The 63,453-nt window shown below is 48.7% G+C and overlaps 1 protein-coding gene across 1 annotated transcript; it reads right to left on the reverse strand.

Annotated features, from left to right (window-relative positions):
* Positions 1–28,735: 28,735 nt before the first annotated feature.
* GABRE (gamma-aminobutyric acid (GABA) A receptor, epsilon) lies at positions 28,736–60,361 on the reverse strand. Its single transcript, XM_009889317.1, has 9 exons — positions 60,144–60,361; positions 58,527–58,675; positions 58,253–58,320; positions 37,629–37,849; positions 36,946–37,028; positions 35,390–35,527; positions 33,640–33,792; positions 30,406–30,608; positions 28,736–29,279 (listed from the first exon to the last, which is right to left on the reverse strand). The coding sequence occupies exons 1-9, from the start codon at positions 60,359–60,361 to the stop codon at positions 28,986–28,988; spliced, it is 1,527 nt and encodes a 508-aa protein (XP_009887619.1). The 3' UTR covers positions 28,736–28,985.
* Positions 60,362–63,453: the final 3,092 nt, after the last annotated feature.

A 63,453-nucleotide genomic window follows, 5' to 3' on the forward strand; every position in this document is an offset into this window, starting at 1 on the left:
ATCTTTGTATCTCATACTAACTTTAAGTGTAGTAAATAGTAGAGTATTGACCACCAATCCATCTGTACTTATTAAATATTTTACATAGCTAAATTTACTGATTAGAAGTCAATAAACTAACTACTAGCTCAGATCTGTCTGAGTGATCTCTGACCCTTCTCCTGCGATACTGTGGTTGGCATTCATTGAGTTGAAGGTGAACCGTGGGATTTTAAGTAATCTTTTCTTCTGTTCTGCTGTTTTTTCCCTTGGTGAGATCCTGCATCCTCTGTTGGTTCAGCTTACAGGGACTTCTCCACCTTGCTGTGAGTGGGATGGGGCAGATTTGTGTTCTGGGCTCAGCGTTAGCTCCCCAGTCCCATCCCAGCTGAGAGGGGACACTAAGAGATTTCCAACACTAAGCCAGTGCAGGAGCTGGCATAACACTGTTTCTACCTGGCATCTTCAAGGGCTGGAATAATAACAGGAGGGATGGGATGCAAGATGGAGAGGCACTTACAGTTGTAAGGTGATGGAGACAGAGATGCTGTGGTTGCTGTGGCTTGCAGCTGGGTTAGGATATGTGCTGGTGGTGCAGAGCACAACAAAGACTCCAAATCCAGTTTGGTGTCCCATCCCTACCCAAAGGTGGGTAGGAGGACAATGGTGCTTCACTACTGCTGCATCTATAATGTGGCTGTATCCTAACTTCTAGGAACCCTTTACAGAAGAACAAACCTGATCCCGTTAAAATGAATAGACTTTGAGTTCCTCAATCCTTTTAGTGGCTTTGAAAACTTCTGTCTTTATGGTAAGATCAAAGAAGTGCTGCTATGCTGGGACTTAAAAGGGGCATCTAAGGGATGGTGATAAAACGTCTAGAGAAGAATCCAGACTTTAAATAGACAACCAAGGGCTGGGAGCTGAGCCCTGTTACCTGTATGCGTAGATCAGTATTGCATTAGACAGAGGTCTTGCTGTTTGCAGAGAGCTGATCAAACTAGCTGAATACCTGGCCCACTGGATCATCTCTTTTGGAGTAGAGAAAAATACCTGAACAAATGGAGATGTGCAGGTGATCTGCAATTCAGGGACTTGCTTTCCGTCTTGTGGTTTTGGGCATTTTTTTCTTTTATTTTTTACTGCTGAGCTCTGAAGGGATTTGGATGGTTGACTCTCCCCAGCCTGCTGGCCTTGGCAAGAAGGCTTTAACTTCTCAGCACTGAATAAGATAACTATGTGAGCATGAGTGTTTCAGCCAGCTTGGACGTAGAGCTGATTTATTACTCAATAGAGCCATTGAGGAGCTGGAAATTGGATGTGATTTGCACTCAGGGCTAGCACTGGCTTGCTGGGATGAATTCTGTTCAAGGCGTCACCTATGACTGCAGCATTCCCTCCGCTTTGCTTCCAGAGCAATAATACCGAAGGGTTTTACTGAGACCTCCCCCTCCCCATGGCAGGCCCAGCTGAACGTGGGATCCTCACTGCTGCCCCCCTATTTTCTTCTCCATGCCCACACAGGATTAGCCAGACCAGATACAATCTCTTCATCCCTAGTGAACTGCTGAGAGATCCTGCGCCGGCTGCTTTTGGGGAAAAAAAAAAAAAAAGCTCTTTGCTAATTCACAAAACTGAGGGGGGGAAGGAGGGAAAGCAACTAGGGAGAATAATTGGCCGATTCCCGGCATCCTCGATGGCTGCTCTTAAGCAATTATGGGGACCCAGCAACACCCATATCACAGCACGTTCTTGGAGATTAACCGTCTGCTCAGCTGGCAATTAGAGCTGGTTAAATGGGAAGCTGCCACTTAGCTTTGACTTTGTAGTGGCTGTTTTCAGTTCTCCAAGTCAGGCTGCAGGCACTGAAAGGAGGGGTGTGAATATCTGTGGGGAGGATTAAGTGTGAGCTGCCTTTCCTATGCCGGGAGAGAAGCTTGTGGACAGGGTGGTTAGAAGGGAATTAAAGCTATGCTCTGTTTTCTTTGTTAGTCGTTCCCCCCCCCGGCTTTTTCTGTCAACCTGGAAAGCACAGACTGCTCCCCGGTCCCATGTTTCCTCCTGTTCTGACTTTCCCCTCCATCTTTGGTTGCGACCTTGGGAAATGACTTAGCTTGCTGATGCCATCTGTGGAAACACCAGTGCTGTGTGTTTATGTTCTGGCCTTATTTCCACAGGAAAAACGCTGAGCTGAGAGACACAGGTTCATCTCAATGTCCAGGCCATGGTCCTCCTGCGAGATCCTGCTCAGGTCAGTAGGGTGCACTTCATAGCTTCTTTGCTACCAAAGAGTCTTATGACATTTCTGCCTCTTGCGCTGTGGTGCATCAGAGGACCTGAATGGTAAAAAATCCTTTAGCCTCGATTGCTTCAGTGACCACCAGTATATTGCTTCTGTGCTTCATGTAGACCTGCTGGCCCAGTCTAGAGGGTGGCAAGCTGTCACCTCTGGCCTCCCCAGAGCTCTGTGGGGTTTAGTACTGCACTAAGGCAACACTAAGACTCTTGTCCAGGTCCTTTGGTGGAGTTGAGGATCTGGCATAATGACAATGTAAGGAAAGAACTGGAGTACGGAGGCCTAGACGAGTCCCTGCTGGTCTACTTCAGCCCTGTTTGTGTCCCGCAGGCATGCAGAGGCTTGGTATGGCCCGGGTTGGTGAGTCTGCACTGCAAGCATGGCGCATTGCAGATAGAATAGCTGCCCCTGTCCTGCAGAGCAGGTCCCCTGATTGTGGGGAAAGCCACGGAGCCACCTGCTCTTCCTTGGCTATAAACCACGCGGACGCGAAGGGCACTGGCAGGTGCCAGCCGTGGCTGGGTGCTGGCCACTGGTACGCTCGGCATCAAGGAGTTGCAGCAGGAGCCGGTGCTACGTGGTGCCTCTCTCCTGTGGGCTCAGCAGGAGCCTCGCACGTTGGAATTAGCTTCAGTTTTTTGCTTGCCGATTTATCTTTTGAGTTTTCTAGGCCAGCTGTCCTCCTTTATTATCCTCACACTACCTATTTATCTCTTCTGCCCCCTCTTCTTCCCGCTTTCCTCCCTCTGGTTGCCTGTCCGTTGCTGAGCTCTTGGCCGCCAGCAAAAACAAGCCACAGCGGCAGAGCATGACAGACCCCGCTGAAGACACATCAGGCCCGACAGCCGAGGCCGAGTCAGCAAAGCCGGTCCCTGCTCGCTGTCCCCCGGCATCCAGCCCACGCGTGGGAGGAAACTCCCGAGGTGCCCTGCCACCGCGAGCACCTCAAACGCATTCGCCATCCTGCCTGCGCCATTTCTGCTCTGCGAGGACAACCGAGGTACCCGAAAGCTACAGGTAGGAAGGCAGTTGCCATCTCCTCTACCTTCGTGGCATGCTTAGGCCAGCTCCTTCCCTACCCTGTCCTCTCACCCGGGCTCCCCCAACAGCCCCGGGCTGACAGATGGAAGGGCAGATGCAGGGTGGCGTTGGCCCCAGCAGATGATATCAGGCTGCAGAGCATCCTTCCTGGAAGTCTTTGAGTATGGTCTCTGGGCCTCTAGACGTGGCCTTGGTGGTGAGAGTACAACCTGTTTGCACACAAACATTCTGCAGTTTTAGCTTCTGTTCTGAGCATCGTGTTTTCAGAGAGACCAGCTGGAGGGGTGAGAGGGAGGAGTGTGGGGCCATTTCAGATGAAATAGTCTTGGTTGTCTGACCCAGAGTAGCTGTGGATATGGGGCAGAGCCCAGGGGCACATCATCTGGCCAAAAAAAAAAAAAAAAATCACCTGTAGGTGCAGGTGTGCAGGTGCTATAAACACAGCCTTTGCAGCACTCTGCTTTAACTTGCCTCTTGCTTCCACTTCTACTGAACTGCAGCCACCATGCACACCCATAAACTAGGCTGCAGGGATCCTTTGGTCAAAGGAGGACCATGGAAGTAGATGTAGTAAAGCCTGCCCCAAAATATCCTGCATTTAATTTTGCTCCCTCTTATCCCACTTGCCAGCTCTGTCCCACAGCAGAGCTCTCATCTGAAATCAGAGATGGTGATCAGAAGTAGTCTGGTGCTTCAGAGATGTGCTTTCAGAGTCTGGAGAGGAAACAAACCCTTCATTGCCCACAGCTGTAGGACGCAGATGTGCTGAGGCCTGGCCCTTACCAGAGACATGTTGTACCTGTGTTAGAGCTCTGCTTTTGGGAGGCTTTGGGCTTGCATGTGTATTGACTGCCAAGAGAAACCTGAGCATGTGCAGGGTCCCAGGGGATGGCCAGAGGGCTGACCCAGGTGAGACCTTGTAGTACAGCTGTCTTACTAGCTCTGACCCTCTGGGACAAGGCTGCGCAAACCCGTAACTATGCCTCCAGATGTCCAGAACATAATCAACCCCTCTGGCAAGGAGAGCAGCAATGAAATTGAGATTTAACTGATTTTTCCTGGTCACAATCCTTTCTTCTTCATTTTCCTGGCAGTGTCAAACTTTGTAAAGAACCTCCTGACAAGGTTTTGGGGTAAAGGCAAGAAAAAGCAGGTAGTCAAATTCCTTTTAACTTCTGGAAGCAACAGGATGGCAGTAAAGCCTTTGATGTTTTGTTCCACATGGCTCTGACTCAGCACAGCCAGAATACAAGCCACATCTGGGGTGTTCAGTGTACCCCTCGATGAAAAGCACAAAGAGCTGTGTGCAGCATCCCACCCGCCTGGAGTTTTAGAGAAGCAGATGAGGCTTAATCAGTATGAATCCCATTGGAAAAAAAAAAAAACAACAACAAAAGCTGGGTGGCAAAGACCCTGCCTGACAGTTTGAAAATGTGAGTGCCTGCCTTGGGCGGGCAGGGAGGATCGGGAGAACTCTTGAAGCATTTGGAGATATGAATTGTCCATCAGGAAAAGGATAGACCAAGCCAAAACAATCTGGAGGGGAAGCAGACCTTGTTCTACGGTAGTTAAATTTGCAAGGCTGCTAGAATTAGAGAACATGGTAACTGTCTTCATACTTCCCTGAACTAGTATTAACTTTGGGGTCTGGAGGTTCCCCTGGGGAAGGTTAGGGCTTGGGAAGGAGGATTTCCTGGCCCACGTAGTCTGAGATCCACACCCCAAATCCAGGAGCCCTTGCTACTGCAACACTGACCTCTCATCAGGGGTTTAGACATCTTACCACTAGGCTGGGGACTGCTTTGGGCTCCAGTCCCCCAGACCTTGCCTTGGCCTTGGCCACAAAGCCTCCCACAGACAAAAACAAAGTGTGGAGATCCAGTCAGGGTGGGTGTAGGTGGGTTGCCAGCTGCTGTGTGGATGTTCCCACCACGCTGCACTATTCTCTTCTTCATGGAATGGACAGAAAATCCACACACCTGAAGTGCAGATGAGACTATAGGTATAGCAGGGAACTTCTTTGCCGTGACAGTGGTCACACATAGTTTTGTGGAAGTCATTATCAGCAAGTCCTTAGGTAAAACTGCAACTGCAGCATACTGTTCCACTGGGCAAACTCGCTGGTGCTCTCGTGGGATCTGCTCTGACCTGGGATGCTACACAGGAAAGGCAAAAGCTCAGGGGAAGAAAGTCAATAAAAGGTGTCTAATGCAATCCAGAAGGCAGGAGCTGGATCTTTCTGTTGATGGAGGTAATGCCTCCATCTCCATCCTCTGTGCCTGCTTCCATCACCAGAAAGTAGGCTGAGTGTCTCAATGCAGACATCATTTTGCAGGCCACTTCCACGTGATGAGCTGTTATTAAATTATTAGGGGTATTTAAATGTTATTTTTAAGATAGCCAAACTTTTGCAGAGAGAGGGGGCAGATTTTGATTTTAGCAAGGGACTGCAGAGGCTGTGAGCAACTGCACTGCTTGGTGCTATTGTGCTGGGCTCGGGGTTAAAATGGGCGGGTAACCTCTAGCAGGATTAGAGAGAACATGGAAAGGAGAACCCTGAGTTTGGATTAAAGATGTTTAAAAGTCTCTTGTATCAGCCAGCTCTTTTCTCTGGGAGAGATTAGGAGTGCAGTTTCTCTCGGCCACTCTGTTAATCTGGTCTCCATGGAAACAGGATGATGTTAGTGGTGACGCGTTCTCCTAAATGGCTGCTCAGCAGCCGCGTTAGAGGGGGAGCCTGGCTTTAGTTTGTCACCCAAATCTGGTTAGCTTGTCCCCTGTCAGCCCCTGATGGCTGCTGCTGGGCGAATTTTTGCTGCTCCTTTTGTGCTGGTGGAACCTGCACCAGTGCCCCCATGCTGCAGGTATTTTGCTGGAGATTTCACAGACTCAAGTCTTCACACCTCACTCAGCCAGCCCAGAAAAAGTCACGCAATCATGATTTTACTGGTGCTCCTGCACGGGACAGGCTTTGGCTGTCTTGCAAATGTGGCAGAGCTGTATGTCTCCCACCCTCCTGTGTTGCCTGGTGTGACCGAGGTACCTCCTTATCATGGGACCATATTCAGGAGATCTCCTGGGTCTGCTGCAGTGACCACTCTGGGAGGATATTGCAATGCAGCCTGTGGACAAGGCATTGAGCAAGAAGTCAGGAAACTTGCCTTGTCTTGAAGCAAATCCAGCCTCGCAATGTCCAGCCAACAGTAACCACCGAGGCAGCCCTTGTGTGGCTTTGCTCTGTGCCTGTCTGTGCTGGGGACAGAAGAAACGCCTGTCCCAGGGATTCATCCCAAATACTGGTCAGTATGGCATCTAAATGCAAACTGGAGGTGCTAATGTGGCCATCCAGGCTGAGGATGAAACAGTGGGTGGCTTGTAAATGTTCCTTGCATCTTTCTAAATCCCTTTTCATCCTGAGTCACACGCGGAAGGAGCGTGGGTGAGTGCGAGTAGGCAGAGAGAGAGGGATGGTGGGGCTGTATGAATTTGGATATGCACATCAGCTATCAAACATAGTGCAAAATTGCTATGAAAGCAAGGAAAAAAGATAAATTTCATGTCACAGTCTTCAGATGATGAGCTACTGCTGTTACTGTTTTCTGTGTTCGCAGAGTTAAAGTGGCACTTGTTTGTTGAGATTAGCAAGAGATCTTCTACACCTCATGTCTCCTCTTCCTAACCTTTCCCTTTTTTTTCTCTCCACTGCTCCACAGTTGCTTTTCCCAGTGGATCTCAGCCAGGTGTGTGGGACTGCTGCTGCCTCTGGTCCTTTCAGATCAGCCATGGGTTTGTTTAAAGTTGAAACAAAGCAAACAAAATGTAGTGGACCTTTCTGCCTATCTATCTGACTCCAGCTCCTGCTTCAATAACATTTTATGCCATCAGCTAATTCCACCGAAGTCTAGAACTGTATACTTATAAATGTCATGAAACTGAAGAGTCAGGGGAGAGACTTTATCTGTAGTCTTGTTGGCCCCACTGTGAGCTAAATCCTAAATCAGACCTCAGAGATTTTCATCCCAGAGACAACTCCACAAGGATCCAAGCTTCCCTCACAGAGCAGCTCACCGGCTTCCCAGGTCCATCTGGAATTGCACTGGAATAAGTCCATAGGGGTTCCCCATAAAACCCATGTCTTTTTCAGCCCATGTGAAAGTTTTCATAGAAAACATGCCTAGTCCAAACAGCCACTTCAGATTTAATATGTGAGTGATGACTTGAATAAAAAGCCAGCTACAGCAGCACAGTGTCAGCCAACACCAGGAAGCCTGTTAAAGCGAGGACCAGCCCTGGTCTGGCTGTGAGTGAGAGACGGGGCTCTTTGCACACCCTGCCCGGGTGGCCCTTTCCCAGCTAGCGAGCCCTGTGGAGGGGTCCTGCAGTATCGTGTATTGTTTAAAGAGTCATTCTGCTCTGCAAAGCAGGCAGCAGCTCCCATGTGGGCTATACCTCAGCAATTGTAATTCGTCCCTGTTTATAAATAAGATGTTTTTCCTTGACTGCCAGGTCCCAGTGACATCTACGAGGCAAGCTGTGATCTCTATGGCCTGTGAATCATCGCTGATAATGGCGATCCTCCCAGCTGACTCCTACTTTTGCCAGCTGTACAGCACCAGAGCTTGTGGATGCACCCAGAGAGAGCTCCCTGGCACTACGGGGGGGGAAATGGCCTCTTCCTTCTGGAGCACAGCCCAGACGGAGATCACCTGGGAGGGATGCTCTTATGGACAGAAAGGTAGTACAGCTCACCTTCACTGTCCCTGAAAAGTAATCCTGACTCTCCGACCCAACTTGGGGAAGGTTCGGCATCTCCCTTGCCCTCCCTTCACGTTCATGCCTTCTCCTGGCACCAAGGCCAGAGGAAGTCTGAATTTTCTCCACTCTTGGCCTCAGAACTGTTCGCTGCCTGGCCCATGTGCAATAGTCTCCAGCAAAAAGGGGAAAATTTGGGTTGTTCTTTGGGTCTCAATATCTCCTCCTGCTTCTCTGTTATGGTTTGTGAAAACCCACATCAGTTTATTGTGGTTTAGACAGTTATTCGGTCACCCGATGACCCCTCTCCACCTGGGAACGGGAATTGGGAAAAAACAAGGAAACCTGGGGGTTGAAATATAAACAGATTTAATAGAATAAGGCTAGATAATTAACATTAATAGCACTAAAGAACAAACATTGATCCCGGTACCTGTATAAAATATACAAGGATTATACTTAGCCAATTATATCACTTGGAAGCTGTGCACTCCCAGCCGGGGACAGTAAATGTCAGACACTGCGAGAGCAACGGCTTTGGGAGGGAAGGAAGGCCTCAGGGGCCTGGCACTGGGGCAAGAAGTTCTCTGGATTATAGCCATTAAGGGAGAGAGAGCACTTTGCAGCAAACTTTTTAATTTATATTGAATGTGATGTTCATGGTATGAAATAATCCTGTTGGCCAGCTTAGGTCAAGTGCCCACATCTTGCTCCTCCTTGTCCCTGCACCTCACGAGCTTGAAAAACAGAGACCTTGAAACCCCCACACCATAGCTGTCCATAAAGTAAATATTTTCACAAATTCACACACTAGAGTCTTCTAAAAGTGCAGTTTTCCCAAGTATTAGAAGAGAAATTAGTCCTGTATCACTCAAACCTGGACATTCTCCCTCTGGAGTATCAGCATCTTGGCCTCCTTCCCTGGGATGTTTCCCTGCTCGGTTCAGAACTTGGGTAAGTCCTCTGCTCGCTCTGTGTGTCAGTGTCCTCTTTTCTGTGGTCATAAGAGCATTGCCCTTTGTGAGAGTGAAGATAGCATCAAAAACGGCTACATCTTGTTGGGTGAGAGACTGGAACCTGTGCATTTACTGGGAACAAAGCTCAGACGATGCTGGAGGCACTGGCTGGTCGGTGAAGCGTCTTGGATCCTCTGCCTGCCTCTGCTACATCCGTCTGGCGCAGCGGACAATGTGTTATTTAGTCGCTCTGCATCTCACTTACAGCCAGGATAACAACACCTTGTGGGGGTGAGAGTAGATGTTCATTGGCATTTGTCATCGGCTCGGCTGCGAGCACCCTGGGGAGGCCTATAAATAAGTGAGGGGCTGTGATTCAGCAACCACTGGAGGAGCAGCAGCTGCCACTGTGTCCGTTTCATGATCACTTCAAAAGCCTAAACTCTCTTTTTGATTTGGGTTTTTGCATTAAATTTACAAGAGCCCTTCCCACACGGGGAAGGCGATCTGCTGTGTCTCTGGGGAAGATGGTGTGGAAGTAACCACTGTGGTAATGACGCAGCCCATGAGACTGATTGCAAGCTCCACCACAGCACCCTCATTCCTTATTGATGTGCACCTGCTTTCATGTTTCTTTCTTCTTCTGTTTGCTAGGGTAGGTTTTCCTGACGGCTGTTATTGCTGGGCAGAGAGAGGCACTAAAAGAAATTGTTTAGGTCACATTTGTGGAGAAGCAACCAGGTATCTGGATGCGTTATCAAGGGAGCAGCGGCTTTGCATCTGCAAAGTCAGGGATGGGACTAATATGAGACTGAGTGATCTGAGCAAAAAGCGCAACTGTGTACACCTCGAGGCTCTGAGCAGCAAGATTGCAGCTTGGATTTAGGTTCAGGTCGCCGAGTTCAGCTTGGCTCACCTAATTTACCCAGTGGTTTGGGACATTATTGACAGTCATGCTTTTGTAAGGCTGTGGGGGCCTGTGCCTGCTGGGACACGCTGAAGTAAAGGTCCTTTTCTGTGTGCATGTTGGGGGAAAAAAGTGATTGTGTGTGTATGAGCTTCTGTCACCTACAGCAGCGGAGCAGCTCGGCTCTCTGTGGCATTTTTATGGGCTGTCCTCTGCTAAAATTATCTTAGTGAAGGCTTTGGCTTTGTCTCCATTTTGGAGGGAGGATGTAGGTCTGCCTCTTGTGTCAGGGTGTAAATGCCCCCACATTTTGATGGGATAAAGCTTGCTGAGCAGAGTTGTCCATTTCCTCGCTCATGAAAGTGGGAAGATGTTTTGTGGGCAGCAGGAAGGGGAATCAGTTGTCCCAGAGGGAGGTGAACAGTAACGATGAGAGCACGTGTGAGACCTGTGATGCCTTAGGAGATCCTAGTGACTCCAGGTGGACTCAACAGCAGCAGCACTGAGCTCCACCACTGGCTCAAAACCTCCTGGATGTCAGTCCCATGACATGTTTGCAGCTTGGTGAATGAATACACGATCTATCCCCTAGATGAGAACATGGGGAAACAGCCACAGAGGCATCACACAGGTTTCTTGCTGAAGCACAGCCAGTGGGGAGGGAAGATCTCTCAGCCAGGTCATCCTGCAGCTCTCACCCTTTCTAATGAAGCCTTGTTCCTGGTCAACAAATTACAAAAAAGGTAAAAAGCAGAGAGGAGGAGGAAATGACAGAATGATATATTTTTGTGCACACTCTCCCTCTCTCTCTTCATTCCTTTGAGCCATTTTTAACCCAAGCTAATTCAGCTGGAAATATTAATAACCCTATAAGGACACCACCTCCTTGTAATGAAGTGTAAAGGTCACTTCTGCTCAAATCACACAACTCTTTCATTTTGTTCTCTGTGAGGAACAGCTCCACGCTTTAATTATTCAGTTTGCTTTTATATTGCAGTCGCTGCTCTCTTGTCTCTAATCTCTGACACTTCCCCATTACGCAAGCCCCCAGGAGGCTGGGTGATGTGGCCTGCTGGGTCGTAGCCGAGGACTGCAGATGCGGGACTTGCCTGGGGGAGGAAGAAGAGGCCAGATGTGGAGAAGGAGAGATGATTCTTGGTTTTCAGAGTTATTTCTTTGATGGTGTGGGTCTGCTAGTGTTTCTTCAGGATGTGGGCATTGTAAAGTATGTTAATATTTGGTTGAGCTAAATTCTTATGCGTGAGGTGCCGCTTGACGTGATGGGAAGGGCAGGGGCTGGAGGGGAGGTGGGGCATTCCAGTACTCTGGGGTCGGGATGCTAAGTGACCTCTGGCTGGTGGCTGCTCACTGAGGAATGCTGTTGCTTACAAGGCCCTGAGATGAAGCAAAACCTCTGGCATCATTGCAATGTCCTCAGTTCTCAGGCGTCTTTTGGCTCATGATGCCCACGGCCAGGGAGAACAGAGGGAGAAATCACAGCAGCATGCTGCAAACGTGAACACTTCTGGGACAGGCCATGGGAGTCACTAGCACAAAAATAGGTAATGGATTTGGGGAAAGCCATTCTCTGGGGATGAAGCTGGGGTCATGTGCAAGTTCTTCTTGGACAGGGGCTGGGGAACAGGGCCAACAGGACCAACAGGACCTCACCATAGCTCCTCATTGCCCCCAGAGAAGCTTTCATTTAGCAGGCCCTCAGGGTCCTTCCCCACTTCATGCTGGCACCCTGTGAGTCTCCCCAGGAGATCTCTCCACAGCATCCAAACCACGTGCTTTCTGTTACCCTCCCATGTGGGAGCAGCTCCCACCTCCCTCCACCCCAGGCCCTTGTTCGTGTATCTGGAGGTTGTTGGGCCCTGGCTGGGGTGGTCCTTTCTCCCTGCTGGGGCCTCCAGCCTTTGCTTTCCCAAGGGTGCTGTAGGGGAGTCTAAGACTGCAGGCAGTGAGGCAAGAGAATGGGAATCTGTGAGGTCCTGTAAGGTCTTCAGGGGCTGGAAGGGGCTATTTCAGTGGCTGAGATGATTATTGCACTAATTATTATTGTAGCATCCTAAATAATTAATAACCATAATTCACTGTATAGACTCAAGAGAGGCAGAAACAACTTTTGTGGTGGCTGTAACCCCTCCCTCCCCCGAGCACTGCTCCCCCCAGGACTTCTCTGCGGTGTTTTATCTCCCTGAATGTTTAAATGGCTTGATCAATGTGGGGTTTTCTCCATTTCCCCATGGGACTCCTCATTCTCTGCTCTAATTATAACACCGCAGCAGCTATTAAGGCCCACAAACAAACACAGGTCCTTGGTAGCTGGGATGAGTTAAGGTTTATATAATCATGTGAAGATTTGAAAGCTGAAAAGCCTTTCACTGTGCACTGCATTAATTATTTAAAAGGAGCCTGACTGATGGTTTTTGCATGTGTGTGTGGTTGTTTTCTTTTCTCCCCACTCCCCATGGAGTCCAGCTGTTGTTGGCTATACTTGGTGTGCTCAGCACCAGCCAAGCCGTTGCTAAAGCCAAAATCACTTCTGAAGACTCATGTTCACATTAATCCGGTGAGCTGGCCAGCGTGCCAAGTCATGCGCTGTGCTGGTAGCAAAGCAGCATACCAAGACCTCTGATGAGAACGTGTAAAAGTTTTGCTTGTTAATCGTAAGACATGTTTCATGGTATAAGAAGTCTCACACTGGAAGGATAGAACTGGCATGGTCATTTCCAAATTATAGCTGGCAGCCAAGGCACAGACACATGAAGCAACACTGGCACAGACACAGGGGAAGTCTAATGAAGAGCATAGCACTGACCAGCTCTTTGGCTGAGGATAGAGAGGTCCTCTTCCAAGCTGCACTAGTGCCAGAGGTTTGCCCTCTCATTGCCCCTTTTGGACATGCTGCGGGAGCAGTAGCATCATAGTTAAGTCAAGCTACCAACTTTGAAGCTATTTTCTCTGATGTTGCCTGCACACTGGGCTTCAACAGTGGTCATCCTTGACGCAACCAGCTGCAGAAGATAACTGTTGTCCATAGCATAAGATGTGTACCAGCATCATCCCTCAATCTCTTCCTTTCTATGATTGCTCCAGCAGACCATTAACAGCAGTACAATATGCAGTAGCACAGACCAGATTGGGGCGCAGTTTGCTCTGTGCGGAGCTACAAATGTAGCTTGGTTCCAGCTGACAGGCTTATATGACCTCGTCTCTATAAAACCTGATCTTAAACACGCACCACTAATTCATTCAAAATGTCATGCAGACATAAAATCCGGAGTTCAAAAGCTGTAACTTTCCAGAGACAGAAAAGGGGAAAAACAGCTGAGTTTTTGGGTGAAAATCCAGAAACTTTTGACTGTGCTTTTGCAGGTGCAATTTCTATGCTGCATCCAGGATGACCTTTGGAGGGAAGAATGTGAAGCTCAACACGTCTGCTGCCACCATCCTCCTTCCAAGCCCCTAAGCATGGCTCAGGGTAAGGAGATTTAAGGATATCAGAAAGCTCTAGAAGAGCTAAGGAAAGATAATCAGGGTTAGTGTACTGACAATGGGGGAAGAGGCTGAAAGAGTTGTAGTAAAGTGGGGTTCCATCAGGCTGGCGCCGGTGAGCATTCGGGTCATCATTAAAGCAAATCCAGTCTTCTGGCTGAAGACATGGACTGTTTTAATAATGAAGACATTGGCATTAGAAACAGAAGCTGAGAAAACAAGGGAACTTGCTCAGGCCTTTAGGTAGCAATGCTCTGGGTAATTCATGTCCTAAACCTGTTCGTTTGAAAGCATCTCTGCTGAAATTGATACAGCAGGTATTCCTACGGTAACCGTATGTTATGATGCCTTCTGGTCACAGCCGAAGGCATTGCAATTAAGGAAACAAATGTCAGCTTTTTCTCCTGCTTTTGTTCAGTACCCCAGATGTCTGGTGCGGTTCTCGCTTGCTCTTCGTGGATGGTCTGTGCCGCACAGTGACAGCCCTCACCTGGGTGGAAGCGCTAAGCTCTGGCATGCAGGGGCTGGCCTAGCTGTCTGTAGCCCAGGGGAACAGATGGCACTGCCTGACAAATGCAGACTGTCCCCCCCTTCCCTGCTCCTTTCTGCTGCAAATTGAGGCCTTAAAAAGGATTGATGGGGCTAACAACAACCTCATCGAGGATGACTCTTTGGGGGATTAATGACTAGTCGCTGGGGAAAGGTTTAATGGTCCAAAGAGATAAGCAGTCTCAAGCCAGTTTATTAATCAGCTGGGGCTAAGGCCATTATAGCTTAAAGGCTCAGCTTGGGTGGGGGCAGAGGAGGGAAGGGGGGGGGGGCAGTCATCTATCAAAAAAAAAAACAAACCAAACAAAACAAGGAGATCCCTGGAATCCAGTATAGAAACCCACTGATAGTCAGGGACTAAGATTTAGTAAGGAAATGTGAAGAGAAAAGGGAGTGATGGGCTTGTTGAATTTACGCCTTATACACTGCAACCCGCTTCACTCCCTCCCTGCTGGAGTGGCTCCTGAACAAGCCCATAGGCTTCCAGCCAGCTTTGGCTCTAGTGATGGCCACTGGACACCACTAAACCCTTTGCTGTGGGCTGGACAGTTGGGGACTACTATTGGGAGAGGAAATTTCTTTCTAACACCTTGTTCAGAGATCAGGTTTCTGCCTGGGAGCGTGAAAACTGAGGTTCTTATTATTTTTATCACAGCAAGTTGAAGCGCAGAAGCTATTCTTATTCGTATAAATGTCTAATCCTACTTTGATTCCTCCTGAGCTGTTGCATTTGCTTTGATTACTTTTTCCAGTTATAGCCAAAATAAATTTTGCAGTATAATAACCTGCTTTTACAATGCAGCAGTCTCTGAGATGAGGAGAGGAGGCACTGCTATGGACCCTGACCCACCTTGGGGCTCAGGGAAGCCTTGGCTGTGTCCTGGCTGCCCCAGAGAGGTTAAATGCCATTTGTATAGAGAAGGGGGTTAGTGCTATCCCTGTAATACCTAATGCGGGATCACAATGCCTGAATCTAATTATTTGCTCTTCAGTTTAGATCCTTTGGGGGAAATCTATAGCAGGATGTCTGACTACAGCGTAGGGATAAAGTAATTTTCCCTGGGGAACAGTGTGGGTGAGCAGTAGGATCGCTGGGGAAGGAGACCTGCTCCCAGGTACCGAAGTTCTCCGCAGCAATTTTCATCTGCCTCCGTGCAGTGGGACTGGGTAGGAGCCACTGACTTATTCTGGCCAGGCTGGGATCTGGGAAATATTACAGCAAGCTGGGACGGGTGGCTTGGGGTCAGCAGGCTCTTTACTTGCTTGAAAGTGAGGTCCCTGTGCTTCATCCTCACGGAGTCTGTTTTAGGCAGCCTACAAAGAGCAGGCTCTTCTGACGAGAGCTCTGGCTTTGCCTTAGAATCTGATCACAATAAGAAATTGCTTCTGTTCTGATACATTTTTAGGTGGCCGAAACTTTACATTATTTTTGGATATTTTTTTTTGCTGTGCTTGCACCATCCAAAGTCATGAACTACAGGTGAGAGTAGATGCCTTCCATCAGCTGCCTTTTTGGGTAAAACTTCTTCTAAACTCATATTCTGCTCTTCCTCTTTCTTCCTGTAAATGCATACATCAGTCATATGCATTTCTGCTCCCTTGAGACCCTTGCTGGCTCACTCTTGCCTCCCTCTGTACAGCTCCTGGAGAGCCTGGACCTCTCTTGCCTCCCTCTGTACAGCTCCTGGAGAGCCTGGACCTCTGGCTGGCCTAAGATGGTGAAAACCAGCATGCCCCATACACTCCATTGTCCCAGCCTGAATAAACATCATGTACAGCTCCCTCCTGACTCGGTGTTTTCAAGAGTCACTGAGACAAACTCTTCCCTGGAGAGGAGACTGGACAATCAGTAGGTGAAAGCTGTTTCTGCAAAAGATAGTTGTTGGCAAAAAGTGTGTGTTTCTGTGTGTGTGTGCGCGCGTGTGGCTTATGGAACAAACAGGGCAAGCAACCTATTGTGTCTGGATGGTTTCTGCACATCACTTAATAAAGATTTCCAGTTTGCAAGAGCAGCAGCCTAAAATTAATGAATTACAGAGCAGAAAGAAGGTGGCAGGCACCAAAGACAAGCTGAACTCATGGAGTTCCCTTGCTGGAGTGCTGTGCCTGGCCCTCACTGCTTTTCATCCATATTTTCACCAGTGGGACAGCATATGTGGAATCAGTTTTCTGTACGTTTGGGTCCCAAGAGTTCCAAACTACGTTTCTATTGCTTTAGCTAATGAAGGACAGGGATAAACATGTAGCATACTGTAAGCTGTTATTCTATAAGATCAATCAAAACTTGGCTATGAGACTTTGTAACATGTGGCAGAACTTCATGCCACAAGTTCAGCTTCAGAGGTGACAGCTTTTTATGGCTGTAGAGACTCATGTTGTTGAGACTGAATCATAATGATGTTGGCAAGCCAACACATGGACCTATTGCTGAAATGAATCCAATATAAAATCTGCTGGGTTCTGATTCTTGAAGACCGAGGGCTGTAATAACTGGGGGAGCTGTAAGAGCCAACAATTAACTCCTTTACGTGAGCCTGAAGTCTCTGTGCACCAAGTCGAAGTGGAAGAGCAGAGCTTCCTCAAATGAGGTACGCTGGCTCTGCTTGAACCTCCCCTTAGATCAAATTCTGAGGCTTCCTGGGAGATGAAGAACGCATTGAGGAAACCACATTAGAAATATGCTGAACTATGTTTCAACCTGCCCAGTTTTCCCCTAATATAAATATAGGAACTGGTGCTGAGTATAAATTCAGGTTCTAAACACTGCAGAAATGTTCGCTACCTATAGTCCACATGGCATGGTGACTCTTTAACCCCTAAACTCAGCAACATGTATTAATGGCTTAGCTGAAGTTTCTGTAGCAAACATGTCAGTCTCTTCAACAGGGAGAAGTGGGTTACTTCGTGAATATCAATGCAGATCAAATAAAACTTATCTCAAGGACAAATGTACTTGTTCTGAAAAATTGGCCATAGAAATCAGAAATGGTTCTTTAAAATTTATCAGCCTATAGCAAGTTTTTATCTTCCTTTTTGAGCAGTGAAAGTTGGTGATCAAGCCATAATTTGAAATATGTGGTAGGATACAGCAAAATCAATGCCATTGAAAATGTCTTGCAGTTTTGACATATGGATCTGAAGATTTGACAAAAACAGGTTATCTGTTCAACAGGCATTGGGCTGTTTTCCTTTCATTTGATTTCATACATATATCACCACTGTGGCTTGTTTTGCACTGATCACAACTGGTCATGTGTTCTCTTTGATGAATCCACTTGGTTGGTGTCCTGGTTTGGGGTAAAACAGAACCTATTTTCTGTTCAGTAATTTTAGTTTTTAGCTAAGCCTCTTCTAACTAACTGAACTTCCTGAAATTAACAGCATATTGTGGAGACGCTGTTCTTTCTCAGAGTGGTAAGACCTGCTTATTTGTAATTTATGCCAAGGAATGCTATATTTATACTTATTGCTATAACAACCAAGGTCAGCTAACTTGTGTTAGCTAAGTTATGTGCCCTTTTGGAGGGTTGGAAGGAGAAAAGCATAGCAGGGTAGCACCTGCAGGGAGGAGTGGACAGGACAAGTTACCCAAAACTGACCAACAGCATATTCCATCCCATCTGCATCATGCTCAGTATAAAAGCTAAGAGATCAAAGGGTCAATCCTCTTTCTTTGGTCACCAGCGTCCAAGGAGGACTCTGTCTGTTCATTTGCCTTTTAATCCCAATCCATGCATTCCTGAATCCATATCTGGAATCCAGCTCCTGTCCATCACTGAGCCTGGGACTTTCCCCATGTGTGTCTGTGACATGACCGTCATCCTGAGAGCTTGATATAGTTTTGTATATATTGTATATATTTCATTATCTTCTTTTTTATTATTTTATTAATTTACTAATATTTTCATTAGTTTAGCTTTTTTCTAAACTCATAAGTCTCTCTCCCTCTCTCCCTCCTCTCCTTGGAGAGGTGGGGGAGAGCATCTGTCCTTTGTTTCAGTGGCCAGTCCAGCCCAAACTACAACATTTGGTTTATTTTTGTTGGTTTGTTTGGGGTTTTTTTTCGCTGTTGTTGTTTTGGGGGTTTAGGGAGGGGGATCATATTGGGTATGATGGCAAGTGTTTTGGGAAAGGGATAGTTGTTTTCTTTCATGCATTTGGCATAACTGGGCCATCAATCTCAGAAGAGCATGTACAAGATGCCCAAGTAAAGAGATACTTCTTTTCCTTTACTTACGTAAAATGAAAGTAAAAGTCTTGCCGTGTTGAAAAAATCCTCTTTTCTCCTCTGGGGTGAAGTGGTTTATGCCTGTGGCAGGAATAGGTACCTTCTGGTTCCAGGCTGCATGGAAGAATCCCGGGGCTATCAGCAATGTTGGAAAGAGAGATGGAAAGGAGGGAAGATGATGACTCACAAGAAGTTTCCCTGTCTGTTATGATTTTGCTTTGTCGCTTTTTGTTCTCTGGATGGCTTAGGGAGAGATGCTTTTCCCTCATCTATAATTTGCTGCCAGATGAATACATTGAGAAGTAGAATATTGAGAAATCTTTGGAAACTGATGAGAAATGCCTGAATGAGCTCGGTATGTTTCTCCACTTGGCTGTTAGGTTTTTGTATCCCAGTGGTGTCGGGCAGAGGGGGCATGCAGGAACTTTGAGATGGTTCCACAAGAGTTGTGCAGTTCTTCTGCTTTTTGCTTTAGTATCAAAATAGGATAAGGGGTAACAGTTTTAAACTAAAAGAAGGTAGATTCAGACTAGATGTAAGGAAGAATTTTTATGATGAGGGTGGTGAAACACTGGAGCAGGTTGCCCAGAGAGCTTGCGGATGCCTCATCCCTGGAAACATTCAAGGTCAGGTTGGATGGGGATCTGAGCAACCTGATCTAGTTGAAGAGGTCCCTGCTTATTTCAGAGGGGTTGGACTAGATGACCTTTAAGGTCCCTTCCAACCCAAAGTATTATATTATTCTATGATTCTACCTGCTTCGCCAAAGCACCAACATATGGTCTTACTCACAGATTTAGTCACCTAGCATTGTACATATTCTTTTGAGGTGTGATAGTTCTAGCTCACTAAATTCTTCCTACAGCTTTTTCTTTTCACATGTTATCTTGACTTTTTTCTCTGAGCTGTTGATCTCTGTTGGACGCTTCTCGGGGCTGGCTGAAGCTCTGTGATAGAAGGGTTGGTTGGTGAAGGACATTTCCTGGAGAGGAGCAATAGAAGTTCTCCATTATGGCACGGACCACAACAGGTACCTACTATTTTCAAGATGCTGACTGTAAACTCTTGGGTAGATATTTTTGTTTAAGCTGGCCTGGTGAGTCTCCACTGCCATGTATATTTTTTGAGGCTACTGGGAGTTTCTGTGGCAACAATGGGAGAAGAGTGTAGGCCCAGTTTGGCCTTACAATTGATTTCAGATCTGCCTGAACATGGTCCAGATGTCAATATGGTAAAAGACTTTTCCCTTTATGATGGACACAGCTGAAAGCATGGTTGCCAGCAGCCCTGAACTGCATGATCTTGAAAAACACATTGCAGTGTGAATGCCTGAATTGTTGCTATGGGTATTTCTTTGACCAGACCTAATGTATTTCTCCAGGAAGAGTGACATATGCAAGGAAGCTAGTACCATTCCCAGATGGGAAGTTTTGCCTTCAGCTCAGCTCTGATTCAGGTAGTGTTTTACCCTGAGGAGATAAAAACACCAAGAGAAGCAGAATAATGTGAGGGAGACATCTGTGTTTCACCTTGCATTTGGAAAGGGGAGGTGTCAGAAAAGATTGCCTTAGGAGATCTGTCAGGGTCAGGAACATGAGAGATGTAAATCAGCCCAATGGTAGCCTGGCAATGGCTGAACGTTTCCTTACAGAAGCTATTGCAAAGCTGGCTTTCTGTGTTACCACTACACATGAGGGACTTACCACCTTCCTTCGGCCTTTCATGCTGCAGACTGATGAAGGGCAGGAAGCTTATGGCAACAGAGTAAGAGTCATATTCCAGCAGCTGTGAAACACAAATCACTACCTTGTTTTTCCGTGGAGTGTGTGACTGGCCTTGAAAGAGCATGCTGACACCCATGGGTGCCGTCTCTTGTCCACAGTGGTTGCTTTCTCTTGGACGCCTACAGACCTGTTGTGGTATATGTATCATCCAGAAACCTCACACAGAAGCACCCACCATATGCCCTGTGGATTTCACACCACATGCAACTTTTATTGATAAGATGGGTCTGTGCCTTCTCCCCTGCTCCTGCACAGCTGGGTGGTGCATCTCGGACCTGCCAACCATTTGAGTCCAGCAAAGGGCGATCTGATCACAGGAGAGGTGCTGCAGTGTCATTCAACAGCTGGGGTAGGAACCTTCTCTCATAGATAAGCGGGTGGCTCTGCCATCTGATTTCAAAGTTGTCTGCCTTAACATGCGGTGTCCTATGCTTCTGTTCAGAAGGCAGTCAAGAGGCCTGAGTTCTCTTAGATAAATGGCTCAGCTTGGAGCACTGTGGCTTGATGTTCCTGAAGCTGCTAATCCTAATTAACAGCTTTTCTGAGTCCATTTTATGGCACTCTAGCAGCCCAAGTGGGCTTTAAAGTGAATGGAAATGACCCCATGGAGAGCTCTCTCTGGAGATGTTGCTATGCCGACCTGCTTACAGCAACTATTAAGGCTTCGGTTGCTCTCTTCCATCCTGTGGAGTTGTTATTGTCATATGGGCTCAGATGGTGCCAGAAGTGTGACTGGGACAGATGAGGCCTGGACTCAATTACTTTGTTGGAAGGTATGGGGAGAAGGGGGAAAAAACAAGGAGAGAGGGGTAAAATCATGCCAGGCAGCAATATTGATAATCAGCAACAACAACAAAAAAAAACCCCAAAACCTGAAAGACCTGAGATTCCTCTGACAGAAAATTGAGTCAATTTTCTCTTGATCAATCGCTAAAAAAAAACAAACCCAATTTTTTTCCCAAACACACTTTATTGAAGGTCTGCAGGCAACAGGGCATTTCCCCTGGCTACTGGGGTTTCTCCACCCAGTCTGATGGGAGCACTGGGAGCCTGGCCATGTTACTATATCCTGACACTTCACAGCGGGTACCTCCTGCCCTTAACGGGCCACCAGGTGTTGTGCTGTGCTGTCGGGCGATTGGTGCCGTTTCTCCAAGAGGAGACAAAGGCAACGGACAGGCACGGTGTGGCATGGGCCGGGGGCGGCAGCCCCCATCCCAGCCACGCTGGCGCTGTGCCGGCACAAATGTTTATGTCTCCCCTCTTGCCCCGCGGCGCACAGCTTGAAACATTTTTCGCCACGCTCATTCTCCTGAAATTCAATCTTCCCAAAGCCTTATAAATCTGAGGCATTAAGAAGAAGACAAATTATAATGGATGTATTTTAGGAATATAAAAAGTAACGACTTAATATAACTTTCTCTTCTCCTCCCCCCCCCTTTCACCACCTCATGTTTTTAACATTTTTGGGAAACTGTCAAAGTTTGAAGGGATATAAAGTGTGCCAGAGAGAGGAGGGAGGTTTTCCCTTTCCAGGCTGGTGTGAACTGTGCCTGGAGGGAGCTTCTCCCCTCATCCCCCGGACCCTCAGCCCCAGGGCACACAGGCACCCCGGCCTTCCTCAACAACCACCGCCCTCCCTTGCTGTGCTTCAAATAAAAATATCGATGCCTCCTGTTGGCACTCAAAAGTGGGGAAAGAAAAGGGGGGAAAAAAACAAATCACATTAGAAATACTATGATCGTGTGGTTTCAAGGACCGGTGGCAGCGCCGTGGCCTAACGGTTTCCATGGTGATGGACCCACTCCATATGAGCGCGGGAGAAGCTGTCCTGGGCCAGGTGCTGGTCCACAACATGAGCCCAACCCTTGTGTGTCAGGAAAACCCTGGGTTATCCCGGGACAGGGTGGGGAGCAGGACGAAGTCCATAAAACAAGCCCCCACAGAAAGATTAAGGAGAGGAAGTAACATAAGGTGGCAGGAGGTGGTGTGGGCTGTGGCCTCATGGAGGTGGCTCAGCTGTCTTCCATATTGTCGGTGAGGCGAGACGATGGTTGAGCCACATCTCCACACAAGTTCATGAAGCACATACGGGTTGTAGAGGAGAGGTGGTGGAGACTTTCGGGGCAGCAGGCCATCCCCAGGCAGGCCCCATGTGATGCTTTGTGTGCTAGGATCATGTTGTGGTGTTTCTAATGGTCAGGAAGGGGCTTTTCCATTAGCATCAATGCTTCCTTTCCTTTTTCCCTTTGTAAATTGGATGTTTAGGAGAGATTTTAGGGGAGCTTCAAGGCCAAGGGAGTGGCAGCAGTGTGGCAGCAGGATGGCAGGGCCATGCAGGATGCGGGAAGGGAGACAGCACTGAAGGAGGGAGACAGTGTTGGGGGGGGGGGAATAGTGAGAGATCAATTAATTTCTCTAGTGCATCAGGCATGACTGATGAATGCTTCTCCAAGGGAACAAAGGGTAAGGTTTCACATGCATGGCTGTGTGGGCCTGGGGCTGGATTCAGCAGCCACGCAGGCACTGGTGGCCTTTGCTCCTTCACGCAGTTCAGGGACAGGAGGCTGGGTGGCTCTTGGAAAAGGCCTTCTTCAGAGCTGGGGTTGTTCTTTTGATTACGACCACCCGAAAAGTTACCAGCATTAAGATGGGGAGAAGAAAGGCCAAAATAAAGTCCTCCAAATATTAATGCCGACACCTCCCCCCCCAAAAAAAAAACAAACAAAAAACCCAAACCAAAACACCTGGGGAACCATCCATATTTTCTTTACAATAGCAACAGCCTAAGGGGACCAAGAAAGTGTATCTCTTGCATTAGAAACAATGATTTTAAACAGTAGAGCCTGCTTCTGAGCAGCATTGATTTGAAGTAATATCTGTCTTTCTTTTAAAAAAAAATCAGAAAAATCTCCCATCAACCCCAAAAATATCAGACCAACATGTTTCCTCACTTTCAACCAGATATTTTCTCTGGGGAAACAAAAATATTAAACAGCTCCAGTAACCCCATCAGGAGGGGGACAATTTTTAGCCTTCTTACAAGATGTAGATAGACAGTGGTGTTGAAGATGGGTAGTCCATACTGTTGTTTATTATCTATAATAAGTAGCATCCAGAAATTGCAGTTAAGGATCAAGCCCTAGTGTGCTAGTCCCTGTACAAACACACAATAAGACAGTCCCTGCCCTGAAGAGCATACAGTCTAAAAATGGTCCTTTACATGGCATAATTTGGAGAGGAAGGATAGGAATTGGAGACATATAGAAATGAGAAATCAACCTTTTTCCTGACTTCCTTTCATCTTCCAAAGAAAAGCTATAAAACAAATGCTGAGATCATCGTTTTTCAGTCCCCATCATTAGCCAGATGTTAAAATGATACAATCATGGAATCATTTAGGTTGGAAAAGACCCTTAAGATCATTGAGTCCAACTGTAAACCTAACAGTGCCAAGTCCACCACTAACTCATGTCCCTCAGCACCATGTCTACACGTCTTTTAAATACCTCCAGAGATGATGACTCAACCACTGCCCTGGGCAGCCTGTTCCAATGCTTGACAACAATTTCAGTGAAGTAATTTTTCCTAAGATCCAACCTAAACCTCCCTGGTACAACTAAGGCCATTTTCTCTTTTTCTATCACTTGTTGTTTGGGAAAAGAGCCTGACACCCACCTCGCTACAGCCTTCTTTCAGGCAGTTGTACAGAGCGATAAGGTCTCTCCTGAGCCTCCTTTTCTCCAGACTAAACAATCCCAGTTCCCTCAGCTGTTCCTCACAGGCCTTGTGCTCCAGACCCATCACCAGCTTCGTTGCTCTTTGGACACACTCCAGCACCTCAATGGCTGTCTTGCAGTGAGGGGCCCAAAACTGAACACAGTATTCGAGGTGGGGCCTCACCAGTGCCAAGTGCAGGGGGACGATCACTTCCCTAGACCTGCTGGCCCCACTATTACTGACACAAGCCAGGGTGCTATTGTCCTTCTTGGCCACCCGGGCACGCTGCTGGCTCATATTCAGGCAGCTGTTGACCTACACCGCCAGGTCCTTTTCTGCCAGGCAGCTTTGCAGCCACTCCTCCCCAAGCCTGTAGTGCTGCATGGGGTTGTTGTGACCCAAGTGCAGGACCCGGTGCTTGGCCTTGTTGAATCTCATACCATTGACCTTGGTCCATCGATCCAGCCCGTCGAGATCCCTCTGTAGAGCCTTCTGACCCTCAAGCAAATCAACACCTCGGCTCAACTTGGTGTCTGCAAACTTACTGAGGGTGCACTTGATCCCCTCATCCACGTTGTTGATAAAGATAATAAAGAGAACCAGCCCCAATACTGAGCCCTGGGTGGCACAGGAAGGCGACAGCTTAGCAGAGAGTCATACTGCTGATGTTGACACCATTCACCTCAAAAATATGGTCCCCTGGTGCTATTCTTCTCTCTGCAGTGATGACAGAATCCTGCAAGACTTCCTGAACAACAATGTTTTCTAGTAGGGTGTCTTTACCCCTGGCTATCCTCATCCTCAACTCTTCCTCTGGCTCTTCTTGGTGAATTTCAGTTGTGTTCTTTTCAGCCATAAGACTAACTCTCTGAGGAAGGTCTTCTTCAATCTCCTCAAAAGCTGGATTAACCAGTCCAGGCTCTGCAGTCCCTAGTGATACCACAGCAGCATAGCTTTCTGACACAAGTGATGATCCTCCACTTGGTATCTCTGGATCCTTGGGTATGTTTGTCTCCACCTTGGTAGGGGGATGTTCCTTCCCTTTGGAAATGGCCTTTTGTTTTCTGCTGTATTTCAGATTTGTTTTTCTTGAAACCAGGATACCTGTTCTGCAGATGAGCTTCTAGTTCACACTGCTGCATTCTCTGCTGATGCTCTGCCTTGAAAGGACACAAGACAATCAGCTTATCAAACAGGTTTCGCACTACAAGGCTGGACTTGTGGCACTGCTGGAAAGAGCCTTTTACGATCCACAGGACAGAACTTATACTCCTGCATGGAGTTTTCAAGGCATTTGAAACAGTGCATATGTCCACAGGGGGTGTCCATATGTTGGAGCAGAGCCTAAAGGCAGATGAGTTCATCATCCACTACACCTTAGAAGTTGTAGAGGTAAGTGTTCAGCAAGAGGTGGAACTGACCACATTCACAGCAAAGTTCACTACTTGGGATGTGTGGTGCTCTGCTAACGGGATCAGCCAGGATAGCCAGCATCAGGAACTCTTGGGCCACCAGCAAGGAAACTTGTCATGTAGTAGTTATCTGACAGAGGTCCTCTGTAGGCACAGTGGGCAAGAAGGTGACCTGCTAGTCCCTGGGAAGTGGGGGGAGGAGGTGAGGGATACCCAGCGCCAACTTGGCCCGTGATGGTAGCAACACGTGACTCCTCCACCAAGTTTCCAAGTGGGGAAGAAAGTTCAAAACCTACATGAGAGGAGGAGGCAGTGCAGCCACCCAGGTGTCTCACAGCCACCCAGGTGTCTCCGTCCCTCCTGCGTGGTGCAGCATGGGTCAGTCTCATGTTCTTGGGCTGTGTCCCCTGGAGTGAGCTAGTCAGACGCTGGTGAAAAGGCAACAGCTGTCCTGGGCTGAAAGATGCTGCAGTACCATAACCTACTCCAGCATGATGGCAGAAACTACAGCATGGAGGGAAGGGCAGGTGATTTACGCTGGTCTAGGAGAGGACTGGTGGGGCTTGGCTACTGCTGCCTTGCTGAGCAAGGCCACACACGGCTACTGAATGTCTCTGTGTCCTGGATTCCCTGCTGATAGCTGGGAAACCTTTTTTCAGGAAACTGGAGCTTTGCAAAGTAATTCCAAAAAATGGTGGATTTTTCTTTCTGTCTTTTCTTAGCTTTCCTTTTTTGAGATACAGTAGAAACTTAAAAACATGATTGAATTTGTGCATGCCTTTATTTATTGAGCTATTTATGATGGGCACAGATTTCCCTAAGCCAAAAAGCCCCCTCCCTCCTCCTTCCCCAGCCTTAGTAATCAGCTTCCTTGTGTTCCAGCCCACGCTAGGCTATTTTCCTCTGTCAAATCCTCCATCATTGGTTAAATTACCTAGGTGTGTGTTGGCTTTATCTTTTTTTGGTGAAATCTTATAATCTTTCAAGTCTGCTTTGCCCAAGTCCCTGTCATCCTCTTAGGGCTCTTGTACACTCTGCTTCTTTCCTGGCTGATTCGGTAAAAGGTCTAATTTCAACAAGCTGCTGCTCTGAGGGCTGTGCTCCAGTGACAATCACCTGTGTCCATCAGTACTCCCAAGTGCTTTGAATCTACAGTGAATTGCAGATGTTCGGACTTCTTTGCCCATGGACGTTAAATTTTTCCCTCCCCTATCCCTTTCTCAGATGCTTCCCTTCTACGTTTTGCTGCCTGTGTTCACTGCAGCCTACATTGCCTGCACACCTTTTATGCCACCGTATTGTTAATGAGCATATTTGGCACGGACCCTGATTTGCCACCAGGGTGCCCCCTCCCACGCACACGCTAGCAGCTGCCTTCTGATACGTGAAGACATGCTTCACTCAGAGTCTGTCGCGTGAGCCAGTTTTAATCTAGGGTGCTCTTTCTTTTTGGCTCTCCACAGAGATCACAGGACCCTGTTTAATCCAGCTCGCTGTTGGTGTAGGGTTGAGTCATAGGAGGTTTTTCTGTTGCTACATCTAATAGCACTTTGCTATCAGGAGCAGAACATCAACCCGCTTGGCTGGGAGTTGGCACTGTCACCCAGCCGCTCTCCTTGTCTGGAAGTTGTTTTGATTCTTTTCTTAGACTTCTCCCTCTCTGTGTCTTTCTCTCTAAAACATTAATTTCCTCTAATTAGAGCCTCCTTAACAATTCTTTTTTCCTCTCTCCTCAGTTAATTTTCTCTAATTAGAACCTCCTTAATAATTCTTTTGCTAAATCAATTTCCTCAGTTAGAACCACCTGCCATAATTTCTTTCCATTCTTTCAAAAGCTGTCGGAGTAGCTAAGCAAATTATGCTTCTGGGTAACCTTTATCTCTTACTTGGTATTTTAAAAGAAGAACTGTAACAGGTTAGACAGGCACAATTTCCCCTTCCAGAGCTATGCTGGTCTGACCCCATTAGGTTATACTTAGCTGAGTGTTGTACTATTGTATACTTAATTAGGTGCTCTAGCTCTTCCTCTGGAACCAAGGTAAGGCTGTATTTATGAATGAATTAAACATGACACTTCATTATTCAGATCAGATTTAACAGTGTCAAAATCCATCTTTAAAGCAGATCAAATTGCTCTCTAAGAATATGTAAAACCTCCTGCCCCTGTAAGCTGTCCTGTGAGCCAGCCGTTCCTAACTTTTTCTCTGCAGCCATGCCAGCTTTCTTCTCGTGACAAGCCTTTTAAGTACTAATTGTTTCTAAAACATGCTGGTTTTAAAAATTTTTTTGTTCGTTTGTAATTTACACAGTAAGTAACTATTAATGGCACATTGCTTTTAACAATCATGCTGTGGGCCACATCAGCAGTTGGTATAAATGTGGAGGCAGCTGATTTACACATTATGGGCCTGAGTTGCCTCGGCTACATTACACAGTTTCTTCCCAGTTGAGACTGTATTATGCATTTCTCTAGCCCTTTAAGATGGACTGGAAGGAACCATCTCACTATGATGAGATGTCTCTTCATAGTCTGAGAAGTCTTCAAAGTCTCACCTTCCTGAAATCTACCAAGGATGACTTGCTCCGTTCTGATTTTGGGAACAAAATGGCCAAGTATTGGTGGCAACTGGGAGGAGCCATACAGCTTTAGTAAAGTCTGTTTTTTTATGTGAATATTAAAAAAAAAACAAAAAAAAAAAAAAGAAGTAAGGAAACACATCTGAGCTGCAGGAACACTCTCTCCCCACCACTGCTAGGTGCAGCACTGGTAGCTGATCATGTTCCCTTTTCTAGTACCGCTTTCTTAGCTTAGCACTTACTACGAAGCACAGATCTGATGTTTTCAACAAGCGTCAAGGAGAGCACTGCCTTGCTATGATGCATGGTACAATAGGGCCCCACTCACATGACACAGGGCAAAGAAAGCTATCTCACAACAGGCTCATGAGACTACTCCTGGTCTTTGTAACATAAGGACTTTCTCCCTCTTTTGGCTGTGCCCAAGGTAAGCTGCATAGCCTGCTGAAAGTCCTGATCACAAAGCAGAAATGTCACCGTGGGCCCTCAAGAGTCTGCTCCAGTAAGGCAGATGGGCCCTCCAGACTTGTGAAGTGCTTTTCACCACCATCTGATGAGAATCAGCAACACCTCAGTGGGTGGATGCTTTGGGTGTCACTTGGTACAACAAGTGGAGTGACCCGTGAGGAATGTTCCACGGATATTCTATGGGGAGCTGGTGGAGGCTTGCAGCTACGCCATCCTTGTCAGTGCCACTGTCAGCTTTCTGTGCTGGTTCAAAACATTTTAACCAAGCCCAGTTGCTGTGGGAAAGCTGTACTGCTGCCCTCTTTCACAGTTCATTCCTTCTGACCTTTCCAAGCCTCTAGCACTCCACAAAGTCTGTTCTGGTGGAAGTGGTGCAGAGGTTGTAAGATCTACTTGATTTCCTTTGCAGTCTTAATAACTATGCATAAAACTCTATTTACCATCACTTTCCATGGAATTTTGGAGTTGGATTGGATGGAAAAATGAAACGCATTAAGGTTTTTGTTTTTGACAAAATCCCTAATGTTTGAGATGGGAATAGGATGTTTTTGGGCAATCTTACAAGGAGTAAAATGCTGGTGGTGCTGGAAGGGAGTTGTTTGGGAAGGGTAGATTCTCTAAAAAGATATGTTAGAAGGCTAAAAAAAAGCTGTCTGGTTCTTCTCAGAAGAGATGAGAGAGCAGGAAGAGGGAATCACCAGGTTGGATTGTTCAGACCAACAATCGACTACAACGGAGAGATGCTGTTCTCTATACTCCTTGAGAAGCTCATTTTGCTGGTCTCCCAGTCCATTCCAGCTGAGGACGAAGAACTGCTAGAGATAGAGATAGGCAATCCAGTAGACAATGTTGAAGAGCAGGAAGGCGGTGGGGAAGAAGACACGAGAGTAGGAGTCCAGGCGGGAGATGTGAATGCGGACTCTTCCCTCCCGCCACATCCCTGTCTGACAGTCCTCAATGCAGCAGAAGAACCTCTCACATTCCTTTCCTTCCAGGCATGGGGAGCCGGGGTCTTCATCCTCATCCTCCTCTATCTCTGGGGGCCAGTGCATGATGTTGTTGATGTTGATGGTGGTAAAGGATGGCATCACCTGTGCACTGGCAGGTGGCTGCAATGAAGAGGGGTAGGTGGATTAAAGGAAGGAAAAGCCAGGAAAACATGCTCTAGACACCAAAACTCATCCAATTGGCAATAGCTCGGTTCATAGCACAGGTGCAGTTCAATGGAGAGGGATGACCGATCAGCCCCCATGCCTGCACTTGGTTGTAAATCACCACCTCGGCATACTGTGGGGTCTGGCAGCTCCCTGCGTGACTGTGAGTTTCCTCTCTGGCACCCTAGGGCATAGCCTTAGTCAGCAAAGATCTAATTGCTCTGATTCCCCACCTCTGTCACTAATAGTGCAGAAACAGGACCTGTTTGGTTTCAGCTGGGCTAGCCTCGTCTCTCATTCCCCTGAGCTCAGCTGTCTCTGAAGACACAGCACACAGTCCAGATGTGTCTTCTGGTTGCTGTCAGTTGCTGGAAAAAAAGCTGGTGAAATGCTGCATGTGACTCATAACCTCTTGGCCCAGGACAAGAGGTGTATCATCAGCCTCATGGAAGAGCTGTCTCCACCCGTGCTGGGAAATGAGGCTGGCACAGAAGAGAACTGTCTCTTTTTGGTCTCAGTTCTGTCCCCAACTCAGAGACCTCTATCAGCTGATGTGTCAGAAGTACCTGCCATGACCTTGGACAGATCTCAAGAGGATGATGACCACTCCAGGTTCACTATCCCCACACTCTGGAGGTCTTCTGATGGACAGACGACAAAAGAAAGTAGGTTTCTGCATCTCTCTGACCTAAGATACCTTTCTAATCCACAGAGATCAAACTGCTACAGCGGGAAGAACCTGAGTGTGGATCACCCTGTCTTGAAATGTACTTTCACATTTGGTCATGTGAGTCATCCTAAACCGTCCTGATAAGCTCTCCAACAATTCTGAAGAGAGCACAGAGTGCTTGGCTCTGACAGGGACCTCCTTGTTTTAGGGGAGCCTCAGCTGCTTCTTCTGGTTGTGTCTCGCCTTTCAGGTTCTCAGACCCAGCACATAGAGTGGTCTGAGCACCTTATAAACACAGTATTGGGCAGGCATTAAACCACATCAGCAGTTTCCAATGCAGGCTCGGGAGGGATATTTCTAAATAGCTTGGGGTTCTAACAGCATCCACCTCTTCTGGCCCCTTTGACCTACCAGCCTGGCTTTCCTGTTGTTGTGCTCAAGTGGTTTCTTGTTTCCCACCAGGTAGTTGAGTGTAGCATACTCCATGAGAGCTGCAAAGACGAAGATGAAGCACACAGAGACAAAGAGGTCCATGGCTGTGATGTAGGAAACACGGGGAAGGTGCTTGCGGGAGATGGTACTCAGGGTGGTCATCGTTAGCACAGTTGTGATACCTAAGAGAGAAAAGAGCTGATTTAAGTAATGAAGAGGAGCACTTCTGTCTTCTACGTGCATCCAGCCCCCAAAACATCCCCATTTTCCTTCTGTGGGAGAGAAATTGCTGTGGTTGTCTGGTCCCATTTTTACTCTGCTCAGCCAGACTCTGGTCTTGAGGTGCCCTCTGGCAATGTTTTAAGGAAAAAGAGGTGTTCAAAACCCAGGTGTCACACAGGCCATCAATGTAGACTGGTAAAGGAGCGGGGAACTTGGACTCTGCTTAAGGCTGTACACAGGGACAACTGCTTGGATGACGGGAGGAGAGTACGAAGGAAGGATATGCTAAGAGGCAACTACACTGGATAGATGGCCTTGGGCAGGCAATGGGTGAGTTGGGATTCAGGCAGTGATGTCTGGCTGAGTCAGCAATAAGCGTGGCAATGTCTCAGGTGACACAGGACTGCTGTTTCTGTCTGATGTGAACCACAGGTGGAATGCAAAAGTCTCTGTTCTTCTTCTTCTGTCTTTGAGCACTAGCTCCCAGGATGAATTTAGTCCAGTACAAAGCTCATCACAGAATCACAAAATGGTCAGGGTTGGAAGGGACCTCTGGAGATCATCTAGTCCAACCCCCCTGCCCGAGCAGAGTCATCTACAGCAAGTTGCACAGGATGGCATCCAGGTGGGTTTTGAATGTCTCCAGAGTGGGAGACTCCACAACCTCTTTGGGCAGTCTGTTCAAGTGCTCTGCCACCCTCAAAGTAAAGAAGTTCCTCCTCATGTTAAGATGGAACTTCCTATATTCAAGTTTGTGCCTGTTACCTCTTGTCCTATCACGGGGCACCACGGAAAAAAGACTGTTCCCATCCCCCTGGCACCTTCCCTTTAAGTATTTATAAGCATTAATGAGATCCCTCCTCAGTCTTCTTTTCTCTAGACTAAAACAACCCAAGTCCCTCAGCCTTTTCTCATAAGAGAGCTGTTCCAATCCCCTAATTATCCATATTCCCATATTCCTCAGGACTGCGAACTCCACTGGTGCATGATCACTGCAGCCCAGGCTGCCTCCAGTCTTGATGTCACTGATTAGCTCACTTGCATTGGTGACCATCAGGTCCAGTATCGCACCCCCTCTGGTAGGGCTGTCTATTACCTGGCTTAAGAAGTTATCCTCAATGTCCTCCAGGAGTGTCCTGGATTGCCTACAGCTTCTCGTGCTACTTTTCCAGCACATGTTGGGGTGGTTGAAGTCCCCCAGCAGCACAAGAGCCTGCGAGCATGATGCCTCCTGTAGCTGGAGTAAGAAGGCTTTGTCAATAGGCTCCCCTTGATCGGACAGCCTGTAGTAGACACCAACTGGAAGGTTCCCTTTGTTGCCGCAGTCACTAATTCTTACCCATAAGCTTTCAACCTGCTTGTGGCTATTCTTCAGAGACAGCTCTTCACAATCTATCTGTTTCTTGATGTCTGCAGGCAAGTGGGTAGGAGATGATAAGGAGTCTCTTTTGACTTGAATGGGGCTTAGAATTGTTTTTGCAGCAGCAGTAATGCTCACAGAGCTGTTTCCACAGATGAAGTATCATGAGCCAACAAAGGATCAGCTACAAGAGTTGGTACTGTGATCTCATCCACTGTTTTTCAGGATGTGGAGAAGCAGCAGGAACTCCACCTGTTTCTCCTTCTTTAGCAACCATCTAAATCCACCTGCCAGCCTTTCCTGGGGTCACCCCAATGGCTCTGGGTGGGAGCATGGCAAGAGATTTCATATTTTGCTGCTGTATTTGCATTAGCAGATGTGATGGGACTTCCCTTATATTTGAAATGCCAATGGAACTGGTCTGGTTTACATCTCCCTAATGTAGGCTGAAGGGCTTGAAATGTACGGGGGATCATTTGTATTAAGTACAACAGGGGCCGTGTACAGAATACATTAGCCTTGATGTGCTGAGGTCCCTTCCCACAGAGAGGGGCCCCCCTCCTGGGGAAACCTGCCTCTGTTTTTTGAGACAGCCACCATAGTGGGTGTCAGCTGCTCAGAACATTTTGCCTCTTGCTGTTCATTCCTTTCCCAGCCACGGACTATGGCGTACCCTCACCTCCACTGGAAATGACACCCCACTCTTTCTCCTGCTCTCCCCATGGGCACCAAAGAAATTGATTTTGATAGGGAGGTGGGGAGAGATGGTTAGAATGGATGGGCTCTGGATAGCCCTGCCTGATGCTGATGGCCCCTCTCCTCTCCCTCCCCGCAGAGGCCTGCAAACAGCTCTGGGAATGCTACCTCCAATTAAAGGGAAAGTCAGCGGGGCTGATGGGAAGGACAATGCTGGGAAGCAGAGCTTGCTGTAAAACGCAGATACAGCCAAAGTGCATTAAAGATTCGTAAGGACCTCTCTAGCGCCTATCAGAGAAGGATTCAATCAACCTAAGTTTTTTCCTGCCTCAAAAAGCCACTGCAGGTTGCTGAGAAAATTTAAACAACAGGCAGAGCCATTGCCACGTCCCGGACTCCCACTGTGGTGTGACTGACAGAGAAAGGCTGTACCTACAGGGCTTCCACATCCTGCCAGAGTCAGGACTCTATGGATACAACCGAGCAACTTTGCTCATTATCCTACAACCTTCACGTCACTCGTCCTACACTGAGCCCTTGAAAAGTCCTGAGGAAATGCAGCATACATCCATGTGACAGGAGCCCTTTGGCCAGCATTGCAATGCCACAGCTCACTCCTTCCCTCTCCCTTTCAGCACATGAGCATACCACATTGTCAACCAGGAAAAGACTGTGGTCAGATCTCAGATCAAGATATGAGAGTGTTGTGCTATCCCGAAATAATCCAGCAGTCCAAGCCAGCACAGCTGGAGATTCAGTTGAGCTTGATGATAATGTTACAAACCGAAAGAAGGAGGAGTGGACTGTCCTCCAGTAAGCTGAATAATGCCAGAAAATGGCGAAGGGCTTTAAGAGATTTTGTAGTTCCAACACTGCCAGTCTGCTGGCCCTGCAGAGATTGACAAGCAGCAGGCATGCAACAACCCCTCTCTTACCCAGGGATGTCCTGGCTGGTGTAGAGTCTCTCTTGATCCAGAAGGAAACCCAGGAAAGGACAACAGTCAGGATGCAGGGAATGTAGGTCTGAATGGCAAAATAACCCATACGTCTACTTAGGTCAAAAGAAACTGTCATCACCATGTACTCCCCTAGGAAAAAGCAACAGAGACATTGGAATCATAACACGTGGCTTCCTAAAACACAAAAATTGGCAAAGTTTCACAATTTGGAGTGGTTTTGATTAGGTTTTCTTGTTGTTTTAAGTGCCTGGTCAGCCGTTTTTGTGGCTGGCTTTGGAGCTGCCCAAATTGTCGGCTTCATGGACAGCTGTGTGGCTGGCCAAGTAGGTTTGGTGACTCAATGGCATTGTGGCTGGCTTGCTGGTTTGTGGCTAGTGGACTTTGTGGCTACCTGGCTGGCTCCGTAGCTGTCTGACCTAATGTCTTTTTGATTAATTTAAGAGCTGATTTTGTGGTTGCCCAACTGGCTATTTGGCTGGCTGGCTATGTGGCCACCAGGCTGCATTTGTACTGTCCTGCCTGTGTGTCCAAGCACATGAAAAGCACACTGGAAAAATTTCAGGGAAGGAACTATAGACAGTATTCATCTTCAGCTGATTGCTGCGAGGGTTTCTTTTCTATAGAAGCTATTTAGCTGTAACAAGCTACGTGGCCTGGCTTGCCAACTAACTACCTGAGCTGTGACAAAGGAGGTGTCCTTCAATCACTTTCATCGAGACTCTGGTTCTGCCCCTGGAAGAGGCATGTGGTGCTGTACATCCTAATTGCTCATTTGGCAACTTACAGCTGAGGTTCTTCCTCTTTTTCAGAGGCTCCTAGAGAGTATTGGAAGAAAGCCACTCGACAGCTCTAGGGTTAGGATGGAACTTGCAAGCAATTACCAAAAAAGAATTACAAACATCAGACAGCCATTGGTGCATTCAAGACACTTTCACTGCACCACTTCTTGTCCCAGTTTCTGCTGCCTTTCTACCTGGGTTAGAGGCTGGCTGCTGGCGTTGGCAATAGCAGCTTTCTGCAGAGTGGGAGAAACAGTACCCTGAACTTGCTGCTTCAGAGGGCTTAAAAATACGAGTTCACAAATTTGACCCCACCTGCAGGAACCCAAAGAGGCTTTCCTCAGTTGTCTGTGGGAAGGAAAGGGGATGTGAGCTATTAGAAGGAGGAGCTGAGGGGCCTCCATTCCCTGGTTTCTTCACACATGCAGCCTTGTTCCTGCCTCTTAAAGCATAATTTAGCTGTTCATCAGCTCCACACAACTTTACAGAAGTAAAGATTGAGACCTGCAAGTTCCAATTCCCCCACCCCTGTTCCGATTACAAGCATCACCCAGGGATCACATAGTATGCACATACTGCAGCAAGAGGGTATCTGAGCTCCATCTCCCCTCCCTCCTGACCCTTCAATTAGGGATAGCTTCATTCACACCAGCATTGCACCCCACAGTTCACAGATATCAGTGGTTCTGGCCTACCTCTGCTTCGTCTTCCCCTCACCCTTTAACTCCATCACTTCTGCTCCCTCTAGCAAAGGTCCACCCCTTCATTCTCCTTTAACTCCATCATCCTCTAGCAAAGGTCCACCCCTTCATTCTTATGTTTCTCTCTCTAACTCTGCTGTTGTGACCTTCCTTCCCCACCACTGTGGAGCTGTTTGATGACTCCTTTGCTTCCTACAAGGTCTCCACCATACTGGTGTTTCTGTGGGCTGTCTCCCTTTGCCTCACCTGCCCCAGTCCTGAGAACTTCTGAGGTGTTCCTCAGCCCCGTGAAGTCAAACTGGTAGAGTCTCCAGGTGCGCTGGTCAGAGACCTCAATGGAGTAGCGCCTCCAGCGATAGACAATCTCCTCACGCGGGTAGCCATCTGGGAAAAGCGGCAAGGACATCAATGAAAAACTATGTTGTGTGCCTCCAGCTCATTCACCACCCTGACTGCAAAAGCAGTGGCATCTCACTCTAGCTGTTTTGTAAACATGAAGCTTCCAAGCAGGTTATTTCTGATGCCTTTTGTTTAGATTCCCTTAGGCATCCCCACATGCAACAGGAATAAGGAGATCATCTCTCCTCGTGGGCTGCTTCAAATCCTAGGGATGGGAAAAGCAATGCTAGAAATGGAGCCTTTCTAAGGACTACAATGGTGGGAAGACTTGGGTTGCTGTAAGAGGACTCCCCTAGCTGGGGCAGCATGGGGCCTCCACCACTCCTCATGACTACCTTCCCAGGCGTGAGTACACCGGGAATAAAACGCTGCAAACGTGGGATGTAGCACGGCTGTGACTGCTCTGACTATCTCTGTACCTCTCACCCTGGGGGCTGACCTATGTATGGAAAAGAAGGGGTGCATTCTCCATGGAGAAGGAGAACTGGCTCCCGCAGGCCGGAGCACAGCTTCTCCTGGCTCTGGCTTTCTTGACAAAGAAACAAGCTTACTGTGAAGCAGAGACCTTGACAGCTACGAGAGAGTTCCTCAGTGGAGGGAAGGAGCAAGAGCTTGGCAGCTAGCTGAAAGTGTGTTTCTAATTATCAAGCATGTATGGCATGTACTGTTAATTAGCAAAGCATAGGATGGTGGGAGATGAGGGGATGGTATCTCCTCAGCATGCTGCCTCCCTCTGAAGCACCTCAGAGCCACGTGAACTGCATCTCTTCAGTGGCAGAGGAAGCGGGAGAGGTGAATTGTAAGCTAAGATGACTAAATCAAACTTCCAACCAACACATGGAGACAGGAATCTCTTGGTACAGAAAGGCTCCCTGCAAAATTGCCAGTAGAGATGTGCCAACATTAGCAGCCCTCTCTGCTGATGAGAATGGACATGTGGGGACTGAAAGGGGTGGTCTGAGTACCCCTCCTTTGCGATGGCCTTGGGTGCAGAATGTGGGCCTGTCTCTGGGCTGAGGTCTGGAAAGCCAAGCTGTCCCCTCAGAGAGTGGGAGAAGGGGGAAGATGCAAGGTGGGATGGGTGCCATTTGTTTGCCAGCTGAAGGGATATATTCTGTCTGGTAAGTCAGAGTGACCAGAAGGTCAGTGAAATAGTCACCTCCATCCATCCACCCAAATTACGGAGAAACTCAGAGGCGCTGTGAATCTGTCCCTGAAGACCTCTGCTAGCTCAGGAGCAGGAGGACGCTTCAGGACGTGACAGATAATGGCCAAGGAAGACGGTCATAAAGATTAGGTGCAAAATGTAGCTAGAACGCAGGATAGTCTCCCCAGAAGAGTTTTACTGTACTGGGGTTTCTCTGTTTGCCTTCTAAAACTATTTTAAAAACATGTATACTCACAACTGGAAAAAACCAAAGGACAGGAGTGAGTGTCCATTGGGAAATTCTGCAGCTGCAGCAGACATTCAGCCTCGATTGTCAGCCTGAGAGAGGAAGAGAACAAGAGGGAGACTGAGATTTTGTGTTGGTGAAGGCGGTTTGATTCCAACACCACGATGACACAGAAGGATTCTTGCTTCCTTGGGAGAGAAACACTAATTTGTTGAAGATCAGTCTGTTTGCAGAAACATTTCAAAACAGCAGCAAAACAAAACATATGTTTGGATGTTTTCAAAGTGAGAAAAAACGTCTCATTTTCACATTCAAAAAGCCTTTTTGTTTAGAGAGCTTTACAGATTGATTTATAGGAGTGAGAATTTATGGGAACAAAAGCCACATGTTTATTATCGGAATGAAATAGCTGGACTGACCAACACAAACTTTTAAAGGATTTTTGGTTTAGGAAACCATTTGTAGTTTTGACTTTTTTTCTAGGTATGATATGGAAAAACTGTTTGATTTCTTGGAAGCCTTCATCCTGGGAAGAGGAAGCCCATTCTGCAACCAATATTGGATGTGTACTCCCATCAGTGCTGCGAGACATCTCCACTACTCTGTCCTAGGGCACCTGGAAACCTCCTCTACTTTGAACAGCTCCTTGTTCCCTCACCTCAGCAGCCAGCTACAGTGCCTGCTGGATGTACCTGAGCGTGTAGAGTACTTTTCCGTCATTCCAGATGCGGAGGAGCTGATTAGGAGTGGTTATCCAGTGGGAATCGGCCCGCTTGGAGTTCCTAAAAAAGGTATCTGGGATCCAGATGCGGCTCACCATGTTGGTGTTCAGCGTGAGGGCCTTCAAGGTGCTGTTGAAACGAAGACGCCGGTCATACCACGTCTGAGCAAAGAAGATATCAATGGTGTATTCCTGTGAAAGAGAAGGAAGAACATGTCTTTCTGAGAGGGATTCAGGCAAACCAGAGCCCTGTCCTCTGGTCTGCAGGCCACCATTTAAGAGTCACAGCCAGAACATTTGCTTTTTAAGTCTGGAAGCAGGTGTTGGTGACCACTGACACCTTTCTAAGCTCATCTTTAGCTCAGGGTCACGACATCCATGGCACACTTAGCAAGAGCCAAAGACTGTGTGTTGACTGGTGAACTGAGACGCAGCATGTTTGGCCTGATGCATGCCTGGAAAGCCAAGCCCATATGAACAAAGGCTTGGACTTCCTCTTGACAGACAACTCAACCCAAACAGTCCTCTAAGCACAGGCGTGAAGGGGCAGTGTGGACATTGGCTGAATCCAGTTCCAAGTTCAGCTACACCTCTCAAGCACAGGCAAGGAAAGCTACTCACCAGCTTACCAGAGAAGGTAAGCACACAGCTCTTTTTGTTATTTATTAGGATACAGCCCAGCAGTGCTCCATATACCTCATTCGTACATATAGCAACAGTAGTGTTGTGCATAAACCTAGTGAGAATCCATCCCTTGCTGCAGGACTTATACTATAAAGGGTTTAAAAATGGGGTAGTATGGGTTCCCCGGCAGATACACCTTGCTGAAGATTAGAAAAGAAAGCTGGTGCTGGCGCAGGGCTGCTATGGACTCAGCTCTTGGTGCAACCAGTTCAAAATCTTGAGTCTTTTGCAGACAGAAACAGCTTCCACCATAATAAGGACCTTTGGTTTTGGTGAGAGACAGGGTATCCCAGCTCACCCATAACTAGCAGTTCTGGGAAGCAGCTCCTGTCTGGATTGGACTGTCAGTAGTCCACATCATTAGTCCACTGTTCTGCTGCTTGCTGCTGCAAGCCAATTTGCTCTTTACCCTCTTTTTCAGACTGCCTGAGAAGGTGCTAATTAGTGCCATGCAGGAACATGTCTGGCAGTCAGTGGCTGTCTGAACCAGACCCCCAAATCCAGTTCCACCAGACTGCAATAAAGGCTATCACATGCTCCTGACAGCTCCTCTCTGACTTGGACTTTGCTCCCTTTCACTCCTGTTAAAACGCTCATGATCACAAAGGCATCGTCTCCCTCTCTCCTCTGGGCAGATAAGAACAATGTCTGACTTTGCCATCTCTCCCTCCCATTTGTCTCCTCCCTCTATTGATTTATCTCGGTCAAATTTTTATGACTGCAGCACATCCTCTGTCTGCTGCCCTCACTGCTGGTTCAGAGCTGACTTCCCCAGACCATGCCGTTAAAATAGATGCGGTCCTCTCAGCATGCTCCCTTGGGACAGTGTCCCCTGCCTGGGGGAAGCAGAGCAGGGCAGTGCACTCCCTGCTTCATTTTCCTCACCCTCACTCCACTGTCAGCCAACTGGTGATGAGTGATTGGTACCAAAAACATCCCTTGCATGGGAATGAGATCATGAGAAAAGTGCATTTGCCATCAGGTGGTCTAGTCACTCTCTGGACTGATCCTTCACCCTGGTTAGACAGGGATGAGCAAAGGTGATGGGGATGAGGTCCTAACATAGCTCTAAATGGGGACAGATGCAGCATGTTCAAAGTGATGGTGTTGCCTCCACAGTTCATTCAAAACAGACATAGAGCTAGGATAGCAGCAGCCCTCAAAGCCAAGTGTACAAGTGTTTCCACTCCCTGAAAACAGGAGGTGGAGAGAGCCCACTCCAGCATCTGAATGCTCTGGATCGCACTGGGTGCTGCTTGGACATAGGGTATGTAGCGATGAAGGCATGGATCATGTTGTGAAACAGTGAAATAGAGCCCACAGGTGGGCAAAGATGCATTGGCACAGCTGGGACAAGATGGAGGAATGGCAGCCCAAGAAAATGCCATTGATGGGAAGAGCTGACTTTATTTTGCTTCAGGACGTTTTCTTTTCCTTGCCAGGTGTTGGGGCCAAAATAACACAACATTTGACATATTCTCCCCTGCCCCTGCAAACCTTGTTTTAGCCAGTATGAGCTTACATTGCTCCTCCTCAATATTCTGGTGTAGTAGAAAGCAACTAAAAATGCAATGATAAAGCCATGTTAGATGCCCCTATCAGTTTCACCTCCTAACTGGAGTCACTGGTGAGATCTTGCTTCTGGGCTGGCTGCTCAGGTCAGATGTCCTGCTGTAAAGTTCAGCATTCGAGTCTGGGATAACCAATGATAACATTTCGGGAGAGTGGAGGGTCAGCTATCCCAGGGGTTTAGTATTTGTTATCAAGCCCAGATTTTCAGAAGGGATCAGCATTAAAGAGCTCCTCTTGTGCCATTCATAGCCAGTCTTTCCAAAAGGTGTAGTGCACAAGTCAATCAGCTCTTCTGAAAAATCTGAGCTGTTATTGTTACTGTCCTGTGGTTTGATCTAATTTCAGTGGCTATTATAAGCACAGGTATTCACGAGGAAGAACTTATTAGCTGAGCTGGCTCCCTCGCTGCTAGGTGGGGAACCCATTGGGAAACGCTGGCATTTACAAATGTATTTTCATTCAGAATTATCTGAGGCAAGATTTATACAAAAATGCTCTGGCTTTTGCGAGCACTTTTACCCTCCCGATTCTCTCCCGCATCCCAGTGGGGGGGAGTGAGTGAGTGGCTGTGTGGGGCTTAGTTGCTGGCTGGGGTTAAACCAGGACAGTTCCTGAAGACTTTAGCACCTGCTCCGATCAGGTGCTGTCTGCATTGGTGCTGAGGAACCTTGCACAACTGCGGCTCTGCGTTGATCAGCTGCAGGACAGTGCTCAGACCCTGAGCATTAACCAGATCCCACTTAGCTGTAGGCATCTGACCAAGGCGATTAAAATAGGAGGTGTTTGATCATAGATTCCCTGCAGTCATTAGGGTAGGCACTTCCAGAGGGAGATCCCAATATGAAGCAGTTCAGGTTGTCTTCTGGAAATGCCTCACTCTTACTGACCTCAGAAGAGTCCAGGTTGAATAGTGGAAGTTTGGCAGGATGAGTTCAGCCCCTAAAACTTACAGCAGTGCTGTTTCTTGAACTCCTGCACCCCTGTAGTTTCTCTCTGTCACTGATTCATTCTCAAGCATCAGGAAGAGACTTCTTTATACCTCAACTTCCCCATGTGGAAAAAGGTTATTGTAAAATACGCCTCCAACATTACTGTACCATCTGCTGTGCAGCACATGGAGGTTGTTAACTTCTCTGTAAAAGCACGGGCTTTTTTAGTGTTTTCAACAGAAGGAGCTAGTGAAATAAGAGGAATCGCTCTAAGAGTTAGGTCGTGCCATTTGGATCACACATGGGGTAGCACACACGTTGGCATGCATGCAATATTACATCAAACTTCAGTCATAAAATAATAAACCACCCGTAAGGCAAACACTGAAGACTGCCTACCCTAAATACTATCACGTGAGTTTATCCACTGCTGAGGAACGCCCTGCAGCATCGCCGCTGCTAGCTGTGTGGGCTTGTGTCCAGCTCAGCCTTTCAGCATGTCCCTGCTGGCCCTTGGTCACTGTCATCACCTGGCACTGCCGCACATCACTGATCAGTCCTCGTTTTCTTCATGTGGGCAGCACAGATGCTGGTGGAAACCCAGTTCCAGAAAACGGTAAAATCTGAAAACATTTAATGGCAAAAAACCTGTCCCGGAAAAGAGCATTTGCAGGAAATAAGGGGATGTGAAGTTGACAATAATATTTCATCTTGGAAGAAAAAAAATAAAACAAACCCAAAAAGATTTTACTGCACTCTCAAAACCTTTCATTTTTAAAAATGTAGTTTAAGTGAAAAGCTGCGGAATTTCCATGTGAAAAGTCATTTCAAAGAAAACCCCAAAATATTCAATCCAAAAGAAAATAAACAGGTTCAGAAATCAGCCTGAGAGCTGGGAGCTGGCCCCTGTTCCCATTGTCCACTACCCTAAGCCCTGCTCCTTGGGTCATCCCAGCCCCAGCCGCTCTGCCCCAACCTTCACGGCCCTGGAGCACATCCCTGCTCCCCACCCCGATACAGCAAGGACATCCAGCCTGGCCCCAGTTAGCTCCTCTCTCACCTCTGTCTGTATGTGCACACACATGGGAACTCAGCCCGTAATCCCAGTTGGATTTGGCCCCAGAAACTCTACTCTAGACTAAGTTCCACCCTGGGTTCAGAGCAGATACGAGTTAGGGCCACCCAATTTCAGACTAACAGCTTAAACTCACAGGGTTAGCATGACACAACTCGAAATTAACAGTTTGTATTTTCAGGTTACCTTGTACACCAAATAAGCACAGCTCTGCACTGCCAGAAGATCCTTTTCAAATGGCTCAAAGCAAGTTTGTGTGTGCAGTTCAGCTGACCCCTCCCAAGGGTGCAATTAGTGGGATACAGAGGAGGTGGTACCCCATGGTTCCTCTGTATCCATCTATGAGCTTGTTTCTCTGTGTTCTTTAAGATTTCAGCTTTCTGACAAATGCCGAAGAGAGAAGCAAAGCCATGAGAGAAAGTTGTCTTCATAAATTAGGATGAAATTAAGAATTTAAAGGTGTTTTTTGCGACTTCACTTGTATTTGACAGCAACAAGAAAACCTCCAAACAGAGGAGACAGAGACCTGGAAACAGGTTCCTCCATCTTCCTCTATGGGAGAGATAGCTTGGAAAAATCCTAAATAACAGTGGGGCTGAGAGATTAATATCCCAGCCAGTCTCATTCTAGCTCTTATTGTTCTGATATTTGTCTTTATTCATAGAGGCCCCTTCCCTCTGCACCACCAAGCAAATCCCAGTACAATAAAGCAGGCTGCTTTCCTGGGAAGCACGGCCAGCATTTCAGGTGGGCTGACACGAATCTGATGGGTCCACGCTGTCAATCACAGAGCTAACCAAAGCAAGTACTACAGACAAACTCTTTGCAGTGCTGCAATTCAGGAAAATCTCAGGAGTTATTGGAGGAGACCCAGGAACGGAGTGTATTTCATTCAAGGGCTGGTAGGTCGCCCTGTGCAGCTCGAGGCAAGCCAGGAAGCCTCTCCTCCAGTCTCCCTCTTCTGCAAAACAGGGCTCAGCCCAAGCATCCCCACTTCAGATAGAACTACGTTCAGCAGCTTCACAGCCCTGCACAGGTGAGCATTTTCCTCTCCATGACATCCCACACATCCCTCCCAGCCTGCAAACATCTCTGACAACCCCTGGGCTGCTCCCAGCAGCCAGCTCCATGTCCCAGGGAACAAAGCTCAATAACAGCAAAAAGTCTGGACACGCTCTCCACACTCGGATAACTAAATAAAATAACCTTATTTTAGAATAATCTTCAAATCTGATGCACAACTTCTTGTCCCCATAGCTTGCAGGCAGGAACGTGCTTCTAGCGTGGCACGTGCAAGCACTCCCAAAGGCAGCAAGCAGAGAGGACGTGTACTAACAGCATCTACTTAGGTCTGACACCAACCACTTCAGTGAGTGGTTGGGCAGTGTCAGGTTTCTCTCAGTTCTCCCGTTAGTTGTGTGAGACACCTCGCTTGTGGATGTCTCTCTGTCCCTGCTCTGGGTGAGGTTTATCTCCCCAACACAAAGAGCAAAAGAATGAGAATATAAGTTCTATTATGTTTCCAAGGTCCTCCTCTCTCCAAATCAGACCCCAGAGAGCCTTCTGGACATGACGCCGGAGTGACTAGGGAAGCTAGCAAGGACAAAAGGAGTACAGCTCAGATGATCTGTGTTTTCAAGGTGACACACTGAACTTCCCATCTGTTTCACTTCTGCAGCAACACCGGCAGCGCTGTCCTTGTCTGAATGTCTTTCGCCTCTGCCCAGGGAATCTCAGTTGAGACAGTTTTCTTTTTATAATACAAACTCGCTGTTAAAAAACATCACCATGTCCTGTGCTCATGCCAGGAGCCTTCAAACAAGACATGCTGTACATGCTGCTCTGTCGATCGCAAACTCCCCAATCATGGCTTGCTCACCCTTGGAGTTTCTGCAGACGGGAACTGGACAGGGCTTTCGAAACCAAGTGCTGGCTTCTGAGATCTCTACCTGCCTGTTCCCACACACCTCTGCTCATGCCTGCTCCCATGCAGGTCCCTGTCCAAGCAGGGACACCTAAAAGGCAGGCAGGCTTTTATACCCATGACAGCCAACAGCCCCAGACTGTCTCTTTCCTGTCAAACCCTTTCTTCTGAGCTGTTCCCTTGCACCACCCCTTCCTGTCCTTCAGTGATGTTACTCCTCACATGCAACCCCAGGATGGCTGCTGATTGCTACGGTGCCTGTTCTTTTCATGGGAACATAGCCTGGCACACAGAGTCTCCCACTCTGAGCCCCAGGGGCACGTGACCTAGATGTGTGCATTTTAGCATCTGATTAACAGTCATTACCCAAAGGATCAAGGAAAGTCCTTGAGTCGAGACATGACATCAGCCAGACTCTGGTTTATAGAAGCACAGTCTGTCTGTACTGTCCCTGACGAGGTCATTACTGAAAAGGCAGAGGCGCGGACACAGGATGCTATATGCAGATGGGGCAGAATTAATTAAAGGGGAAAGATACTGAACACTCAATGAAGTATTATGCAAAGCAACCCAGGGAAGAAGGTGCCTCTTTCTTTAATTTTTTTTCACCACAGGACAGGACATGACCTGGGTGGAAAGTCACATGTAAGCACTTTCTGATGCGAACAAGGATGCAGCCCAGTTACCATGATCTCTTGGAAATGCCTGGGCTGCTTGCAGAGCAAAGCCACACTTGTCCAAAGTCTTGTTTTCATGTCAAACCTTACTGCTAAAGGCTTCAACGCTCCCCATGATGTTGGGCTTGAAGCAACTTTGTGCTGGAAGAAGAAAGCAGGTGGGGGAAGACAAGAGGTGAGGACAGAAGCACGTAGGAAAACTGGAAGAGAATACTTAGCACTTCGGGCAGGTGCTCTTGTTTGTCCTTTAAGCTCATGGGGTGTTTGACGAGACAAAAAGAAATTTCCTTTGAAAGGGCTAGAAGATAAACCTTCTCGCTGCATACAATTAACTCCCCAAGATTGCTCCTCCAGGACAGCTTGGCAAGATTCAGATGAGAAGCTGGAATTTCTTTAATTGCACTTCCCATTCCGGTGCCACCCACTGTGATTAAAATGAAACACTGGGAGGGGCAGTCTAATACTGCCCAGGACTGGGAGAGCAACTGTTGCAGCTCCCCTGTACCAGGCAGAGGAAGGTAGGAGATCCCATGAATCCCCCAAGGTGTCCAGTCCTAAACACTCCTGCGGAGGGGTGTCTGGAATGCTCAGCTTGTCCCCATGGAGACACCTGCAAGTCTATCGTTGCCTGGGAACGTGATCTGTTGCTCCAGTTCTGACGTGTTCCTTGCCCCATCGCTCTGTCCTTACAAAACTCACCCCTGGATTCCCATGAGGTTGCCTGCAGGATCCTGCTCAGTTCAGGAGCTGGACACTGCAGCCTCACTGCCTCCTCCCTAGGATGGAGAGGCAGGAATGAGAGCAGTATCTTGTTGTGGCAACAGGGAAACAGCCCTCAGGTGAAGCGAAGGAAGGCAGGAAAGTCTTCCAAACATTAAATGACATAAGTGCCTTAAACTGTCAGAGGCATGTGGCTGTGTAGTTTTGAAGTATTAGAGCAAGCATCCTCCTAAGCTTAGGGCTTGCCAGCTGTGCCTGTCTCCCTGCCTCCAATGGGGTACCTCATACAGAAGGGACCACCACTGGCATCACCACTGGCTTTGTCAGACGCCAGTACAGCGTACTGCTGCTGCTGGCTCACCAGATAGACTAGGGGGTGTCAACACTGCCTCTGAGATTTAGGCTCTGATTCTCATTTACATCCAGTCCCTATCTGGGGTGGGCTGAGGGTTTTGGAGAGGTAGAGTAGTCCATAGTAGTCTGTAGACCTTTGTAAAGATCTCAGCACCTTTCCCTGTATATCCAGGGACCAAACAGCCCAATTGCTGCCCAATTCCCTTTGCTGTTTTTTCATCTTTCCAGACTTTCTTGCATTTTCCCTCTTTTCCCTTCACTACCTGCTCTAGTTTTCTTTCCTCCTGCTCTTCTCCATGCCCCTCTCCACACTCTCTTTGGTCTGTAGCTCACCGCTCTGCTTCTCTGCTTCAGCAAGAAAGGCATTACCACCCTGCCCATACCCCTCCTCAAACAGAAACAGCTTCAATTGTAGTGGTCCTATTTAAGCATCACATCATTTCCCACCCTCTTCCCGCCTTCTCATGGGACTCTGCTTTGTCTAGCAAGGCCTTACGCTCTCCAGGGCAGGGACTGCCTCTCGCTATGGATTGAAAGGTGTCTAGTGATCTCAGCTGGCTGCTGATTGTCATGCAAAGAGAACAGACAAAGTCCCTCTCACTGCAGTCTTATCGATGAAGAAATTGCTACAGAAGCTGTGCTTTGAGGTCAAGACAGGAAGGAAAGGGTAGCAGAGACAGGGAGCCGTAGAAGCTCTGCTTTCTCTGTGGATCACAGCCAGAAGCATCCTTCCAGTGCAGGAATTGCATGGCACGGCACAGCAGCATGCAATACCAGAGAGGATAAGAATGATCAAACAATGTCAGGCAGTGTCCCTCTGTCCCAACAGCCTCCTACAGTGGCCAGTCACAGGAGCTTAGGGACAGACTATAAGGAGCAGGAAAATCACTACCGCCTTCTCCTAAATATACCCTCCTTTGTGAGAACCACTCCCTTCCAACAAGCACTGAGCTCTGTCAAACCACCTTCCCTGGAATGCCATCCATTGTACCGAAATGTCTGCGCTGGCCAGGAGGAAACCCGCTGTTTGCCTGTATAAATCCCTTTCTAATCCTCATCCTCAAGGCAAAAAGCACATTCAAAAAATTTGAGAAAGTTCTACTTTCACAAAAGGGGAGGGTTTTGTGCCCTCTGCAGAAATCCTCACTCCTGACACCGTTCTCTCCCGGCCCTAGATGAAGAAGGAGGTGGGGACAGTGTACTCTGCTCCACTGACTCTTTCAAGAAAACCCGTTTCATGTTGTCTCTCGTGCCCCCTTGCCGTGCCCGCCAGCTTTCTCTTCCTGCCCTGACAGTTCCTTGATTTAGCTCCTTCTCCCTGCTTCGTTTTGTTTTTGCTTTCGCAGTTCTTTTCAAGCCACCGCAAAATCACAGCCCAGCCCTAACGTGATTTCAAGGGAGCACCAGGCTGAGGAAAGCAGCTGGGAGAAATGAATCAGTGAAAGAACAATTTCTTTCTGTCTCCCCTGTCGAGTATTCGAAGGGCAAAGCAAGTGGGACTGCAGTTACAGAAGGGACACCAGGCCAGCTGCCTCTCCTTTCCAGGCATACATCCACACTTCAGGCCAAGGGTAGTGGTCATTTGGATGCCAGGACAACGGCCACTGGGCAAGCAGGAGCTGCAGAGCTCTGCTGCTCTGGGCTGCTTACTTCCCATGGCCCCTGAGAGCTGCAAAAGACTCTCCTCAGAAACTGGGGGCTGGTACTCCCAGTCCCTTTTTCCAGCTCCCAACTGTTTTGTAGAGACTCAGCCTACTGCAGATGCCTCCTTTAAAACTCAACTGCTCTACCTTCCCCAGCCGCCCTAGATGGCTTTAGCACATCTTCGGGGAGTAGCAAAAAAGATGAAGGCTCAGGTTTTCTATACAGAAGTATAAGGAATGTATTGGCAGAGCTTGTATATCTCAGAATCATACATACAAGAAACCAAACAATTTTGGCTCTTGAGCTTAGTCCAAAGTTCCTGGGAACTGAACAGCCCGTTCCCTGCTGCTCCTTACCAAATTCCAGCACTTCAACCTGCCTTTGGCTGTTTGTGATAGCAGCAACACTGAGGTATTGTCATCTTCCTTCTTATGATGCAGTGAGAGGACCAGTGTCTAAGCAGCCCCTGAGCTCACTGCAGCAGAACCGGACTGAAGCCTGCAGCCAGCTCCGCAAGAAGCTACGTGCAGAGCTCATGTCCAAACAGCCACGAGCAGCGGGGAGGGAGCTTGGCTTCACGCGATGGCTCACTCCTCCCTTGCCGTGCAAACTGGGTGCCCAATATCCCCATTCCCACTGCGCTCCTTCCATCCCCCACCTTCTCTGCAGACACCCTTCCTCCCCAAACCTCCTGGTGAGATTTGCTCTGCAAACCCCTCTGGCACACTGCTCCATGCCATGCCACCACTGGAGCTCTTTGTTGTGGCAGGGGGAACCAGGGTCCATCGTGTCTTCTCCCAAGGGGCAGATTCATGTGACAAACTAAGGCTGCAAGCTCTGGACAGGTCTGTCAGTCCACCACTGCCAAATCATGAAAGAAAATGGTTGTCTTTAATATTATGATTCTCTTTGCCTTCAGCTTTTCTTTTCAAGGAGCAAATGAAGAGAAGATCAGCCAGTTACCATCTTAGCTTCACCCTCCTACCTCCCTGTGGCTAACTCCCACAAATTTTTCCCACTTCTCTCCCCCACTGCAACACTTCTCTCACTCCACTACTAAGGTGGCTTTGGGTGTCTGTGGAGGAGAATGACAGATCGAGGGATACTGGTCTGGTGTGGGAGATGTAACAGGTACGCTGGCAAAGCTGGGGGGAAAAAAGAAGCAGATCAGGGGCAAGTGTCAGGAACAAGGCTTACAACATTTGCAAAATCCCTGCTCTGACCTTGCCTGTTCCCCAGCCACGCGGAGACATGGTGTTCCCCCACCTACACGCCTCGCTGTTTTGGTTCACACTTCCCACGTGCATCTGCCTGTAGGTGAGCCATTATCACCGCCCGCAATTTTCCTGTTGAGCAGAGCCGATCAGACGGTGAGAGCCATTCCAGCTAACTGCAGGTTGGAGAACAACCCCAGAAATCCTCACAGTAAAGCCCTCTGGACATGAAGAGGGACCAGCAAGGCTTTTACTCAGGTCCCCAGCTACCATCAGCTCCATGCCACCAGCACACACCAAGCCCAGGACCCCTGACCAGGCTTATTCCCCCACGCACAGTGCCCTATGCAGCCAGCATGATTTCTGTGGGGCTTTCCAGAGCTGTTGCGTTGGGAATTGGTGGGGCCGGTCTCAGCAGCACTGGTGTGAAACAGCCGCGGTGTCGGCAAACCCGCAGTGGGGAAGGATGGGCTGCTGCCCACCAGCGCGAGGCATGGCGGCAGACGACTGTGAAGATCTGCCTGCCCACTCACCCGCTGACCCTAACACATACCTCCTACCAGCACAAAAGACACCGAGCTGAAGACACAGAGGCACGTAGGAGATGTGAGGGGTTGCAGGGAGGAGAAGCAGGGCGCTGCCTCAGCCCATGCAGCCCTGGTGCCACGGGGAGGCTCAGGCTGGCGGTATCACAGCTCCATCGCTGCTCGCTTGCAATTTGTATCATGGGCAATTAAACCCTTCCTGTGCACGGAGATGGGATGTAATAGCCTGAATATTCAGCTTTTAACATCGAGGCATGAAGAGGTCCTTGAAGCATATTGCCTCCGGTCACCCACAATCACTGAATTCTGAGAAATGGTCTCCATTTCATAACAGATTTATAGCAGGCAGATTTCACATCAGCCTTTTAGGGGAGATGGTAGGACTGCTTCATCTGGGGATGCAGGAAATAAATAGAACCAATTTGTACTGAAAAAATGAAGTTTTGTTGAAAATAAATTAAAATTGTCAAAACCTAAAATGAATTACCTCAACCTCATCATTTCATTCAGAAACTTTTTTTTTGTCAGTAAGCTAACAAAATATTTTGCCTTACCTTTATCGATTTTATTCACCTCATCTTCACTTTTATTTTCAAATACTCATTTTCATGCCTTACTTATAGGACAGAATTTATCACCGTATGAAAAGCAAATCAAAACAATCTGATGATACTAAACATAAATATTTTGATTGTCCCTAAACCCATTTTCCCTCAGAAATGCTTAAGAATTTTGGCTGTTTGGCCCAGAGACTCCCTCCCCTACGATGCCGCCTGTTCCCCCTAGACCAGAAGCCCTGTCCTCTGACCAGCTCTTTGACTTGGCTCTCACACACCTGAAATATCCAGACCTCTCCTGCGGAGAGATCTAAAGCCTTCAGTTCAGATAAATCAACTCTGCCTTAAAAATAATTCAGCCCATCAAGTGACAACTATCGGTACAGCTCAGAGCCTATATCTTTCAAATTTGACACAATAGTGCTTTCCCTTTGACTTGGAAGAATCAATTTAATGAGGTTCAGAGCACAGATCAGTACCCGAATAAAACACATGCTTCCTGGCCTGTCCACGCACACACGTCTCCGTATGAAGAAGTAGGGCCGTTGGGGAATCGTGGAGCAACTCCATTAGCTTCTGCGCTTGCGATGGAGATGGCTGCGTCCGCGCTTTCCTTGGCAAGATGCAGCTGCACGCGACAGCTCTGAGCCTGAGCCCGCATCTCCCAGCCACATCCCGTGATGGACAAGGTCACATTCCCACCGCCCAGCGGCTGCAGCCCTGTCCATGCCTGTGCATCATGGCAACGCCTCTTTTAATGCCCTGCCAGAGGGAAAAGCTCCTACCAAACCGAGAGAGAGCTGCTAGCTGCCGGCATTGCCAGGGCAAGGAACATCCCTCTGGCCTGGTCCAGGCCCCAGTAAGAAGGGTCTTCCGGTCACTGGAAAAAATGTCATCATGATCTTTTAAGAAGCAGAAACTCAATTGGGGGCAGAGACCTCTGGAAAGGGAGACCAGGAGCAGCCATGGTGGTCATGAGCTGTGTTAGAAAAGTTTTCTGTGAGTAGAGGTGAGGAATCCCAAGTTACAATGCTCTGAGGTCGGGCACAATGAGCACACTGGCTACTCGGGAAGCACCTACAGCATCCTTCCCAGGCTGCCTGCAAGGGTTCAGGGCAAAAGACCTCTTTGCATTCAGCCCAGCTGAAGAAATGTGAGTTTTCTCCAATGACTGGCACGAGGTGAATACCGGATTGAGACATTCCTGCCAGGAGAAGGCCAGAAATCGGATTCATGAAGGAATTTACAAGAGCTGCTAACTTAATTATGAATGTTGATCTATCCCGTGTTGCCCGAGGGCCAGAGGCTGCCCCAGCCGTGGGTGGTGTGGAGGCACCTGTGTGCCAGAACTGACGCTGCCGTTTAAGAAACCTGACCAACTACAGCCACATTCCCCACTTAGTGCAGGACTGGGGAGCACAGATGTTAATTAACTTCAGGGCTTTGCTCTCCAGAAATGTCTCTCAAGAAAAGTACTTTCCCCCCTCAGGAGGCTGCTGTCCAGGTTTTCACATTTTATTTAGCTCCAAATTTTAGAGGCAAACCCCCTGCTTTTTGTTCACTTTCTCTGATAACAGACTCCTTGTGTTTTCTGCACAATAAACAGCCCATAAATAAAATACCAACATGGATGTCACACAGAAAATATCTAGAGGGGATTAGTGTATGTTCTGGATAATAAAAAAGGAGGTGGTTGAATTATTCATAGTGAGTAAATCAGCCCTTCTCCGGTTTGGGAGCAGACCCCGAAACTTGCGGAAGCTCTTGAGATACGTTCAGGATGGGGATAACTCATTTATTTTATTAGACCTTCTGTTGCAGTTTGTGATTTGTCCCACAAGTCACACGTGATTGGTGCTATTCCTCAGTGGCCTCATGATTATTTTTTTTTCTTAAGACAATGACAAACAATGGCTACAGGACGGCCACTACTCTTCTCCGTGTACCCGACCTCACGGCCTCGCAAACATGAGCGGCTACATGCGGAACAGTTACTCTTCGAGCACTTGGGCACACAGAAATGGACTCAGGTGACTGTTCCTGAACATCAAGGAATCAAGAGATATGAGCACTTTCCAAGCAAATGAGTATTTGTGAAGACGTTATAAATGCACCACCAGCTCCGGCGGCACTGAGACATCACCCAGGCGCGGAAACTAATGGCCAGGAATGGCCATTTCCCAACGTTTTACATTTCTACGTTATGCATCTTTATCAGGGTCCAAAACCCGACCTAGCTCATTACACAAGTGCATGTGCTAGGTGACTTCATTAGATTTATGCTGATGCCTGACTCTCGCTGCACACCGGGCAGGGGAAGAAGAGCGTGCAGTCCTTGGCAGAACATCGCGGCATGCCTCAGGCATTGCAATCCACCCTAGAAGTGGGTGCATCTGGGCTATTGCCTCCCAGACAGATGATTTGTGAAGCACTTTTAAGTCCTTTCAGTTGAGAAGTGCTGTGCAACCGCTGGAGTCTATTATTATCAGGGAAGAAGGGGGGAGGTAACAAATTTCCTTTACCTATAGGCTTATCTTGTGCTCCAGAGCAACACATTCAAGCATCTTAAAAAGTGTGCCATTTTCATTTCATTTCCTCCCTACTTATTCCAAAGCAGCCAAAGCTAAGTATAATCAAGACTTAAGTGCTCCTCAGAGCCAGACAATTATTACCGGTCTTGGTTTCCCCATCTACTAAGAAGAAATGAAGATATTAACCCAAGCCTTACAGCGGGACACCGGGGCTGTAACCCAAAGCTTCCCACTGCGGCTCCCACGCTAACTGCCTTCCAACCAAGCACAGCTGCAGCTCCTGGGAAAGCTTCCCTGCGGAGATGCCTCGAACCGCTCTCTGCAAGGGTGGCTTAGCCCTGTACAGCTTTCATAGAGCCTAGCTCCCCTCTTGGGGATCTTTGCCCCCGCTGCTGGGATAGCTCAGCCGGTCACAAGCAGCTGCCAGCTTGCTGCACACTCTGATAACGTGGCATCGATGGGGATTTTACGCAAAGAGCTGGGATTCGGCAGCTCGGCCACCCGCAGCTCTGAGAGGGGAGGAAGCAATCCTTGGAAGAGGGTTGTGCGGACAGCCCTCCCTCCCTGGCTCCTCAGGATTTACATGAAAGCAGTCAGTGGGGAGTTCTCTTCATTCATGCTGGGCTTATACTTCTAAATTATAAAGTGTGTCAAATGAGGATTTAATTTACATTTAACAAGACAACGTTTGTAAATTAATTATTCATCAGCTGATAACGAATAAACATTTCCCCCTTCCCTCCCCCCCCCTTTTTCACAGTGTTTTCACAAATGCACCATACATGCAAATCTATTAAATCTATTCTGCAGTACTCCAAACGTGGGAAAATATGTTCTTCATCCTCAATTTCGTTAGTGTGTTGCATGGTAACTAATGCAGCTAGGCACCGCATCGTGAATTTAATAGCGTGCAGCATCTCCTTCCTAAAGAAGGAAGGGGGGAATATTCAACACGTGTATTTGGACATATCACCCTCTTTGGGTTCCAGTCCCGCACTCACAGGCAGAGCTAAGAAAATAATTTGCTGTAATAATGGAGGCAGGAGCTTGACCCTGCCCCCTGGAAATCACAGGCACTTCAGAGGCAGCAGTCTGGCCCCTGGTGAACGACAGAGGCCAATTTTGCTCTTTCCATTTTATTATCATTAAGTAATGAGATTGAGGTGGCGCATGATCCCAGCAGAAGAGCTGTCATCAAGTTTTGCTACAGAATTTGGCACACAAGGGCATCTCCTCACACACACACACTAAAGAGAGGAGTCTCGAGCACCTGAACTAGCCTTGACCGCACCACCTCTGATCCCAGACACACGGAGCAGGTAACTGAGGCAGGTCCCTGGATGAGTGGCATGTCTCCGTTCACTCTGGCCAGAAGGCTACCGCAGTGTTTGGGCTATGCTCCTGGTGTTCAACTCCTTGAGCCTCACACTTGGTTTTGCACAAGAAAGGAATAAAAGGACGTTCAACTCTGACCTCTGGGAGGAATTGGAGAAGCTCTGGGCAGGACTTGCTCCATCCCCGAGCTCGGAACAGAAGCGCTTTTTCCACTCCCACCCATGCTGGCTCTCATGGACACTTCATGGACATCCTCAGGACTGAAAGACACTCAGCCCCAATAGTTGGCAACCGCTTTACTTCTACAGCATCATTTCCTGAGAGTTAAGCAACCCTAAAGGAAGGTGATCCAGAACTCTAGGTGCCCTTGACACCAGTTAAAGCTATAATCTATAGCAATAAAGCCATTACAAAACAAAACCAGCAGCAAATCCCTCCAGCAAACAACCAGTCAGCGAAAAAATTGAACCCAAAAAGTCTCCTCCATCGGTCCCTCCTGCCGCAGCCCTCCCTGGCACCCCTTCCTGCAAGCATGCTTGGAGAACCAAGGTGGGTCTTTGCACCAGGCTCAGCTTAGTGATATACCAAGGACACCTAAACACTGTCTGTGTTAATGGGAATCTAATTGGCCATCCAGATCTGTGACACAGCTTGGAAAGCTGTGGTGCTGTGGGTGATAACTCATTTGGCTTGAGGTGCCACTGGCCGGCACCCAGTGATAGCAGGCGGCTCTGGAAGGGCTCGTGGCCGAGTGTGTCCTTTCCCTGCTGGTGTAAACACAGCTTCCCACCACCCTGAGAAGTGCCAACTGCCTCAATCCCACCCAAAGACAACAGGTTTATGGGGATGGGGAAGAAACCCCAGTCCATGCAGGGACTGGACCTGATGGTCCCACTTTTCTGCACCCTTTTTCCCTCTCAGCTCATCCTCTTTCAGCCAAGCCCCGTGTCCCAATTCCTACCGTTTAACCATCTCCTAGCTTTATTTCTGGTTAACTGTCACATTTTGGCTGGCAAAGCACAGAGGGTCCTTTCCCCAGGGAGGAGAAAATGTAAAATTTGCTCAGCTACCTAAATGGGAAACAAGACTGCCATTCTGGTCTACAAAAGATACGAGGAAATCACTTTACATTTCTTCCCCCTCCAAACCTGCCTGCCTTCTGCTGACTCCTGAATGTTAATGTTATTTATGACAAGTGATTGATGAGGGGGATGCAGAATTCACACCCAGCGCAGGGCATTTTCAAATCACCTATTCATTTTTAAGGACCGGAATCAGTTTTGTATCCTGACGTGATTTATCATTTGGAGGTTGAGCAGCGGCTACGCAGGACTATCTTCCAAGCCCTGACAGAGCATCACCAGGCTGAAAGCAGCAGTGAGTAGTTAACCCTTTGAGGGGTGAGCAGAAGATCACAGGACACCACTATTCAAACTAAATCGCTTCAGTTGGAGCCTTTTATTCCACCAGCAGGTCAAACCAAATCCTACAGCCTTCAGCTTCAGACCATGCTGGTCCAAGCTAACAGCTACAGTAATGCTGCTATATTTCTTAAAAGCAGAACTAGGTTTTTATCTTCTACATAGCCTGGCTACGTGAAAGAGAAATATTTACGTAAGACGCTGTCATCACAATGCACTTAAAAGAGATCAATGGGATATTTCCCCTCCAGTGGACCTTCCAGCCTACACGAGCCGCTGTATCTGCAGCAGAGAGCAATCTCACCACAGGCTCAGGAGAGATCTAGCTCCGAGTCAAACTCTGGTTCCCCTCTCTCAGAAACGTGCATTTCCTCAGGTTGCGTATGGTAAAAGGGAAAGATCAGACACGTGGGATGGGCCTGACAGCCGGGAGAAGGTTGTGAGAAGCTATATAAAAAGGGACAAAGTGGGAATGACGTGTCCCCAGCAAAGACAATCTGTATCAAACATTTGATGCCAGCCTGCCAGTGGCTGGGACGACCCACAGAATGACTTCATTCATTGCATCAGCATGGAAAAGCAAACGAACACAAAACTAGTGGGTGAAGCAGCCAACTCCAGAGGTGACACTGTGGCAGCTTTGTCACAGCCCTTTTCTCCTGCTTCAGGAGACACTATTGCAGGATGCAGCCTCTCTCATGAGCAGGGGGAGGTAGGTATTCAGAGTACAGATGGCAGAAAGCTGCCATCCAAAGCTACGAGACCCGGATCTAGCTGTCCTCAGTACCTTTAATATCAGCCCAGCATCTCGGGGGAAAGGCTATAAAGCTCAAGGGCATCACAGATTCAAGCTTAGGAAGTTACCTATGGGGACAGGGAAGAAGAGATGTCCACAGACATCCTGGGGAGTCTACTCCCCACTGTCTGCTTGGGGAGTCATACGGCGGTATCTTCAGATCACTGTTGACTGTTGGGGCCCAGCAGGGACCCCTGTACTTGTAGCATCCAGGCACTTTAGAGAGGGTGCAGCCAGTTGTGCCTGATGCCACAGAAATCCCTCAACTGTCTCTATGCCAAATGGTTTCCTCCCCTGCCTGAGCAGCTCCTTGCCATGCCATTCCCACAAACGGCAGTACCTTCCTCAGGTGGGAAGGCTGCAGGTGGGTAAACTAGCCCCATGGCAGCAGCTTCCCCAGCAGAGCCCTGAAGATGTAGGCAATTCCAAGAACCAGTCTTGCCTTCACGCTCCTGGCTCACTTGAAGTGCCCTGGGATCCCATGCAGTCACGGAGCCCCACTCCATGAAGCGTAAAAACTTCTGCTGACTCTTAGAAAGAGCTAAACACATGGGTTGAGCTGCTCTAGGAATGGTCAGGGCTGTCTTCAGCAGCACTCTCCCATGTGATTCTCTGTTTTCTAGTAAGGGTTGAGTTCACACAACAGTTTTTCCCCCTTGGGGGGGGGGATGGCTGTTGTCACTGCCCTGCATCCTGTTTTCACAGTAATACTGGAGATGCTGAATAAGCCTCAAGTCCCTATATCTGCAGCCATATACAGTTGGTATTAGCCCAGTGGATCTAAAATACTGAAAGACTGGGATGGATGTACGTACATTCTCACATACCCATCACCATGGCTGTGTTTCTTAGGAAACCGGATTAGCAGCAGTGCCTGGTATCTCCGTTTAAGAGAATGGATGAACTCTGGATGCAAGACTGGATTTTATAAGCCACACTCTGCTGCTACCACCTGCATGGCTATGCTGTGCTCGTGTGACAGAGAGGAGGGCAGAGCTTCCTACAGGGGTGAAAAGGGGTAAAGTAAATGGATGAGAGGGAAAGAAAAGGAATGAGGACGTGCACTGTGGTTTTGTGTGGTTTTCTTGGCATATCCTTGGGCAGTGCAAAGCAGATGGGAATGCCACCTATAACATGACTCTTATGCTCTACCTTCAGGCACAGCAGTGACCAGGGAGGTGCGCACACCCAGCCCCTGCACGGTTCCCCCCGCGCTGCTGCTCTTATGCTGCTGTGGCACTGTGTCCACACACCCACATGGGATGGAGGAGCTTGCAGTATCTGCTGGCAGCCTGGGATGACATCCACGTGGCTCGGGCCGTGGTTCTCCCTCTGAAAACTGGGCCCACAGAAACAGTGAAAGGATTTTTTTCCCCTTAAGGCTGTCCCTGCTGGGCCTCCTAATGGTGCCCTCATCGTGCAAGCAAGCACCCAGCCAGGTGCCCATCTGGTGGCCCATGAACAGGCACTGCTCAGAGGCACATGCTCAGCAGCGGCCAGTCAGAAGAGCTGCTTCAAAATGCTTTTTGGAGTGGAAATGGTACTACAACTACAATGCCATTCCTCCACCCCCGGAGGGGTTTGTTCAGTGGAAATTTTCTGCTTGGGAAACTAAAAATAACATGCCCATCCTGAGAACTTTCTTTTTTTGGTTTAAGGGGGCTGGTTTTGTTTCTACACCATTTTGCATTGAAGGAGACAAGAAAAGCCAAATTATCCTGGCTGTACCTCTCCTTTGTCCTCTCCACCTCACTGCCCAGTAGGCCAAAGAAGTCTTTCAAAACCTGACAGCAGTCAGGTTTGTTCCTTGCTAGAAAAGAGGAAAAAAATGACTTCACAGGGAAAATAATAATGGAAGTTTCCTGTGAAAAATAAATAATCAACAGTTGCTCTCCAGTGTGTGGACTGGAGGCTCTTCAGACCAAAGAGCATCTCTGCTGAGTGTTTCTGCAGCTCCTGGTACAGCAGGGTCCTAAGCCACGAGCAGAAACTGTCACAGTCGTGGTGGCATCCATCTAAGGCGTTACATACTGAAGAAGAGCCGTCAGACCTGAGGTACCCTGCCTGCCCCTCCCCAGCATCACCAGCCAGGCCTGGGCACCCAAATTTCACACCATCAGGCCATTGCCATGGAAACTATCTCCAGTTACCTATTTCAGTCCTCCTGGAAAGCACGCTGCTCCCCGTCCCAGCTACCACCGCACTGGCTCAACCAGGGTGGTGCAACCTGCCCTGAGCATCCTGGTGCCCACACGCTTCCCAGGCAGGAGTGGGCAAAGCCACCAGGCAGAAATGTCTGTCTACACATTGCCAATGGAGACCAAAGAGCATCATCATCCTTCTCTCTAAGCTTGTGAGCACGGTAGGGTTGTTGAGCTCACTGAGGACCTCGCCCCTAACCAGGGATGGCTGTCAAGCCTTTCTAGCTGCAGCTATCAGTGGGGTCAGAGCACATCTTCCCAAGGAAAGGGAAATAAATCCACCTCTTCTTGTGACAACACCACCTTCACACCATGTCTAGCCAGCATGACGCAACCTGCCAGCAGCGCTGGGCCAGCTACCTCCCACGCTATCAGTTGTGGCAATACCACGACCCAGCAGCAATGACACCACTCACCATCTGGATGACAGACACCGGCCCAATGCTGTTCACGTAGATATCCACATCAATAAACGTGGGCTTGACTGTAAAAAAAAAAATAAAATAGGTACAGATGAGCTGGGGCTAGGATCATTTATGAAGGGCTGAGGACTGGGGGAGCATGTGGGATCAGTGTGGCTCCATCTCACCAAAAATCCCAACTACAGCAGCCACAAAAGCATGGAAAACACAAGACACAGGCAGGCCAGGTCAGCACCCGTGGCCACAGGGAACTTCAGAGGAAACTTACTGCCAATATCAGGCCTCAGCTTGTTGTCATAGTTCTTCAGCAGTGAGTTGAGGATCTGCGTGGCATCAGTCTCCTGTGCCTTGGGGGTGAGGACCCAGGTTTTATTGATGCTGAGGTAATCGTAATCATATTCCTCTGTGCTCTCACACCTGGAGCAGAGAGACAAAAGGAGAGAGACATCACTGTGGCAGCTCTCTGATGCTCTGTAGGAGTAGGGGCACAGCTGGGTTTCAGAGATACTAAAGGAGGAGGATGCAGCACTGCTGAAAGGCTGAACATAAGGAGCTCAGGGATCTCCTCTCGGCCACGCTGCTAAGAAGACCCCACTCACCTGGTGCCCTTTGCTCACTTCAGGGTCCCCAGACATGCCGGGGCCTTGCTGCCAGCGGCCAGGACTAGCAGGCAGGTGCTCCACATCCTCCCCAGCTCCCGTTGGAGACATGCTGCTCATCCCCAAGCAGGGAGCCAGTCCCAGCCCTCCTTCGCCTCATTCCTGCCCATCCCACTCCCGGTCCTCCTCTGCTGCCAGCAGCTCCTGCTCCTGGACCTGCCTGTTAACCCCAAATACTGCTCAGCTGCTCCACCTGATGCTTGCACCTGAAGTGGGCTTCCTCTGAGGAACAAGCCAGTGACCAAATAGCATTTTTGGGGAGCAAGGAATTTATTATGAGAGAATTTCAGAGAAAAGAGGTCCTAAAACTACCAAGCAGGCAGCATGCACGTCTGGCTTGCCAGGAACCCAGCCATCTGCCCTGCACAGATCCTCACAAATTAAAGCCTTATGGAAACTCCTCTGCCCTCAAGCCAAGACCTGCCACAACCCATTCTCTCTGCTCCCCAACCCTTCCTCCCCAGCCTTTGGTATGAGCTCCCATGTAAAGATACTCCATCTTCTTGATCTTCTAGTTCCAAGCTGGGCAAGGAAAACTTGCATCCTCCTTTGGATGTGATCTACTTAGCAACAGCTTCTCCTGCTGCCTTTCAAATCTGCCCTCGCTAAACCTTTTGCACCCCTCCCTTTTTCTAAAGGAGTTTTCCTAAATCCTCTAATTAAATTAGGTCCACATGGTCACCTGGGAAATTCTAACCACCTGCCTCTGCGCTGGGCAGCTCATTCACAAGATCGTCCCCAGAATGACACAGCCATATGCGGGAGAGGATGCCGAGCGATCCCACAGCCGGCACACCCCCCTCGACGTCTGCCATGTCAGCGTGTCACCTGCTCCAGCGCCAGAAAGGGTCTCGCAGCGGGAGCTGCCACTGTGTTGACACTTCCCAGCTGGAGCCTCGCAGCTCCGAGGCACCGCCGATACGCATCTCCCCTCAGCGCCTGGGGAGGCAGAGCCTGGCAAAGGTACTTGAAGGGGGTAAAAAAAGCATTAAATTGGCATGTTGCAGTCAATTTATCAGATGCTCCTCTTTTAAAACCCCAGATAAAACTTGCTTTCACCATCACTTTGAAGCTCTTTGCATCTCCCCAGCTTTCAGGCACGGGGATGCGTCCCCCGACAAGGGCTGCGCTGCGTGCAGCTGGCTGCCTGCCGCCGCACATTAGGTGTTGGTACATCAGCTTGTTGTCTCCCATCTGATTGCGCTGCACTTCCTAACGATGCTTACGGAGTCTTAAGCAACGCTGTCAGGATGCGCTTCCCTATCTGAGCAGCGGCAGCGAGGGCTCGCCCGGCCTTCGTGCTGTGCCGTGCCTTCGACACGCGGCTGAGCCGGCAGCTCCAGTGGCTGCGGGAGGCACCGGGGACCCCCGCTGTGCCCACCTGAAAACTGGCCAGAGCCGAAATCTGGAGCCGGCCCTGCTCCTGCAGGGCACAGAGGGACATGTCTCTGCCCACAGCCCAGGGCAGGGCAGGGGAAAGCAATTCCAACTGCTGCCAGTGTTTTGGGTGATGCAGGCTGCCTCTAGCAGAGTGCGAGCAGCTACACCGAAACCTTACCTCGGGGTTTCCTTGGCCCTACTTGAAGTCAGCCCAAGACAGGTCATCTGCCGGCACTGAACTCTGAATGTCCCACTGCCCTGCCAAAATCCAGTTCCCGCAAGCCGTAAGGCCCAAAACATCCCTCCGGGGCTGAACAAAACCAGGCTGGTTACTCTGACCTCAGCCTTCTGGCTTCCCTCCGTTTAGTGTCGCTGATTAACACCCTAAGGCTTGGGGGTAGCATTTCCAGGGAGTCACATCCCTATTACAGATGCAGTGGCACTACCAAAAATATGCTTTTTGCTAATGCAGCTAATCCTGGACTACTAAACCATACTAAGCCATCTTAGCATAAGCAAGCCAGCTTTTGCTGGAGAAAATATGCTTTTGCTGGGTGTCTGTGAACACACAGACACACACCAGCTCTTGCTGGTCAGCAGTGTGTCCCTGTGCAAGCCCCTGCCTTCTCCCCAGTCTCTCCTCCCAGTGGCCCCACTTCAAATCAATAAGGGAAGTGTCAAGAGCCACAGCAGAAGAGAGGAATTAAGGTGACATGTGCATGTCCCCCCACAGCTGCTAATGGAAATGTCACACTGCAAACCTGCAACGATCCCCAACGCGCTGTGAACACTTGCCGGCCCAGCGGCTCCATCTCGTGCAAAGTGACTGGTTTGGTGACAGGGGACAGCCAGTTCTCATATGTCTCCGTGCAGCCGGGAGGAAAGGCAGAGCCGCGTTTCCTCACCTCCGCGTGTCGAAATGTCAAAACATCCACCTCACAGCGCTCCTGTGCTTGGCCGGGGGGCTGGGACGCAGCTGCAGGCGTGGGCAGGGGGGTGACAGTGGGACAGAGCTGGGGACATTGTAAATCCCTGGTCTCACAGACACGGTCGGGGCTGTGGCAGCTCCTGCTGGTGCCCAGAGCAGGAGGGCTGCTCAGCAGGGAGATGTCCTTTTGGATGCACTCACATATATGGATGGGGTTGGACAACCCTCCTCGGGCAACCCTTGGCATTACAGCAGGACGGTGCTGTGCCTTGCCTCCCTAATTCTATTTTACTCAAGCAGATACCTGTTTTGCCGAGGTTTCCAAGCACACTGACGGGCAAAGTAAAAGCCACCTGAAGAGCTGGTGGCTGTCTCTCTGCCTCCCTCAGTGCCCAAGCTGTCTGACAGGGTTTCCCTTGGCAGGAGGGGAGGAGAAATACGTGCCATGAGCCCTCAGACACTTCTGCTCCTTGCCTGGTAGGATAGCTGATGCTGCTTGACCAGAACGCATACCCACTACTATTTGCAACCTGGTCTGCTAACGACGTCTGAGACCAGTAAAATTTTATATGGAGACCTGCACCCACTGGGGAGGTGAAACGCATCCTCTCAACCATCCCTAGCCCTGAAGCAGGAACATCCCAGAGCAGATGCAGATACCAGGGCTGGGATTGTCCAGCCCCTCTGCAAACACAGCTCACAGCCTCCCCTGCTCCCGAGGAACAGGCAGGAACAAAATGCAAGGACACATTTCCCTGGGTTGAAAAGCACTGTGGTCAATCCTAATTACCACACGCTAATGTGTCCTTCTAGCCACCCAGCCCAATGCCTTCAAGGGTTTTAGGCACAGGGACATTCAGGCAAATTAAATTAGAAGCAGGCAGAGGATTTAAGGACGGGGGGCTCTCTAAACTGTACCCTTACCCATTTCACATGTCTTTGTACCTCTCCTTTCACAGCATGCTCCATGAAGCCCCAATGGTCAAGTCTGCACAGTTTCAACCATCTGCCAAGCCCAGCTTTCCGGCAGTGCCATGCTGCGCAGGGATCCTGCCTTCAGGGCTCAGAGTTGGATGCCTCGGTCCCAACCCAGGCAGTGCCCCCGGGAAATACTGGTGAATGAGGCTCTGCGGTGGGGGGACCGTCTGGGGAGTGCTGAGTCACCTGGCACAAAGCATCCAGCCCGCTCCAGCGCCAGGGGACAGGTCTTGCAAGCTTGTGCAGGGAGAAGAGCTCGCACCCACGCGGCACCTGAACAGGGCTCCTCACCTCTGCACCCACCATCAAGTATCGGGCAGGAGAGATTCACCCCCCGTAGGGTGCAGCCAGGAAAAATGCAGTGGATACAGAGTAAGACCCTGATGTAACTTGCTCCTTTTCTCCTTCTTCTCCCACAGGCTTCCTCTCCTGCGCCATCAGTCACACCCCCCCCCCCCCCACAACATTGACAGACACTGCTCCTGGCAAAGTGGGGCTCGGGGAAGAGGTAGACATGAGGGACTGGGCAGAAGGGAGGCCGGACCAGCTACGGGGCAAATCATCCCACTCAAGGGCATGTGAATACATGACTGAGCTGCTCCTCCATGTGATCTCGCAGCTTACGACTCACCCTCTCAAAATGCAGCGCTCGTGGCAGCGCGCTGCAGGGACGGTAGGACGCAGGAACCAGGACCACCACGGAGCCCCCTCTCAGCCCTCAAATGCCCCCCCAGCAGCAGCGTGCTGGTGAGTGGGTGGGTGTCCAGGCACGAGCCGTGGGGCAGCTCTTAGTGCCGCGACCCTGGGAAGGCCAAACCCCGGAGGACCACGGCAGGGACAGCCTTTCTGCCTGCACCCGAGGTGGGGAAGCCTTGGCAGAGCAGACCATTAGTAGCAGGATTCATGCTCCCTGTCCCTGACTGCATTTGTAATGGGATTTGATCGGCTTTAAGGCAGCTTATTCTGCCAATTAGCTTCAGCCAGTAAAATCCCTCTTCCCCCGAGCCCTGGGGGCAACAATCTGCTGACAACATGTTCTTTCCCCGATCTAGCCATTAAACTCACCAGCAGGGCTAGGAATTGTGAAAAATAAAAAATAAAAAAAATAAAAAAAAAAAAAGGGAAAAAGAAACTTGAAAACCCCTTGTACGTGGGGCCTTTCATCGCTGTTTACAGAAAAGCGCTAGGAACCGCTGGCCCTGCGAGAGAACCGTAATCTGCCAGCCCCACGCAGCCGCTCGCATCCTTGC

Source organism: Charadrius vociferus, unplaced genomic scaffold (assembly GCF_000708025.1).
Source record: "Charadrius vociferus isolate BGI_N301 unplaced genomic scaffold, ASM70802v2 scaffold7, whole genome shotgun sequence".
Classification (NCBI taxonomy): domain Eukaryota; kingdom Metazoa; phylum Chordata; class Aves; order Charadriiformes; family Charadriidae; genus Charadrius; species Charadrius vociferus.

Coding starts and splice junctions, on each gene's coding strand:
- GABRE (XM_009889317.1), bottom strand. CDS start 60,361: ATGTCCCTCTGTGCCCTGCAGGAGCAGGGCCGGCTCCAGATTTCGGCT. Junction 58,676..60,143: donor ACAGCGTTGCTTAAGACTCC/GTAAGCATCGTT, acceptor TCTCTGCTCCAG/GTGTGAGAGCACAGAGGAAT. Junction 37,850..58,252: donor CGGTGTCTGTCATCCAGATG/GTGAGTGGTGTC, acceptor TCTCTTTCACAG/GAATACACCATTGATATCTT.